Genomic DNA, 72,089 nt, shown 5'->3' with positions numbered 1-72,089 from the left:
ATAACTCCCAAAGCCTCAATTTCTTGCATGTTCCTATCCCTTGACTTTTCCCCCCTTTCTTTTATCAACAAACAGCAGAGCAACTACCTGAGTTGTGTGCAATAGTTTATTACCCTGTAAATGTCTGGCCAGAACACAATATCCTCTTTCTAGAAGCAGTTCCATCCGGCCGTTGCTGGCTGGCTGGTGCCCCCATTCTCCTTTCCTAAAGCAACAGCTACAGCAACTGCTCTCCAACTTGGTCAGTCTCCCAAAGATCATTTTGTGAAGAAAACAGGATTATCTGCCCCAATGCTGGGAGGAAGACTTATTTTTCACTGTACACCCTTTGTAATATTTATACTCCTTACCATGTGCATACATTACCTATAAAAAGAATTTAATATGTATATTTTAAAAAAAATCACCTACTCTTACTTGCTTCTGAAATCAAAACAAAAGCACAAATGCAAATCTCCTTCATAAAAATTATGGAAAAATATTATCTTCTGGAATCACTCCAGTAAGAAATACCATAAGTGAGCTAGAATTCACCCTAGAAAAAGGTAAAGCTCTTTTCAAAGAGTGACATTGAAATGTCCAAGGCTGGTCACCACTCCTTTGAGAGTTTCTTGGAGAATACTCTCTCTGCCTGGACCTGCTGTGAACACAAGCACTGCAGAGTTCCCTCTGCCCAGCCCATTGTCACACGACCAGTCCCCAAGCTGGGGCCTCACCCCTGGCCAGCCTTCCTGCTGGCCTGACCTCCTCCTTTCTCAGCAGAAGAGAGGAAGCAAGTCACACGGGGAGCACACGCTGGGAGTAATGGGGTAGTGCTGGAAAAATTTCTTCTTCCTTCTTCCATTACATGTTGTTGTGCTTTAGCCACACTCCAAAATTGCTCATTCATGGACTTGTTAGAGAATAAAGACTGTGGAGCCAGAGGAGAGCTGAAGATGCTTTAGATCCCCCCACCCAGGACAGCGGCACCCCAGAGATATAGAACAGGTGCATGTAGGAGCCAGAGCTAGAACCCAGGGCACCATAATTATTGTCAAGTTCTCTAGCAACACATTTCCTAACTTCCCAGAGTCACCCTTCATATACACGCCCAAGACCAACTTTTGTCCAGAAACAAGAAGACACCTATTCTGTTTCTATTTCCATATAATGGTTCATGTAATAGTTAGTTAGTTAGTTAGTTAGTTACATAGAGAGAGCACAAGTAGGGTAGGGGCAGAGAGAGATGAAAGGGAGAGAATCCCAAGCAAGCTCCATGCCATCAGTGCAGAGCCTGAGGCAGGGCTCGAACTCACAAACTGCGAGATTATGACCTGAGCTGAAATCAAGAGTCAAACACTTAATTAACTGAGCCACCCAGCACCCCTGATTCATGTAATATTTAAAGACAGAACACAACTGTAAGAATCAACCTCCATCATTAAAACAAACTTTTTATTTCTTCAGTAAGATTGGAGAGTGTCATAGAAGCAGTGTTGTCTATATCAGGGTTTCTCAACCTCAGTCCTGTGGACATTTCAGGCAGGATAATCCTTTGCTGTGGGGGCTTCCTTGTGCTCTACAAGATGTATAGCAGCATCCCCAGCCTCTACCAACTAGATGCCAAAGCACCCTCTCCCCTCAGCTTGTGACATCTGAATGGGTCTCCAGACATTGCCAGAGGTCTCCTGAGAGACAAAATTGTCCCTTATTGGGAACCATGGATCTAGAGGAAACTACATTATTTGGTTGTCATTAGAAAATACTTATCAAGAAAAAGAAAAGATTCAGAGTTGCTCTGGCTTTGCAGCTAAATATTATGAGAGAGTGAGAGAGTCTGAAGCATTTCTGCACTCTGACTTAGTGTTTTCACATGATCTGCCAAACCACCACAGTGGCCAGAGCCCAGAAGAGCATGCAAGGTGGCCACTGGAACACCCTACTCTTTCAGCCTGGTGTCCTATACCTGGAGCTGATGGGGAGGACCCTGGAATCCTCCTTCAAAGCTAACCCCCTGTGCCCACTGGCTCTTGGCCTCTGGCTCTATAGTTAAAACTGGGCTTAGATTCGTGTCATTTGGGACAGGTGCCTTTGTGTCTGTGTTTTTCTTTTTTCATTTTTTAAAAGGCAGTATATAAACAATACACACATACTATGGGGGTGCCTGGGTAACTCAGTCAGTTGAGCATCTGACTCTTAGTTTCTGCTCAGGCCAAGATCCCAGGGTCATGGGATCGAGCCCTGCATCAGGCTCTTTGCCAAGTGTGGAGACTGCTTAAGATTCCCTCTCCTTCTGCCCCACTCACATTCTCTCTCTCTCTCTCTCAAAATAAAAAATAAAATTAAAAAAAAATACATGCATACTCTTATAAAAACCTAACAATACAGAATGAACATATATTTATTGTTAGTGAGAAGCCCCCTCCATCTTTCTCTTTTGCCCTTGGGTGGCATTCAGTTATCACTTTGTTACAATTTTCCTGGATCCTTGTCCATGTATTTACATAAATAAGGAATTAATTAAAATTGTATTTTTTTAAGCTTCTTTCTTTCTTTCTTTCTTTCTTTCTTTCTTTCTTTCTCTTATTCTTTCCTTTTGCGAGGCAGGGAAGGGCAGAGAGAGAGAGAGAGAGACAGAATCCCAAGCAGGCTCCACACTGTCAGCACAAAGTCTGACATGGGGCTTGAACTCACAAACCATGAGATCATGACTTGAGCCAAGACCAAGAGTCGGATGCCTAACTGAGCAACCCAGATGCCCCTAAAATTGTATTACTTTTAATGTAATTCTAGGTTTATTTTTCTGTGGCTTATTTTTGAAGTATTCCATGTCAGTACGTGTGTCTCATTCTTTTTTGTTTTCAAATTTATATCAATTTTATTGAATTGTAATTCACATACAACAAAATGCTCCTATTTGACAAATGTATACCTGTGCCATTGCCTTCACAATGAAGGTAAAGAACTTTTCAATCTTTCCAGAAATGTTCACTTAAGACCACTTCCCAGCCAATACTCTCCACACTTAGCCTCTGATCTGATTCTTCTCACTATAGATTAATCTTTTTAAAAGTTGCTTATACACATAATCATGCTGTATGTACTCTTGTTGTGTCTGGCTTCTTCCTCTTAATATAATGCTTTTGCAATTCATCCCTAGTGGTTGCCTCTATCAGTAGTTTGTTCCTTTTTATTGCAAAGCAGTGACCTATTTTATGGCTATGCCCCAACTTGTTAATCCATTCACCTACTGATGGGCAATTGGGTTGTCTCCAATTTGGTGCTACAATGAATAATACTATTATGAACACGAGATATTAAAACTCTATATGGACATGTTTTCATTTCTCTTGCAGAGAGCAAATTTCTCAGACAGCAAATGCTAGGTATTATGGTAAGTGTATGTTTAACCTTATAAAAATTTCCAAACCTTTTCCGAAGGTGGTTGTATCAATTTAGAGTCCCACTGGCAGTGTATGAATGAGAGTCCCACTTGTTCTATGGCCTGCAAGTTCCTGTTAACCTTTATGAGCTTCACCAACTTCATCCCTTACATGGAGATGGTCATGGTACCCACTTGACAGGATCTGGGGAAGGACCCGATAGTGTTGCGCTTAGCCCAGTTCCTGGAAGAATGGTAAAGCTAAGTGTCTATTTCTATGGGTTACAGATGTCACCATGACATGTATGTTTTAGACACTTGCTGGACCCAGCTGACTCTTCAATTATTTTTCTATTTTCTCCATGTTTTCACTATCACATTTCTCAAAGAGGTGTTTAATACTTTCTGCCTTTTCCTGCTAACTCATCAACCCATGGCCATGTGACTGCCAGTCCCACTGCTACTCTGAAAAATCCCTCAAGGTCCCCCAGCACTTCTATGCCCATGATTCCTCAAACTACAGCTTGGTTCCAAAAAGCTGTCCTGAGTCCAGAGCCTGATTCCATTGTCTACTGGACATGAGCCTGTTCTTGGCCCGCAATGTCCTTTCTCCATCTCTGCTCATCAAAGGCTTTTCCAGACTTCCATATGATCCTCAAAGGCCACTTTCTTATAAGCCTTCATGCATCTCTTAATTCCTGGCTTTGCAGAGCACTTTCAATTCCTGTTACTAATATGGCAAAACAGGTATATAAATACTTAACGTATTCGAATTCATGGCCGTAGCTCAGACCGTAAAGAAAGAATGCAGTATTTGTACCTCAAATCTGCCATTTTCTTTCATGGGACCCAAGGCAGGTTTTTAACTTTGCTTTCCTCCTCTGAAATGTGGGGGAAAACATAATACTTACTTCATACAATTGCTGTAAAGATTAAATGAGATAATATATATAGTCCTCAGAACAATGCCTGACCCATGCTAAGTACTCAATAAATGTTAGTTTCTCATTGCAGTAGGGAGAGCATCCCAGATCCACAGACCAGAGTGTCTTAGCAGTGATTTTGTCTAGATATTTATAGGGAGAGTAGACAAGTCACAGGTGGGTCATTTCATAGTTGGGATGGTCTTGTAATAAGGAGAAGTTTGTCAGTCAGCTGAACAAGAAATATCTAGCTCTTTGTCTACCTAGTTTGGGAGGACAAAGACTTCAGTAATCATTTATGGAACAAAGATGGAATTTGGAGGGCCTGTGTCTGGTCTTGTCACAGGTAAACTAAGGGGTCATCCATGATTCTTGTGGAGTCACAAGAACAAGTGGACAGGTGGTCTTATCTAAGTCATGGGGAAGGGCTGTTCTTTGCAATAGCTGTTTTCAAGAATACAAAAGCATAGGAGATTTTGGAGAACAAAAGGTTAGGGGATAAGCCTTCACTGTTTTCTAGAAGCACAGGACTCAAGTAAAGTTCAGCATTGCTGGCCTCTCCTCTTATTCAACACAGTCACAAAGTTGTGCTGGGACAACTATGTCTGGAAACGAGGCAATGGGGATGTCCAGATCTGCACCACTGTTAATCCAGGTTTGATTGCCAGATATAAAGTTGTCAGCTCAGATTTGGCCTCTGTGCACAAATGCAACTGGAGGAAAAGTTGTTCTTGGGGCTGCTGGATCATGATATATGATTGAATCATTTGTTAGGTCAATGGCTGCATAGTACCATTTACAGACATATCTTGGAGACATTGTGAGTTCAGTGCCAGGCCAGTGCAATAAAGTGAATATCACAATAAAGCAAGTCAATTGAAATTTTATTCCCCAGTGAATATAAAAGTTATGTTTACACTATACTGTAGTCTCTTATGTATGAAATAGCATTATGTCTAAAAAAGTCATACCTTAATTTAGAAAATACTTTACTGATAAAAAATGCTAACCATCATTTGAGCTTTTAGCCAGTCATAATCACTGATCACAGATCACCATAACAATTACAAAAATAATGAGAAAGTTTCAACTGTTGTGAGAATTACCAAAATGTGACACAGAGACACGAAGTGAGCAAATGTGTTGGAAAAATGGCACCAATAGACTTACTTAACAAAAGTTGCCACTGACCTTCAATTTGTGAAAAATGCATTATCTGCAAAGCACAATAAAACAAGGTCTACCTGTCCAACTCTGGGCAGGATGCATGTTCAACACTTGGGATGCCATTTGCCTGTTCTGACAGTCCTGTGAAACCCATCTCCTTTGTGGTGTAATCTGCTTCTGGGGGCTTTCATGGAACCTTGATTTAAGGTCTCTCATTTAAAACGGATTTCCATTCAGAGCAAGGCTTATAATTTTATTTATTTATTTATTTATTTATTTATTTATTTATTTTTAAGTTTACTTATTTATTTATTTATGGAGAGGGAGAGATCAAGAGGGAGAATGAGGGAGGGACAGAGAGAGAGGGAGAAAGAGAATTTCAAACAGGCTCTGCATGGTCAGTGCAGAGCCCAACATGGGAATCAAACTCATGAACTGTGAGATCATGTCCTGAGCCATGAACTGTGGGATCATGTCCTGAGCCATGAACTGTGAGATCATGTCCTGTATCCTGGTTTGGATGCAACCAGCTGAGCCACCCAGGTACCCCCAAAGTGTATAGTTTTTTAATTGTGAAACGTAAACCCAAGGTTGTACTCCATGTAGTGATGCAGCAATATGGTGGTTCAGACAGCAGTGTAAGGTCTGTTCCCCCTGGTTCAAGATTGGTCTTCAGTGTCATCTTTCCAAATCTGAAGATTTGGAATCTGAAGATTCAAATCTGAAGATCAGGTAGGGGCTTCCATGGGGTGTCTGGAGGAAAAACAGATGTAGACTGTTGGTGATAAGTATGAAAATATTTAATAAGACCTTGGTAGGATTTAAGGACATTGGATTATATCAGATTGGGATCTTCCAAGGTCCAGGAGTAGCAAGGGATATTTATTGGCCTGGCAATTAGCTCATAAGGAGATAATCAGTGTTGACTGGAGAGGGAGGAGGAAAGAATCATCAGGGCCAAACACAAGACTTTGGGCCAAGGCAGGCTGACTTTCTCAGTGAGCTTTATGAACTTGAGTTTAAGAACACCATTGACCCATTCTATTTTTCCAGAAGATAGAAGGTGATAAGGACAGTGCTATTTTTGTGAGAAAGGAAATATTTGTTGAATGTTCTACATATCCTTAGCAATGAAATGAGTTCCTCTATCACTGGAGAGGAACAAAGGGATCCCCCAAGTGACAAAAATTCTTTGTAGTAGAAGCCACAATGGTAGCAAAACAGAAAACAAAATAAAACCCTTCTAATTATCTTAAAAACACAAGACTAAGGTTAGAATGTGTTCATGCTCATAACACTTCAGGGATTAGTTACAGGACACTTGTCAATGGAGACAGGGACAGAGGGAGCTGGCTCCTATCCTTGTCCTACATTTACATTTTCACCAGGATTGCATTTCTGACCCATGGGCCAAGTTGATGGTACCTGCTCAATATGAAGGCAGAAGCCACCCCACCATTATGGAGGAGATGTTAAGATCACTTTCCACAGTGTGTAATCTTATGGAGGCTGTGGACCAAAGTTCAGGTAAGGGACAGAGAAAAGACCAAGTGACCATGTGGGTGTCTCCAAAGACCATCTGAGTCAATCAAATATCCAGCATATTTCCAATTCATTTTATCAGGCTTAAGTGTTGGCAATTCATGTGCCCTGAGCTTCTTAAGTAGAGTTTCCATCTCTAAAGAAGGTTGAGCAATGGGAAGTATGCAGATCATTTAGGAAGTTTTTCTTGGGAAGCGGCTATTGTAATATATTTGTCACACAAGGAGTTTCCTTTAATTTCAGGAGTGTAGCTACTATTGTGAGATTCAATTTTGAGAATCTTTAATTCCTTAGGTAAAGTCTCTAATAGGCCAGTGATTTGGGTTCCACTTTTGGTGGGTGACTCACTTTGTTTCCATAACATAATACAATCATGTACAACTCCAAACGCACATTGGCTAGAGTACATAGGGTGGAGACCCCAAAGCATGTTCTTCCCTTTTGCTTGTAAAAAGGGGAAAGGATAATGAATCCAAAACAGGGAACCCAAAGGTGGGAGAAGAAGATAGAGAGGATGTGAGGCTTTTAAATGCAGGCATGAAAAGAGAGTGCTAGCTTCTGCAACAGTCAACTTATTCTGGAAAGCCTTGGAGTCACCTTTTGGTCTCAGAGAGAGGGAATTTGATGGTAGTGTTAATTCGTTTAGGGAATAAAATCTTCCCTCTTGAGGTGATATAGTGCCCTAGGGTAATGCACTGAGGACTGTATCATGGCGTTATGTTTTTAGAGCACTTATGACCCTTTCAGGCGAGAGCTTGGAATAAATAGTGGGTGGTGATAAATGAGCTGTCAAAATCAGGAGAGCAGAAAAAAATGTCATCTACATATTGGATAAAGACAGAACTGCAGGGTTAAATCTCTCAAGCATGTATTTAGGACCCTAGACAAATAAGTAGGGACTTCAGTAAACCCCTGAGACAGGACGGACCATGTGTGTTGTTGACTTTTCTCTATGAAGTCAAAAGATATTATGAGTCAGGGATGAAAAATATATTGGCAAAAGCAGAAAACATAACCTAATAACCATGAGGCAGGTGGTGCTGGGTGGAGAGAAGCCAGAATGGCTGGGGTCCTTCAGAACTAGAGAAAACCTGAGAGCAACTGTCTTGCTGATTGGCCTCAAGCCTTGGACTAGGTAGCATCCTATTTGGCTTCTTCACGGGGAAGAAGATGGGGCTATTACAGGAACTGGACGTGGGGACTAAGACTTCCTTGTTAAGGAGGCCTGGAATTATAGGTTGGAGACCTTAAAAGATTCTTGTTTTAGAGGGTATTATGGCAGTGTTGAGAGTGGTCCAAAAGGTTCTTTTTCTACTCGAAGTTCAGCTTCTCAGATTTGGTTTGTGTCAGTGGAGAGAGCAGCTCAAAGAAAGTCAAGTATATAGTTTATACTTGATGGTTTAAATGGGGTTCAGGATTTTGACAGGAGAAAGAAAAATCTGATGGCTGATGAGAGCCATTAAAAGGAAAAGGTGTGAGTGAGCAGGGAGCCAGGGGACCTCAAGGGTGAGGTTGTTGCAGGAGCAAAGAATACTGAGACTCCAGTTGGACACTGTTCAAGACACGTTACTGAGCAGAAAGCTGTGCTGGGTAGTGAAGGATCCTAGTGAGACAGGATGAGGTTCAAGAAAGGCAGTCATGTGGACAATTATCAAGTCCCTCCGTAGTACAGCTTTTGTACAAGGGAGGGTGGTAAGAAATAAGAGGTGTTAATGGTAGAATGTGTTATGTTTGGCCCATGAGGAAGGGGTGGGGTGCCCATTCATGGAAATGAATTGTTTCCTCTTGCATGTTAGTGTAGACACAGGGAGACAAAGTCATCAGGAAGATGGATTTTGGATTCTTGTTCCCTTCTGCATTTTAAAGCCAGACAATCCCAAGTCCAATAGCCTTTTTACTGATGTCATCTGCAAATGCCTCTGTCTATGGGGAATGTTGAAGGAAGCAGGCTGCCCTGACTTGCTTCTTCTAATGAGCTAAGTTGTAGAGCCTTCGGTTTGCACCGTGTTGATTTGACCTTTTCTACGATGGTGTCTCCATGGTGTTGAGTGAGTGTATATTTTTCAGAAAGAGGAATATTTTGTTTACTTAGAGTATGTTTTTGGATAATATCTCTAATTTCTGGTTGTTAGCCATTTATAAAATTAGTAACCAAGAGTGGTTAGTTGGCAAGAGTGAGACTGAAGTGGTTCTTCCCAGCATTTTCTAGCCTATGTCTATAGAGGTGGGTTTGTCTCTTTGTTGCCTACAATCTTATATCTTTGGCCATCAGTTTTTGAGAGAAAACAGTGGAAATGGATTCTGAAGTTTCTCCCCAGTGGTTTTAGCCTGTAAGTCTCCGGGGTGTTTTGATTTTTTTGAAGATCTTCATGAAGCCCATTTGACTTTTCCAAACCATACAGTGGCATTTCTGAGACACAGCTGCACAAATTTTATAAATCAGGAATCACAGGCAAAGATGCCCTGAGGATCAATCTGAACTGATCATAAACTCTTCCCTGCTCTTATTGTCTGTAAAATCCTTAACAACAGCACATTAATCTGAGTAAGTCCTTGTGCTGGTGAGTCTTTGGGTCATTAGCTTTCTATCACAGGTGGGAAACGCCAATAATACGGGTTAAGATGGGGAGTTGGGAAGTAGGGAAGTTTAGTGGGGGCAGGAGGGATGATGGGGAGAACTACAGGCTGAAGGACGAAAAGAGAATCACAGACTAAGGGGCAATAGTGGGTATGGGGGCACAAGAGTGGAGCATGTGGAGGGTGCTGGGCAAGGAAAGGTTGTGAGGTTTTGTTGAGGGGGAAGGAGGAGCAGGAACAGAGAGCTGGTGGTGAGAGAGAGATTCTTAAGCACAGTTTGAGATAGACTGGAGACATTATGTCATTTTTTAGCCTCTTTGTAAAGCAAAGTGAGCTGACCTTGGAAGAGCAGAGATCTTAAAGCCCTGAGATTTGAGGGTGCTTCTTGGATGGACAAGTTTAGGGAGAGTCTAGGTGCCCCAGAGGGGCCACTGTAGTTCTGAATTGTTCTCAGTGAAACCCTGCCATATTTTTTAAGGTAAGGAACTGAATTGTCGCTGTAGTGGTGAAGCATATAATCAGAGGGGTTTTTCAGAAAGAGCTGAGAAGTAGATTCAGAGCTTTTATCTTACCGAGGTTAAACAGAAGCCAGCGAAAAGACAAAAACCAAAAGAGCACTCAACCCGAGAGTCAAACTGAAGTCCTTACCATGCTACCATGGATGAATGTCTGAAGCAGGGTACCAGGAGCTGGGCTCATGTGGGATCCCTGGAACTCCAGGTGAGAAAGGAACCCAACAGGCTAGAGGGTTCTAAGCATCCCAGAGGAGAAGATGGGGTCCAGACAGGCTTCCAGCACCAAATTGTCAAAGACAGAAGACAAAGCAGGGCACCTGGGTGTCTCAGTTGGTTAAGTGTCTGACTTTGGCTGAGGTCATGATCTCGCAGTTTGTGGGTTCAAGCCCCATGTCAGGTTCTGTGCTGACAGCTGAGAGCCTGGATCCTGCTTTGAATTCTGTTTCTCACTCTCTCTCTGCCCCTTCCCTGCTTGCTCTCTGTCTCTCTCTGTTTCTCTGTCAAAAATAAATAAACATTAAAAAAAGAAAACAAAGCAGGTAAGGGCACTAATTTTATTCAGGCTGTTGTATTAGAGAGAGCACCCCAGATCCGCAGACCAGAGTGTCTCACCAGTGGTTTTGTCTAGACATTCTAGAGAGGAGTAGACAAGTGGGTCATTCACAGTTGGGATGATTTTGTAATCAGGAGGAGTCTGTCTGTCAGCCAAACAAGATATGTCTACCTCTGTGTCTAGCCAGTTTGGGGGGACAAACAGTTTAGCTAATCATTTATGAAATGAAGATAGGAATTTGGAGGGTTTGTGTCCAGCCTTGTCACAGGTAAAAAATGGAGCCATCCATGAGTCTTACAGAGGTCACAAGAAAGATTGGATGGTGGATGTCTTAGACAGCTAGGGCAGCCATAACAAATGCTATAGACGAAGGGGCTTAAACAACAGAAATTGATTTCCCACTGATCTGGGATCTGGAAGTCTGAGATCAAGATGTTGTCGAGGTTGGTTTCTTCTGAGGCCTCTCTCCTTGGGTTATAGATGACCATCTTTCCCCTGTGTTTTCACATGGTTGTCCCTCTGTTTGTGTCTGTGTTCTGACCTCCTGTTCTTGTAAGGACACCAGTCATACTGGATTAGGTACCCATTCTTATTACTTCATTTTTTTTAACGTTTTTATTTTTGAGACAGAGAGAGACAGAGCATGAACGGGGGAGGGGCAGAGAGAGAGGGAGACACAGAATCGGAAGCAGGCTCCAGGCTCTGAGCCATCAGCCCAGAGCCCGACGTGGGGCTCGAACTCACAGACCGTGAGATGGTGACCTGAGCTGAAGTCGGACGCTTAACCGACTGAGCCACCCAGGTGCCCCTCTTATTACTTCATTTTAACCGAATCCCCTCTTTAAAACCCTAACTCCAAATACGGTCCCATTCTGAGGTACTGGGGATTAGCAACTCAAGACGTTAGGATATGAATTTTGAGGTGATACATTCTGCCCGTAACAGTGGGTCTCATGTAAGTCATGCAGGGAAGGATAGTTCTCTGTAATAAGTCATTTCCCAGACCACCAAAGGGTGGGACATTCCAGTCACAAAGTTTAGACAGATTAACCTTCTCTGTTCTTCAGAAGCAGAAGACTCAGGTGAAGTTTAGCCCTATCAGGAAGGAGGCCCCCTTGTTTTGCTTTGCCCCACTAAAGCGTCCATTGGCTGATGGGGGAAGTGGGTGTAGAAACTGAGAGGGGCCAAGAGAATGCAAAGAAGGAAGCTGGAGTCAATGGGGCTGGCCATGGGGGTGAGGTTGACAAACGAGAGGGGGAAGTGCCACAGTCAAACAGCAGGAGGCGTGACTCTAAGAGAGAAGAGATTTTTCAGCCATCACTATGAGGCGTGGAACCAGAGAGGCCGATGGGTAAAGGGATTTTTTCCTGTAGGTCTTCATTATGCTGTTCTATGCAATGCCCAATCCCTCACCGTTTCATAGCCCCCCTCAGGAAGTTTCTAGTAAATGTGTGCATTACTCTGTAACACCAATGGAGCCTGATTTGTGTTCCTTTGTGTTCACCCCCTGCTGAGAAAGGTCTTAAAGCTGGGGGAGGTGAGAAAGTTCTTCTTTCTCAATGTGTGTGGGTGGGAATCTCTCACCTACAGCTGTGTGGGCAGCTGTATCACCTCCTTCCTACACTCTGAGCTCTTTGAATGCAAGAACCCTATTTGCTTCATCTTTCTGTTTTGTACATATTAGAGGCTTACGTATAAGTAACTCCTAGATCCCTTTGAAAATTCTGGAAATTGGTCACTTACGCATCCATCTAAACCTTTTTTTTTTGCACCTAACTATATTTTCAATCTGTACCACCTCTTGGGGGCACTGAAGTTCTAATTCTTCCATTCCCCCATGTGTCCTAAGGCTGAAGCAGCCGCCTGACTGGCTGAACTCCTCTGGATTTCTGATCAGTGGCAGTGTTGAAAGAGAAAGGCAAACAGGCCGCTTGCTTGCTTTCCTGATGTACTGCAGATGGGGAAGTGAGGGGGAGGGGAGGAAAGGGGAGGTGCTCTCTGTGACGTCTCAGGCCCAGGCAGAGCAGGAAAGGGGGCCACCCTAAGAGATCAGCAGAGTGAGGCTCCTGATCCCTGGCCCAGCCTCATTAGTGTATGTCTTCCCAAAGCAAGGCTCTTTGATGATCAGAATGTAGTCCCCTGTTGGGAACTGAAATGAGTACTGAGAAGAGAGACCTGGGGGACTGAGACAGTGGGGTAAGATGACAGGAAACTCCAGGCAGTCTTCCCCCACCAGCCACCTCCCTCGGAACACACTGGTGATCAGGCCTGGGGGTGCCCCGCTTCCTGCTGCTGCATCACCCTCTGGGGGACCATGGACCTGACAGCAAAGCAAAGACCTGGAAACCCGCACAAGAGAGAAAGGCCAGACCCGGCATCTGAGTGTGTTTTCTTTTCAGGAGATGCTGCACAAGTGAGCAGTAATGACTTACAGCAACGTCTGCCAGCACCAGGATTCAACAAGCGCCCTTCCAGAGGGGGCCCGCTGGCGGCGGCTGCTCGAGGCGGAGTTGCTGGGTTGCACAGAGCAGTTTTTATAGCTCTGTTTGGCTTCACGGTTCTCCAGCACAGACAGGCTAGGGGACGGATGGTTTTAAGATCCATTTGTGTACCATTAAATCAAACTGCCTGTCTTTCTAAGGGTTTCTGAATCTCCAACTTTTTAAGCCAAAACAGAAAACAAAACAAAACAAAACAAAACAAAACAAAAAAAATGCACTTAGGACATAAGGTTTTCCCCGTGGCAATCTCCTCCCCCTGAAAATGACTCCCTTGGGTACTCACCCTCCACCAGAACATTGTGTTGTCTCATGAAATAAAAATAAAGCCAGCAGAGAAAGCAGACGGAACAGAAAAAGTGAGATGTGGCATTCCTCTGACACTGGCTGTTCGTACCTACCACAGAAGTGCTGTGTCCCATTGAGAACTTGGGTCAGCGATGCTCTGAAATCCCTTTAATGAAAGCACCTCTGGTATTCATCCCTGTCCAAAAATGTTTTCATTAACATTCAGCCAAAGTGATGCGCTAGGTCAGCAAATACGACAGTGAAACCGGGACCTGGTTGCAAAGCACGCGCGTTCTCCTGTTCATTTCAGTGTTTGCATCATGGCGTTTACATCGGTCCAGGCATCTGTCTGCAGCACAAAACCCTGTTCCATGCAACCCGGTTCCAGCTGCGGAAGCTGCCTGCATGAGGAGGTGGTTTGCAAACAGCCGCACAGCAGCAGGGGAGTGTCCTCTGTCTGCCACTTCCTGCCCCAGCCCAGCTGCCCCAGAGATGTTGAAGGCCAAGGAGCAGCCACCCCCGCTGCACACAGGGCTTGTGCTCCAGCTAATGAGAGCCGGGAGACTGTCAGGATGAAGCCAAGGCCTTGTGAGTGATCTGGAGAAATCCACTGTGCTCAGAACAGATCCCTGGACCTTGGGCTTCGTCTCATTGTAAGAGAGACATTGTGAATATTGTTTAAAGTAAATAAAATGATAAGGAGATGAGAAAGAGGAAAAAGAAATAGCCACGGTTTAATTCTCTGAGGAGAATAGCTCTTGGTGTCTGGAAAAGGCTTAATTTGTACTTGATCAGCAGACAGAAGAGTCCCCTCTCTGCAGATGTACCAACCACATGAACTCACTGGGCAGCTGCACTGGGTGTGCAGAACCGGGAGTTGGTGCAGCCGCCGTGCCCTTGAAGCTAGCCGCTCTGTGTGTGTGACCAGGGATTTGTCCCCACAGCTGGCAGTCGGTAAAGAGACTGATCCACATCCAAGTAACATGCTCTCCCTCTGTTCCGAGACAAGCCTCTCGCTCTCAGTGTAAGGCATCATATTTTCCACATCCCAGAGCTGGGCCTGTTGTCCTGGAGCCTAATGACCCCACACCCAGCACACCCAGGGGAGTGAGACCTCTCACTCTCCTGCTGATGGTATGAGAAAAATTAAAGACCATGGAGGAAGAAGGGCCAGGACGCAACCTTGGGTCAGAGGGCTGGGGATTCCCGTGTTATTCAGCCCCTTGACATCTGCGAATTTGGGGGTCAGAGCACCAGCGGTCAGCCTGTGATTAAACAGACTGGGCTGGGGAGGGAGCCACATGTGACAGCCACACGCTTCTCTGCCAATCTCAACTGCAAGCAGCTCTGAGCTCCTTTCTAACTACAAAATGGCTGGAGCCAGACTGAGTGCTGCTTACTTATCCTCCACTAAGACGATGAGCCACAAAAGGCACAACGGTGGGCAAAACCCAGCAAGAGTCTTGAAATAAAACATGAGCCGCCTGAACAAATGGCTGCCTCACGTAGGCCAAGCGGCAAGTACATCCGCAGGAACCAAGTATGCTGTGGCATAGGCTGAAGGGCTCCTGGGCGGCAGAAACACACAGTAAGGGCGTCTTCTCCCCGTGGAGGCTGGACAGGCTCCGGGAGGGCCCCGAGGTCTCTGATGCAAGAAGTGAGTTCTGAATGTCTCCAGGAGAGTGGGACACAAGGAAAGGGAGTTTTTTATGGGAAGCCCCTCCACCAGGTTCATGGCCAGGGAGGAAGGAGTGAGAGCCCCCTCTCACTTCCCACGTCACTTCCCAACGTGCGATCAGGCCATCCACAAACAGACATGGGAATGCAGGGCAGGGCTGGACACACAGAGGAGGCCAGAAGCAGCAGCATCAGCAAAGGAGGCCAAAGGTCAAGAAAAAAACTACTGTAAAAGTTACTTACCAGCCTACTTAACATTGAGGCAAAACAGGGAGAAAGCTTAGTTTATATCTGAAACTCTTCTATGCAACTCATTCATTCATTCACTCATTCACTCACTCATTCTCCCATCAGTTTCTACAAACATTTCAAGAAGTCCCATATCTGCTCATCCATGCAGAGAAAGTCCTCCTAAGAGGATAAAGGGAAGGAAAACATGCTTGGTCATTTGACTTCTAAGCTGTGGCTTCCAGTCCACTGAAAAATGCTTTTTGTTGACTGGTGAGAATAAACATTTTTTTTTAATTTTTTTAATGCTTATTCATTTTTGAGAGAGAGTAAGAGACAGAGTGCAAGCAGGGGAGGGGCAGAGAGACTTGGAGACACAGAATCCTAAGCAGGCTCCAGGCTCCAGCCCTCAGCACAGAGCCCAATGCAGGATTCAAACCCACAAACCACGAGATCATGATCTCAGCCATAGTTGGACACTTAACCGCTTAACCGACTGAGGCACCCAGTCACCTGAGAATAAACATGTAAATGGACATTCAGAAAACGGTCCCCTTGTCCCCTTGCAGCTAAGAAAGCCGATCTTATTGAAAGATGCTCCCCTCTGACACCCATGCATCCAGGACCTCCTCCAGCACTGACCCCGTGGCAGCTGCAGAATTGTTGCTGATCTCAGCATTTCCTTTGTCTCTTGGGCTAGTCTTCAGGTTCTGACAAGTGTATGAATTTTCCCTAAATTTTCATGTAACACAAAAGAGACTTTTGTGCAGTGGAGCTCTGTGGGGAGGGTTTGGTCTCTTGCCCGTAGCTTGTGACCTGTCATTTAAATTCATCTACTGAGCTGTGCTGGAAAAAGGGACACCTGCTACCATCACTTGTCTGGAGGAGGCCATGGGCCATGGAGGGGAAGGCCCCCCGGGGCTAATCTCAGGAGACCTGGGTGTCAGAACCTGTTCTGCTGCCCCCTGGCTCTCAGTGCCTGATTCTCACTGCTGAGGAAAAAAAGCAGGGAGAGGGGATTGGTTCAGGCTGGTATTTCTCAGCCTTGGCACTACTGATGTCTTCGGACGGATCATTCTTGCTGTGGGGGCCCTCCTGTGCATTGAAGGATGTCTGGCAGCATCTCTGGTCTCTACCCGCCAGATGCCAGTAGCACCTCCCTCCAGCTGCAACAATCAAAAACATCCACAGTCATCAACAAATGCCCCTGCCGGGGAGGATTATCCCCAGTTGAGAACTCCCTGGCGTAGACCAGCACTGTCTAGCCCAGAAGCCAGATGTGATGACTGAGTGTGTGACATGTGGCTAGCTCAAACTGAGATGTGCTGTAAGTATAAAATGTATGCTGAATTTCAAACATTTTAAAGAAAAACAAAAAGGAATGTAAAATATCTTATGAATATGTTTATATTAACATATTATATATTTATATTTTATACGGATGATGTATTGCAGTGACCATATATTTTTTATAGATTTTTTTAAATGTTTTATTTATTTTTGAGAGACAGAGCATGAATGGGGAAGGGGCAGAGAGAGTGGCAGACACAGAATCTGAAGCAAGCTCCAGGCTCTGAACTGTCAGCACAGAGCTCAACACGGGACTCGAACTCGTGAACCTTGAGATTATGACCTGAGCTGAAGTTAGATGCTTAACCGACGAGCCACCCAGGTGCCCCGCTGTGATAGTATTTTTAATACACTGAGTTACGTAAGATAAAAATTGTAAGTATTGGCGCGCCTGGGTGGCTCAGTCGGTTAAGCGTCCAACTTCAGCTCAGGTCACGATCTCACGGTCCGTGAGTTCGAGCCCCGCATCGGGCTCTGGGCTGATGATGGCCCAGAGCCTGGAGCCTGCTTCCAATTCTGTGTCTCCCTCTCTCTCTGACCCTCCCCCGTTCATGCTCTGCTTCTCTCTGTCTCAAAAATAAATAAACGTTAAAAAAAAAATTGTAAGTATTAATTTTACGGGGTTTTTTATGTTTTATAATGTGGCTGCTTAAAAAAAAATTGAAAAAAAACATGCAGCTCAGATTGTGGGGCATTGGATTTCTATGCAAGCCTAGATGCCGCTGGCTTAGGCTTTCCTTGATCAGTAGTCCAAATTCCCTGTGAACCACTTACTGCTGCAGGAACAAAGCAATCATTTTCCAGCACTATCTGCTGCTGTGATGGACAGGCAGCTGAGGCATGACACAGGATGGACACAGAAGCCTGTCAGAAAACCTCTGATGCTTGGCCTGAGATGCACTTCAGTCTCTCTCTCTCCTCCTTAAACTAAGCAAAATCTGCACCGTCAGCATTTAGAGGCAACGCCCTGCTTCATCCCACAAAGGAAGCAGCCCCAACTGTCAACATCCTGCTCTGGTCTGCTGATGGATGCAACAGACACTGAACACCCACGCAGAAGCCCAGGGAAGCCTGCCTCCCCATGGTAATTTTCCGCTCCCACCAACCCATAGAGGAGCCTGGGGCCCGCATGCTCTCTCTGGAGCCAGGACAGCTGGGTCCTAAAGGAACTGATGGAGAGCTTATTTGTTAAGTCACTGCTCTTAATTCCCACAGTAGTTATGTTAGCCGGACGTTAAGATGTCTCTGTTGTGTTTATATGTGGCCAATAGGAATCTCGCTCCAGAAACTAAAGTCATAAGAAATGTTAATGTCTTCATTTCTATTAAATCACACGAATTCAACTTTAGCCCTTTTTGCTACTATTACTTCTCATCCCAGCTCTTGCAGTGTTCAAAAGGCAAAGGTTGCAGGGTCACAAGCAAAAGAGAGCATTCAAGGTATGGCCGCTCTAGTTTTCTGTTCCCCCTGGTAATCCCTGACATGTCATTACAGTGGCTCGCTGGGTACCCTGAACAGGTCTTCATGCTGCCTATGGGGAGCCAAGCAGCCATTGCCTTCCTGGGTTTGGCCACCTTCCTGAGGGCTGGGCTATGATAGCATGGGGATCAAATTCTTGGGACTCCTTTCAGAATCCCCAACCCACCAACTCTTTGCTAGCCACTGGAAAGCACTCTCTCTACTCTGCCTTGTTCTCTCACTGAAAAACAAGACAAAAACAAAACAAAGAATGCTGGTCTTCATTCCCTCCACCCCCTGCACACACACCCCATCTTCTGGGCACTAGCTAGCATGATCTGCTAGATGACTTTAAGCTTTCAAAACAAAACCTCAGAGGGTAGGTTTGGATTCAGGAAACTTTGCTTCAGTCCTGCACCACAAACCTCCCAGCAAGATAAGGACCTCAAAGATGTGAACTGCTGGAAATGGAGGCCTCAAGAAAAAGACAACAGACACAATGCAATTAAAATCTGTAAATTATGCCATTTCCATAAGTGGAGAAAGCAAGGTTCAGTGGGGTCAAGTGACTTGCTCAATATCACATTTCTGGTAAGTGTCAGAGGAGGGACTCAAACCTGGGACCCCTGACTCCACCTAAATATATCATGTACTGCCCTCCCTCCTCCATGCTTCATCCTCAAAGTACCAGGGAGCATGGAAGGAGATCTGTCAGCTCTTGGCAATTGTATGCTGATGGCCCTAGGGAGGGGAAGCTGGACCCCCAGGTCCCCATCTCTATTCCTCCAAGCACTTCCTCTAAGGACATTCTTACCATTATGTGGTTACCACACTCCAGCTGATCAAGTTAAAACACACTTCCCTTACTCCCTTGAGCATAGCTAAGACTCTCTGGAACACTTAAACAAGACTTTGTTAAAAGCTGATGGGGCACCCGGCTGGCTCAGTCAGTGGAGCATGTGTTACTTGATCTCAGGCTCGTGAGTTCAAGCCCCATGTTAGGTGAAGAGTTTACTTAAAATAAACAAATAAATAAATAAATAAATAAAGGCAGACTTTAAAAAAAAAGTTAACACATAACTAATTAGATCATCTGATTTACAAGATGATTCTCCCAGCTTTCTACACAAATGGTTAAAAAAAAAAAAAAAAAAAAAAAAAAAAAGGAAAAGGGGCACCTGGATGGCTCACCTGGACGGTTAAGCATATGACTTCAGCTCAGGTCATGATCTCATGGTTCGTGGTTTAAGCCCTGCATCGGGCTCTGTGCTGACAGCTCAGAGCCTGGATCCTGCTTCAGATTCTGGGTGTCCTACTCTCTCTGCCCCTCCCCTGCTTGTGCTCTGTCTCTGTTTCTCTCAGAAAATAAACATTTTAAAAAAGAAAAAGGAAAGTATTCAATGAAACCCATAGGTGGGTGCATCAGGCCTTCTACAAATATGTGATTCCAACTGCAGGGTTTTTGGGGGGTCATTGTGGATAGAAGGTTCATTAGAACCAATTTAGGGTAGCCTTTGGTTCAGGTCATGATCTTGTGGTTTTTGAGTTCGAGCCCCACATTGGGCTCTCTGCTGTCAGTCCGCACGGAGCCCACTTCAGATCCCCTGTCCACCTCTCACTCTGCCCCTCCCATGCTTGTACTTTCTCTCTCTTTCTCTGTCTCTCAAAAAAAAAACAAAAAACAAAAAACAAAAAAACCAGCTTAGAGGAAGTGTGGAAATGCAGGGCTATCTTATCTTATGCAGTGGTTATTAGCTAAGGCAATTGAATGGCTGATCAAAGTTCTCTATTATAAAATTATAGAATCAATCAAAATTGGAGAGGATGTTTGCCATGTAAGTGAGCCCAACTTGTGACATGTGCAGGAATATTCACTTGGATGTCTGCCTCTCTAAGCCATGAAGTCTATTAGGGCAGCAAAAATAGACAGTGGTGGCTTATGTCCCTACAGGGGACCAGACCCACAGAACCTAACACAGCTTCTACAAATGTGTTCAGCAAAGGCTCCTACTGAACTTTAAGGAAGAAATGTACTACTTTGCCCAATACTCTTACAAAATGCTACATAAATAAAAGAACTGATGACCTACCTATAAAAAACAGTGGAAGATATGAGAGAATATGAAATACAACAAATAAAAATCAAGTACTCTGTAACCCCTTGCAACACTGGGTGCCTGTTAAAAATTATATCAATAAAAATGGAGTTTCACAAACACAAGTTTAAATGAAAAAAGCCAGACCAAAGAGTACGTATTGGATGGTCCTATGTCTATGAAATTAAAAACAAGCAAAACCAGCTATGGAAAATAGCCTGGAAGTTCCCAAAAAATTAAAAATGGAATTATCACATGACTGAACAATTCTAGTATATCCAAAAGACTGAAAGCAGAGTCTTGAAGAGGTATTTGTATGCTCATGTTTATTGTAACACTGTTCACAATACTCAAAAGGGAGAAGTAAGCCAAGTGTTCATCAGTGGATGAATGACACATGTGGTCTATACATACAATGGAATATTATTCAGCCTTAAAAAGGAGGGGATTCTGACACAGGCTCCAACCTGGCTGACCCTTGAGGACATTACACCAAGTGAAGTAAGCCAATCACGAAAGAACAAACACTATGATTCCACTCATATGAAGTTCCTGGAATAGCCAAAATTACAGGCAGAAAGTAGAAGGGCCTGTTGCCAGGGGCTGGGAGAGGTGGGGAGGAGGGAGTGGGGAGTTCGTGTTTAATGGGTGCAGAGTTTCAGTTTTGCAAGATGAAAACAGTTCTGAGGTGGATGGCAGTTATGTTTGCATGACAACATGCATGTACTTAATGCCATTGACCTGCACACTGAAAAATGGTTAAGATGATACATACATTTAATGTTTTGTGCATTTTACCACAATTAACAATTTTTTAAGGCAAAACTAACCATGATGTAAGATGAGGGCTAACGCTGGAAAAGGGGCACAGGGTAGGCTCCTGGGTGCTGGCCGTGCTCTGTTTCTTGATCTAAGTGCTGTTCATATGAGTGTTTTCAATTTGTGAGCTTAGCACATTATACGTTTAGGCTTTTGGAACTTTTCTTAAGCATGTTACACACACTTAAATGAAAATTAAAAAAAAATTATATTGACAAACATCATAACCCAACCATACAAGAAAGGCCACAAAAACACAAGATCATCCAAAGTCTCTGATAACATAGGATAACTTTTGCCCACGTTTTGTTCAATAGCTCCTGGAGCTCCCAAGTTTATGAAGCAACTTCTATTTTTGTTTTCACTGCCACTTCTGTTAACAACCAAGACCACCCAATAAAAGTCAGATTTTTTTTTTAACTTTCTTTCAAGAGCCCCTTCCCCTAAAGGTCGCTCAGCAAAATCCAGGCTCAGTAAAGCAGTCGGAGTGAAAAATGACTAGGGTGTGTGGAGAGCTCATGATGCGAGCTTTGTAGGGATTAGGTAAATCACAGGTGCACCCTTACCTGAACCAGCCAGCAGCTTACTCATTAATCAGGTGCTTACCAGGCCAGCGCTCCCAAGTTCCCCTCTCGGCCTGGCAGGCTGGTGGCTTTGGATTGGTTCCCAGTTTTGGGCTCCCCTGCCAGGTCCCCTCTTCCACTCCAGCCAAAACTTCTCCCTCCAGGTATCCAGACTGTAAACCCAGGATTCTGTCAGATTCTATTCACTGCTGTATTCCCCAGCAGAATTAATGTCTCAGGTTTCTCCCCCCTGTTTTGTTCACACTTTCCCCAATGTCTGCTCCCCCGCAATGTTCTCAAGGCTCAGGTTGTGATCTGATCTAGTTTCTCCAGGAAAGGGCCTAGATCTCCTTCCCTTCTCTGCTTCCTCATCTTTCTCCCAAAGCTTTTATTTACACTTTTATCCCAACTTCCTTCACTCTCCTAAACCTAAGTCCAGGAAGGGCATAGAGGGCTCACAGAAACCAGTTCTACATTTCATTTCCTTTTGGTCTTTTTAATCCAGTCTTTAAAAACAATAATTATATTGATGTTATTATTATAAATATGTAAATTTAAATAAATAATATATAAATTAATATAAAATAAATTAAATTATAAATAATAATATGCTAAGCATCAAGCTCTTGAAACAATGCTCACAACATCTTCATTCCAAGGAGGACACTGGAGCTCAGAGAAGTAACTTGATTCTGATCCCACAAAGTGGCAAAGCCAAGGCACAAGCTCTGCCTGGATTTGCCATGAGACCCTATTATACCAGGTGTGCTTGGAGCCTCGTCTAGATTCGATGAGCTGAGGTCCTACTGTGGAGGGCTTCTGCCATTTTTCTCCGGGTGCCATGATGTTTAGAACTCGCTGGCTTCCTCTAACCACCATTAGAACATTAACAGGGAATCATGGCATGTCAAGGATTTAAAGAAATCTTAGAGGTCTTCTGGTCACACCTTTTTGTTTTAAACATCACCTAGAAGCCCAGGGCCGTCTGTTGACCTTTGATTTTACCCATCTAAAACCAGAAAGCAGATGTGTCGCAGCTCAGCGGAATCTAGCTTTGGGGAAACACTTCTCCAGAGGTGGAACTGGCCTTGTATAAGATGGTCTGAAAGAGGAAAGTGAGTAGCGGCCAAACAAGGCAGTGCAACATCTCCCAAGCCACACCTTACCATCTTTAAGTTGGTGGGGTGGGGGGTCTGGTGGCAATAAAACAGACCAAATCTTGAGGTAGAATAGAATAACTTGAAGTTATTTCTGAGCCAGCTCTGTTCCCCTGAGGAAGCAGCAGAAAGAGCTAGATTTACCCTTCGTGTGCCAGGCTCTGACAGCTCTCAAGTAGGACTTGCTGTCTCTCTCCAGCCTGCCTAGGGTGCACATGAGAGCTTCTCTACCCTTAGGAAGCTATTGCCTGCATCAGCACCACCAGGCAACCAGAGACAAATAAGGCCAAAATTTCAGGTCAGTTCTTTCCAATAGGAGGGTACTTTTTTTTTTTCATTTTTATTTTTCAAAATTTGCTCAAGATTTTCAAAAAGGAGAAAAGAACTCCATTCTTCAAAGTGGAGGGCAGGGGAAGATTTGTTTCCTAATGACACACAAGTTTTTTGCAACCAGAGAGCCAAATAAAATTTTTTAAAACTTTAAATGCTGCTTTTCCATGTCTACAAGGAGTGATCCTATTGGAAATGTTCTATCTGCTTAAATTTCACATGAAAACCAGACCCGTCATGTCACAACTCAATCCAGCCTTGTCCACTTTTGGGTCTCATGGCCCTTTGATCTGTCAAGAGAGAGCAGTGGTTCACCCCCACGACCCACCTGCAATTCCTTGGGAATTAGTGCATAATCTCTGTGACCACCACCCCCAATGTAAGAAAAACTGAAGACCAGGGGCAACTGGGTGGCTCGTCAGTTAAATGTCCAACTTCAGCTCAGGTCAAGATCTCACGGTTCATGGGTTCGAGCCCTGCGTCAGGCTCCTTCTTGACAGCTCAGAGCCTGGAGCCTGCTTCGGATTCTGTGTCTCCCTCTCTCTGCATCTCCCCCACCCACCACCGCTCACACCTGTGTGTGTGTGTGTGTGTGTGTGTGTGTGACAAAAATAAATAAACGTTAAAAAATGATAATAATAATAATAATTAAAAAAAAAAAAAAAGGAAAGCTGAAGACCAGTGTTGCACTCTCATTTACATTCAGTGTTTTCCCCCTAAGAAGCTCCACGGTAGAAAACATTCTTAACTGGTGAATGCTAATTCTTGTACTGCTTCCTGCTGAGCAGCAGAGCTCAGAACACGATGCCTCACTTTGCTGGATTTGGGTCTATTGGCAGGAAATAACAAGTTTCCTCTTTTTAGCTGGTTTCCATCACTTCTGAAGACAAGCTTCCCAACTACCAAAACAAAATGTTGCCCAGTTTTTCCTCCCACATCTATGAACTTTGGTCCTTGATTAAGTCCTAAGATTCTTCTCAAAACAGAACTGGACTCTGTCCAACTGATTTCTTCAGGTTCTTCAAACATTAACTCCACAGAAGTTATTTCAAGAGGCTTATGTGTTCTCCCTCCCTTTCTTCCTGGCTTTGGAGTTGATTCTTGAGGCTCCAGCTGGAAAGTCTGAGGGGGCATATCAGTCGCATTTGGCCCACATTCACCAGAAGGCAGGAGAAGGAAGCCCTCTTGGTTGGTGTGCACAGCCGACAGGCGCTCTGCTTCCCTCTCTGGACCCTGTGAGTTGCTGCACGGGAACAGGTGGAAAGGACGGTCCAAGGAACGTTCTTGGACTGCAAGAGTCCAGTTATTCCACAGCTGGCAATGAGACGCTGGGCCGTTTCTCTCCAGCCAGACACACCGAAGCTGCCTAACTTTTGACATTCCCCATCTTCCCAACCCAGGCCAAGAGCCAGGGCTGGTTCTTCCAGCTGGGCTGTAGGGGAGGAACCAGCTTCCTTGAAAGGAGACTTGCTGGGACCCTCTATGAAGGCCTGGGGCCGTCTGTTCCCCGAGGAGCCTGAGGACTTAGAGGCTGGAACCATTAGGGGGCGGCATGTGCTAACTCCTTGTTTCAATCACAGGGCTCCTCAGACCGCAGGAGCACCAGGGGCCAGTTGTCAGCAGAAAAACAAGCTAGAAAGACACAAGGGAGGGGCGGGATGGGAGACGGAGAAACACCCCTCCAAGCCCAAAGCCGTGTCAGTGAAACACTGCTCTTGAAAGAGCCATGCTGCATGTCCTGGCACATGCTGGGAATATAAAACTACTACTAGAGATACAGGCTTCTGAGAGAAGCCGACACCTTCTGCCCCATTAGACGGCATTTGATGGGCTCCTTGGCCTCCAGGCAGAGAAGCCAATATGAGTGCCCAGAGCTGAGAACAGAGCAGAGTGCAGGAGGCAGAGGGGGGAGGAGGGGACGACTCAGGCGACAAGCCCCTGTGTCACTTCACTCTTCAGCCTTCTGGAAGGAGAGGACAAAGGAGAGCCTTGATGCTGGCAGACAGTGGGGGCACGGCTGGGTTTGACGAGGAAGGATGAAATCCGATCGCACCAATCAGGATATATCATCTTTGCTTGTCTATGAGGTGACCCAGTTCTGAGACTAGCGCTTGGCTCGGAACAGATGTGTATCACACTCCCAGCTCCCAACCTCCAGCCTTGCCAGAGAGGTAAGAACATGGCATCCTTCCACAAGACAAACGGGAGCTGGCACATGGGCGGGCACCTCCTTGTAAGAGCAGCTCTCCATCTGCAAGGGCTCCCGGCAATGAGGATTGGCCTCTGTCCCTCCTCCCACAGCACACCCTTTCTGATTCACCAAGGGTCCCACCCAAGGGGAAAGCTCGGGCGTGTTGGAAGGAAAACCCTGGAGCTGTGGACTGAGCCTTTCTTGATCCAGGTCACTAGAGTCAGGGAGCAGGGAGGGCTTGAGCAATCTTACCCATTTCTTCCCACAAGCTCTTCAGGACAACCCCGATTCATGATGTCATGGGATCTGGAGACTTTTGAATGACTGAGTCCCCAAAGTAGGGCAGATTCAAGTGTCAAGCTGAAGGTGACAGGTGACCAAACTCCCAGCCCTGAGCTCCCACTACATGCACAGACCCCAAGATTCTCACTCTCTTCTTCTCCCCACGGCCCCCACCCCACCCCTCAACCATCATGTGCCTTTCATTTCCTCTTCTCCCCGAGATCCACCCTGAATAATGCAGGCAACTCCCTCACTCTCCCTGCACTGCCTGGCGCTGTAGTACCATCTGATGCAATGCTGGGCATTTCCCTGTGGAACAATTACTGCTCATTGAGCATCATTCACAAATGTTTCGTTTTCAAATCCTGCACCTTGAAAGCCAACTTCAGGACCAGAGCAGACAGGCTAGCAAGACCCGTAAGCACCCCCAATTCTGCCTGCTTGGCCATGGGGGTCTGCCCCTGGGCCTTCCTCCTCCCTCTTCATTTCATCCAGTGGTTTCAAGTGAAAATGACTAGGGAGGGAGCCTCTAAACCTGGGACATGCTAATTATAGAAGTAACACTCACAATCTAGAATAGAATGCACTTGGAACTGAATGGGGGAACTTCACGCTGCTGGGAGGGCTTCCAATTTCCAATAGCGTCGGGTTAGGTATTCAGACAAACTTGTCAACTAAAAAACAACGTTAAGAGTTGGACACCATATAAAAGAACTCCAAGTCTTTCTGTTTTATTTCTTCAGTATTGGGAAGGAAAATATAGGCTGGGAATAATGATGACTGTCAATCACTCCTCTCTGATCATATCAGCATCAGAAACAAAATTACTGCTGTTGTAATTCAAAAGTAAGACTAGTACTTGTCATTTTCATAAAATTGTTTTTACAGATTATCAAAAAACTATTAAAACTAAAAAAAATGTTATAGGCAAAGACTATGTTGTTTGACTATTGGTGTGGTTTGTTTGTTTGTTTGTTTGTTTAAGACTAATTCCACCCCCCTAAAGAAGACATCTATGTTCTATCCCTTTAGGGCTCCTCTTGTCTGCCTTGCTGCTGTACCATTCCTATACAGAGACTACAGAAACCACCTGCCCATGTTATTTGCAGCCATTGGAAGAAAATATTCAACTCTGCTCCAACCCCCCACCCCCACCATGTCTGTATTAAATTGTCATTAGACCTTCTCTTGACCTTAAATGTTAGGTTTTTAGTTCCATTCACCAATGAGGCCTTATTCTAGAGTGTCAATATAGATTTGGGACACATTCATCACCCTCCCTAAGCCTGTTTCCTCATCTCTAAAACAGTATAATAATAGTAAGTACCTCATGCTGTTGTGAGGATTAAGTAAGATAATGCAGATAGACAATTGGGCACCATATATCCAGTCAATTAGTGTTAGTTATTATTGTTAATTAGTATTAGTACCAACCAATAAAAGGTTATGATTGTCATCTTGTTCAACCAAATATCCAGTGTCTGAATCTCTTCTGAAACATTTCACCAAGCACTCGAACTTTTCCAATGAGAGGGACATACTTCCCCGTGAATCAGTCCAATTCATCTTTGGACACCCTTGACTGATCCAAAGTACCTTCCTCATATGTTGAAAATGAAGTCCAGCTCCAGGGACTTAGCTCTCCCCCTTGGAGCCAAAGTCTAATCTCTTTTCCTCAGTATTTGAATATGGTTATCACATTCTTTTTTTCATCTCCCTATCCACCCCTAGTTCTTTCAACTTTTCTGGCAGAGTGTGGTCTCAAGTCCTGCACCATCCCAGTAGCTCTTGACAAATGTGGATGGTGGCTATTTCCTTCTTAAGTGTAATGCCTGACCAATGTGGCTTACTCAGACACTGAGCTTCTCTGATGCAACCTGACCATCAATGAGCATCTGTGGGGGAGGGGGTCACACCTGCTGGTGGCTCCTTCTTACTCTACCCTTGTATAAGACCCTTTTAAGTCTTCTTCCCTGCTCCAGCCACATCTCCCCACCCCAGTCTTGGGCCATTCATTTTCTCACCCAAGTGGATAAAGTGACACATTTTCTTCTTAGATTCAGCCCATCTTCAAGCTTTCCAAGACATGTTCAGGTCCTGTTGAGCACCCAAAAAATTTGGTAGAGTGACTTTTATGACTTCATATGGGTGACATCTGATGAAAGTTTTGGACAAGATGCAGCTCCCTCTCTTCTGGGGGGAGCCACCTCTGACATTGTGAACCCTCCCCATCAGTTATCTCCACCAAGCCATCTTGCTCCACTGCCTTCAGTGGACATTCTACGCTTCCTAAAGGAGTGGTAAGGAGGACATCAAAAGTCTTGGGATAAAGAGGAGGGAAGCATTCATAGGAGGAATGAAGGAAAAGAATAAAAAATTGAAACACAAAAGTTACTAGAACAAAAAAAAGAAGAAGAAGAAGAGTGAGCAAAACAGGGACAATAAAGGAAAAAAACAAATTAAGACAAATAACTGGCTAAGTTAAAAAGAGAAGAGGGAGAAAATGTTGGAGGAAGTAACAAAGAATTCTAACAAGGAATTTTAAGTGCAGCTATTATGGAAAACAATATGAAGCTTCCTTAAAAAATCAAAAATAGAATTAACATATGACCCAGCAATCCCACTTCTGGGTAGATACCCAAAGGAAATAAATCATGGTCACAAAGAGTTATCTGTAGTCCCATAGTTTACTCACAATAGGCAAGATATGGAAACAACCTGTGCCCTTTGACAGATGAATGGATAAAAGGTAATATATACAGGTGATGAAATATGATTCAGCCTTTAAAAAGAAGGAGACCCTGCCATTTGTGACAACATGGACGGGCCTGGAGGACACTGCTACATGAAGTAAGCCAGACATAGAGAGAGATGTACTATATGATCTCACTTACATGTGGAATAGTCAAATTCTTAGAAGCAGAGAGTTGAACGGTGGTTGCCAGAGGCAGAGGGAAGGCCAAAATAGGGTGGTGTTGGCCAAAGGGTTTCAGTTATGCAAGATGAGTAAGAGATAAGAGATAAGTTCTATAGGTCTAATGGCATAGCCTGGTGGCTATAGTTAACAATACCGTGTTGTATACTTGAAAGTTGTGAAGGGGATAGGTCTAAAATGAAATCTTCTTGCTACATGCTCACACACACACACACACACACACACAATGGTAACTATGTAGAGGTGGTAGATATGTTAGTTATCTTGATTTTAGTGATCTTTTCACAATATATACACATATCAAAACATCAACTTGTATACCTCAAATATACATGATTTTTGTATGTCAAAGATATTTCCACAAAGCTGTTTAAAAAAAGAATTTTAACTTTTTAAAAAAGTTTATTTATTTTGATTGGGGGGGGAGCTTACATGTCCACAAGCAGGGGGAGGGGAAGAGAGAGAGGGAGAAAGAGAATCCCAAGCAGGCTCCATACTGTCAGAGTAGAACCCAACACACGGCTCGAACTCACAGACCTTGAGATCATGACCTGAGCTGAAATCAAGAGTTTTAAAAATGAAAAGCAGAAAGCATATTGTAACAAAAATGGCAAGACGGAAACAAGGAAGGGCAACAGGAAAGGCAGAATATGTTGTTAATGGGGCCACTGAAGAGGCCAGGGCTACCAGACTGAGAAGTCCTCCAGGCTGGCCCTCTGCCCAGGGATGAGAACTGAGCACCAGATTTCCATGCTTCTTACCAGTGTGGCTGATAGTGACCTCAGCCAGACAGAGACAAGAGCTTCCCAACCACGACACATTTTGATCTAAAAACGCTGGTTTAGCAGAAGAAGGTTTTCACTTCCTCAAAGTCTTTAGGCACAAAAAATATCCCCATAAGTCTCTGCTGAAAACAACCTCCTGGAAAGATGGACTTGGGGTGAATATAAGCCTCAAAAACAAACCTTGATCTTGCTCCATTCTGTAACTCAGCCATAGCCCTGCACCTTGCCTTGTCTGAGGCTCTCCAAACATTTGTGGAATGCAACTTTTTGCTGGTTCCTTGCTGAATAGACAGGTTACCCCTGGAAGCAGAGCTCCACATGTTCTATTAACCAGCCCTAACCATCAGGAAGCAGATCTTAGCCGCTCTCCACATTCAGTGTCCAGAAATGTGCTCTGGCCTGCCTTCTTGCTGCCTTATGCAGGCATTATGTGTATTTCTGGATCACAGTTTCTTTCTCTGGAAAACAGAAATGAATAGAATGATAACAGTAACACATTTATTCCTATGAGATTTTGGTTGATCTGTGAGAGAGTGAGGCCGTTTCCTTATACATACACCACTTGTATGTACCCACTGAAGTTTGATGTGCTTGTTAGATGTCCTCCTAGCCTCACAGATCTGTAAAACGAACCAAAATACGATACTCTTATAGAACACAAAATGTTCCAAAGACATGTCTTTAAAGCAATACTTCCCAGATATTTTTGTGTGCAACATCTAGCAGAAAACACATTTGACATCTCTATGCAGGACAGATGCACACACATGAGCACACAGCTGAAACAAAAGTTCAGTGAAACAGCATTCAATCCTACTATATGCGGTACATACACTCTGGTATTTTCTATTCTGTTTCATTTTTTAAGTACTGGACATAACTTACTCATGGGTTATAATTCACAGATTGAAAAACATTGGCCACAGGGCTTCCAAAGAGAGATGACAGATTCAACATACAGACTGATCACCCCTCCCTTCAGAGAGCCTATTAAAATGGTAATCAAGGAACAAAATGGCATAGACCCACAAGGACAAAGACACAGGAGAGGGATATCAGCAAGTAGGAGACTTAAACAAGTTTTAAAAGATAGATCACCAGGTTTGATCACAGCAAATGGCAAAAAACAAACAAAAACAAAAAAACAAAAAACAAACACAAACACACACACAAAACCCACAGTGCTACAGCAGACATTTCAGTTGCCTACCAATAGCACTTGCCTTATTGTTCCTTATAATAGGATTCAGATTTTGTTTAAAATCTCCACATTCTATGGCAAAGTCGTGTCAGAGAAGACCAACCCCATCTTCAGTTCCAGGGAGTAGATCTTGATTAGTGGAGGGCAATTATATTAATTTTATTCCACTTGTCTAATGATTTGTTTAGGAAGGGGCATAACACCTCATTTGGGATGTAGGACCATGAAGCAAAGTCTGCCCAGGAAGGGACTGATTCTGGGAAATATTCCACAGTTTGAAAAAGAGTCAGAGGAAGAAATAGTCCCAATAAACACTGCTGCTATATTTTTCCTACAAGGGGAATTATTCAAGGCACTCTGGAGGAATTTTTTTTTGGTGGTGGGAGGGGGTTAAGTCCTGGGTCCCCGATGATGTAATTCATTCATTATGTTAATCAGCACCAGAGGCATCTTACTTCAGGACTTTTTTTTTTTTCAATGTTTATTTATTTTTGAGAGAGAGAGACACACAGACAAAGCACAAGCAAGGGAGGGGCAGGGAGAGGGAGAGAAACAGAATCTGAAGCAGGCTCCAGGCTCAGAGCTGTCAGCACAGAGCCCGATGTGGAGCTTGAACTCATGAACTGTGAAATCATGACCTGAGCCAAAGTCAGATGCTTAACTGACTGAGCTACCCAGATGCCCCACTTCAAGACTACTTATTATGCAAGATAATAAATCCACTTGTATAATGAGCCACTCTTAGTTGGGCTTTCTTTAGTATCAACAAAGCATCCTAACTAATATTCCAAGGCATGTCACTATACAATTCTCCAACACCAGGGATAAACGGAGGAGCTTTGAACTTCCAAGGAAGGGAAGGCCAGGTAATACACAAAGAAATAAGAATGAAAATGGTATTGGACAACAAGTACAACATTGGATGCTAGAAGATCAATCAATGACTTCAAAATTCTAAGAGAAGACTATTTTTCTACCTTGAATTCTTTAATTGACAGATTAATCAAGAATGAGAGCAGGTAAAAACATTTTTAGACACTCAAGGATAAGAAAATTATCTCCCATACTCCTTGTCCTAAGAGTAGTAGTTGATGGGTTTCAGGGAAAGGAGAGAATAAAAAGGAAGAATAAGAAAGGATATAGAGATCTAGGAACCAGTGACCCCAATCAGCAGGGTGGGAAACATGCCAAGTTTGCTGCAGGTCTTGAGAATAACCAGTCCAGTGGGAGCAGAAAGATGGAGAGATCCAGGAGAAAAATAATTAGGCTTGACAGAGTAGATAATGTGGCAGATCTAGTGACAAAGTGATAATCAAGAAGAGGTTAAAGATATAATATTAATGATTTATTGCTGCATGACAAATTACCCCAAGACTTACAGATAATAAACATTTATTATCTCCCAGGTTCTGAGTGTCAGGAATCTGGGAGCAGCTTAGCTGAGAGATGCTGGCTCAGATTCTCCACTGAGGTTGTAGGCAAGATGTCAGCAGGGCTCCAGTCCCCTGCAAGCCTGACTGGATCTATGGGCTCCACTTCTAGCATGGCTCACTCACACAGCTGTTAGAGGAGGCCTCAGTTCCTACTGGCCATTGGTAATAGGCCACAGTCTCTTCCCACATGGACCTGTCCATAGGGCTGATCACATGACCTCACAACATGGCAACTAGTCTTCCCTAGAGCAAGCAAGTCTGTGAGAAAGACCAAGGAGGAGGCTGTAAGGCCTTTTATGACCTAGCCTCAGAAGTCACGTGCCATCACATCATATTTGTTAGAAGCAATGCACTGGGTACAGCCTGCACACAACACAGGCGCTCTCCATTTTGAAGGGAAGAAGGTCAAAAGGATCTTGGACATATTTTAAATTGCCACATATATGTCTATAAAAAGAGCGTATAAGTCAGGAATAAGACAAATAGGTAACTTAAAGGAAGACAAAAGTCTACAGAAAAATACAGATATAACACAAGCTCTGACTTGTAAATAATATCAACAGTTTTGGTTTTAAAAACAGTGATTACTGATTTTATTAAAAACAGTGATATAGCTGTATGAGGAGAATGGGGGGAGGTGAATTGGAGAGAATAAGAGAGCTGACTTCTCATTAATCCTAAGAGGAAGTCAACAGACCCCCACCTATAATTATAAATTAAAAATCCTAAGAGGAAGTCAACAGACTCTACCTATAATTGATAAATTAAAAATAAATTAAAAATATCAATATAATTGATAAAGAAAATAATCAAGAGAGTGAGGTATGGGCAAAAGAATGAACAAATACATCAATGGAACAGATACCTTAGGATCTTGACCCCTCTTCAAATCCCCATACACCTCCTTCCTTCCTATACCCTTATGGCACTGATGGAGGCAACTATGGATCATCTGTGCCAGGAACACCTCAGTCTGCCATTCACCTGGACCCAGCAAGGTCCCCTCCTGGATCGTATCCAAACCCCCTCCACACACCCAGTCCCTACAACAGCTGACCTCAGATGTCCTCATCAAACCCCACCCTTGTCATCCCTTACAAGTGGCCTTTTGTACACTACCTTTTCAACAGGGAAAGTAGGGCTCATCAGGCATGAATTCTCAGGAATTCCCAGGGCTCATCCTCCTCTTGCTTCCTCTCCAGGCTCAAAGGATGAGTCCTCCTTCTCCTACCCTCCTGGTGGCTCACCTGCATGCAGACCCCATCCACCTCCCTCCTAAAGAACCCTCTCTGTTTTCTCTCCCTCCCCCTTCCCTTGTTCCTTGGGCTGACCATCCAGATACTCCCCATTTAAAACCAAAATGGTAATCAGCACAAACAACAAAACATTCTCCTGGCCATAGCAGGAATCACAGAACAATCCCCTCGGTGGAGCCATGATGTCAAGCTGACTTTCACTGTGTGTGTGTGGGGGGGGGGGGGGGGCGGGAGGGGAGGGAGGAGGGGGAGGTGAATCACGAGGGCTTGGGTGGGGCAATCAGGCAAAGGGGTGGGGCTGGATTTGAAGAGTGTGCTCCTCTCTTGCTGTGTTACTCCCTGGTCTTTTCCAGGCACTCCTAACCTCCCTCCAGACACACCTCTAGAGAAACAAGTCGTCTTCTTGACACGAATCTCATGACAAACCCCCACCCCAACCTCTGCAAAACCAAGCAAACAGAAAAAAACCCACCAAACTCCTCCTCCACCCTGTGTGTTCTCTCTCCTTCTGCCCTCTGTCTCTGTCTTTGCCAAATTGTCTCAGAGTAGTTTCACTTAGCCTCTTTGTTGTTTTCACTTTCTAGCTCCTGTAGTCTGGCTCCTGCCCGCCACGCCCCCCCCCCCCCCCATCTACCATCCAGCTCTTATTAAAGTCACCAGTTAGCGCCAGATTTCCAAATCCACTGAGCACTTTTCTTTTCATCTTAAGAACTGTCTGCACTGTGTTGACTCATTACTCTTCCTTCTTGGAATGTGCTTCTCCCTGACTTCCATACCCTCCTCACCCTTGGTTCTCACCCCCTGGCCCCCCACAATGACCTTGCCTTCTCAGGCAGTTTCAAGAGCTCACTTACCCTCTTACCTGTTGGGTTGTCCCAAGACCTCCCTGCCGGGTGTCTCTGTGTCTCACTGTACCCACTCCTGTGAGCACTCTGACCTTCTACATACTTTCATATTCCCCACATACCCTCATGGCTCCCCAGCTTGTCTTTTGTTCCAGTTATCTGCAACAAATCTCCCCAAAGGAGATGAAATCTGAGGCTCCAGTCCAGGAAGTGATCTAGGTACCAGCAAAGGCCAAATACTCAGGGGGGAGTAAGAAGGGCTTTGGATAGCACTGCTGGGCATGGGGCCTAGAACTATGGGCTCCCTTCATTTTCTTCAGGAGACTCCTGTGAGCTTCATGGATTCAGTGGGGGTTGGAGCTCACAGGTGCAGGGAGAGGAGGGTCCCATCCTGGGCTCAGAGTAGTTCAAGTTTTGGGCTCTCCTGGATGGTAAATCAAATTGCCCTGGGCCTTCTTGCTTGGCCCACAGGCTCCACATTAGACCACAATAAACACCCTCAGCTGTTCGCACATATGTTCTGGCTTCAGTCACCCAAGTGCAGTTTTTAATTCTACAGTACAAGCATGAGTCTGTTTTCAGCCTGATTTGGGGGCAGGGGAAGGGGGAGGCTATTTGAGGCATTTTATATGAAGAATCCACCAAACTGAACATCACTACTCTTTAATTAGAACAAACGAAAACCACAGTTTGTGTAGAATGAAATTGCATGAAATACAATAAGCAAGAACAGAACGATCTACTACAACCTGCATTTTTGTAACAGGCATCCTGAGTGACATCCTGACCATCTACTGGTTAGACACCTAGAAGAATCATTTAAAGTCAGCTCTCAGAACTCAGTCATTTTGAATGTACCAGAAACTAATGTAACACTTGAGGCAACATGGATCAAATAGAAAAACAAATCGTTCCGGTTTAGTGACTAATAATAAGATAATAAGTTTATACCTATTGTAAAAATGTCAACAAGCTGGGAAAATGTTTTCTGAGAGCAGAAAATTTGAGCCAGATCATGAAAAAGACAGATACAGCGAACTTGGGAAGAATGCCTACTGATCTAGGGTCAGGACGGTAGGGGTTTTTGTACAATGGGGGAGCCCCCCTCAATTGCAGGCAGAAACCAGGGAAGCCCTGCAGGGAAACAGTGGGGGAAGCTCTGGACTCAGATAGAAACATGACAAACAGATGTCAGCTGCAGGCAGCAAAGGAACAATGCATACACGGCCTAAGATCTCCCCACACTGATGGGCATTGACACAGAGGCCAGAAGGTGACCACATGATCATGTCCATAGCACAGGGCAGCTATGGCCTGAGTACCAACACTCCATTTCTATCTTTTCAATTGTCGTACGACTCCAGATTGATATCTCAGCCCTGGCCTCTTTTCATAGCTCTAGACCCATATATCTTACTGTCTCTTTAAAACATCCCCCATAGGGGTGCCTGGGTGGCTCAATTGGTTAAGCGTCCAACTTCGGCACAGGTCATGATCTCATAGTTCAGTTTGTGAGTTTGGGCCCCACATCAGGCTCTGTTCTGACAGCTCAGAGTCTGGAGCCTGCTTTGGATTCTGTGTCTCCCTCACTCTCTGCCCCCCCCCCCCCACTCTCACTCTGTCTCTGTCTCTGTCTCTGTCTCTCTCTCTCTCAAAAATAAATAAACATTTTAAAAAGTACATTTAAAACATCCCCCATATATGTCTATAAGTGTTTCCAGTCCAACATATTGAAAAAGCAAGGTCTAAATCTCAACAAACCTGGTCTTACTCCAGGTTTCCCTGTTTCAATGGCATGGCCATGGTCCACTCAGCTGCTTGCACCAAACTCTGGCAAGCATCCTTGATTCTTCCTACTGTGTGTCACCACCAAACCTCTGAGCCCATTTGTCATTCTCCACATTCGTGGCTTCCACCTTGTCCAAGCCACCATTGTCTCCTGCCTGGATTTCTAGAAGAGTCTCCTAAGCTGTCTCCTTGCTTCCATTCTTGACCCCAACCTCATAATTTATTCACATACCAGATAGAATCAGCATTTTAAAGCCAAGGTGAGATGGCTTCCTGTGACACTCAAGGTCAGTTCCAGCTTCCAGAGGATGGCCTTCTCAGACAGGTGGGCTCCAGCCCCTGCCTTCATCTCCTCTCTCCGGCCAGCACTTCGACTTGACATGAAAATTCTCTGCTTATGTGTGTTTCATTCCCATTGACTTCTCTTGCATGTGCAAATATGTTCCAAAGAGAAATCAAGTTCCCTTTCAGACTAAAGCACAAAATAGAGTTTGGCTTATCTCCTAAGAAGGCCAAACTCCAAGCCAATCTTGTAAAAATCTTTTGACTTCTTTAAAATTCTTGAAAAGCAGTTGCTGGTCCCTTGCCAGGCTCCCTGGCCCAGTGCTCCCCACCCATGTCCCTCCAGCACCACTAGCTGCCTCTGGTCCACGCCACAGCTGGGCTCTGCCCCTTCGGAAGCTGATGCTCCAGCAAGGGCGGTGGATTTATGGTGCAAGGTTACACGGTGTGTAAATCTGGGCCTCAGGAATCAAGGACTGTGACATTTTTACAGCCTCCTCCTCCAAGCCCCTGCATGGATATGAAGCAACTGGAGGGAAAGAACATCTGGTTTCACTTTTTTTACTCACTACCACAGTTCCCATCTGACAAAACTCTGGATCTTGCCAGGGTTCTGGTCTCTGGCTGAATGAATGAGCAGTGAGGCAGCGTTCTGCTAAGACATGTTGCTTTTCCTGTCTCATCATGGTGTAAAGAAACCACCAGGAATGAAAAAATCACCACCACTGCACTGTAACAAAGCATTTGCCTGAATCAAGGCCTGGGTGGCAACCTGCCAGACTGCAGGAAGATAAGGAGGGACATTTCTGGGAGAGGCAAGGGAGAGCCTCCAGGGCCTCTCCTGGAACAGGGGCTGGGGACAGGACCCATGTGCAATGAATGCTGGGACTTGTAGTCTCTGTGGGCAAGGCAGCCATCAGTGCAGGATCCAGAGCTCCTTCTCACCACATACTAGTCCTGGGACAGGACCTACCAAAGTAATGATTATAATGGCAGCTAAAGCTCACATTGGGAGGATGCATACCAAAGATAAGAAGCCACTCTGGTTAGGTACATCTTTCTGGGCATGACTTATCTCATGTTCAACATGGCTCAAGCAGCACCCCACCTTTTCTTTTCATCTGGTGGAGAATGCCATATTGGAGCTGGTTTAGAAAAATGTGTTCCTCCTTGCCTGTGCAATCAGTAGCAGTCTGAGTAATATGCCAGCAGGGATGATCAAAGCAACCAGAAACAGGTCCCCTTGAAGATAGGCCCCTTGCAGTGAACAGAGCCTTGTATCTCTGTCTCTAATCATTACATATGGCTTGGCTTGGTTAGACCCAGTGATGGGACCAATAATCCTTCATCTGTTCCCCAGACTAGACACTGACCCAAATGGGACAGGACAGACAACAAGCCAAACAAAGTCTGAGTTTAACACTGCACTGTGGCCCTATGAAGACAGCCAAAGCAGTGACATCTGCCCTTAGGTCTCCAATCCACACTCTCCAGGATTCCAAAAGCAGACGATAGGTCACCCTAAAACTCCTCTGAGGTCCACTGTCCCAGTAAACAAGCTCTTCTCTACAAATTAGTTTGTTATAGCTCTCAACTGTTGTCTCACTCACATGTGAAATTCTAGTCAACAGGGTTATTTGCTAATGATAATAGTGACTTTTCATTGAGCACTTACTATGTGCTATGAGTTCTTATCATCTCCCTTAATCCTACCTCAGTCCCAGAAGGTAGGCACTATGATGTCCATTTCTCAGATGATGAAACAGACATGCAAAAGTTAGGGTCTTCTACCACTTACTGTCAGCAAACCTGAACAGCAAGCAGGTAGCTATACTGGAGGTGACCACATAGCCAAGTGAACAATCACCATGGGGGATGAATGGCCTCCTGCCTCAAAAATGCTTCATGTTGTCTGGCAGGACTGGTCAGTGGCCTTCCTCACACTCTGCTCCCACAATTTAATCCCATGAGCACTCATCACCACCACTCTTCTCCCCCGAATTCACCTCCATTGGTGGCCTTCTTCCACAAGGGCTGCATGGGGAACTTTAAAAACTACTGATGCTGGGGCTCCAACCCAGAGGTTCTGACATCATGGGTCAGAGAGGTGAGAGGCATGAAGGAGGATTAAAAGTTCCCCCAGGTGATTCTAACATATGACCAAAGTTGAGTACCCTTAACCTAGACTTCTACGTCATCAGAAAAACAGCATTAATTGGGTTATCCCAAGGGAAACCCCAATTCTATAGGTACCTATCATGGACACCCAATCCCATCTTCCTACAAAGAAAAAAAAAAGTCTCCTCCCAAAGATCAAAGGCAGGTAGTTTCTCAAGGACCTCACTTTCACCAAACTCCCTCTTCCTCACCCCCTCCATCTCTATTGCAGCCCTCCCAGAGGTAATTCTAACACAATTTGTGTGACTCTCCTACTAAGTGAACCTTCTTCAAAGATGGCAGCACAATTTGTCTACTGTCTGTCCTTCCAAATATTCATTCCTCAACCCAATCCAATCTGACTCATCTTACTTCACTAAGACATTTAGGCCAAGATCACCGACTACTCCCATATCACCACTTCCAGCCACCTACCAGAACGTTAGTTATGTTCAGTGCAGGAGCCCAATGTCTCCTCCTGGCTCCCTGAGCCCACAGTTTCTGGATTTTCTTCCTACTCTCTGATTGCTCCATTCTCCATCCTCTTTGCCAGACCATCATCCTCTACACAAAGCCCACCTGAAGGAGTGTCCCAGAGCTCTTCCCTGGGCTCTTTGCTCCCCTTATTTTATGCCCTTTGCCTGAGTGATCTCATCTATAGCCATGGTTTTCATGCTTACCACCCCAAGATCAATGCCACAGATCCACACATGCAACTGCCTATTTTAAATCCCCATTTTCCCATCCCAAAGACATCTCACATTTAGCCTGTCCTGACTCTGCTTTCCCTCCTCCATATCTCACGTATCTTCATTGTACTAGTTCAGTCTAATCGCAATACATTTCCAAATTCTGTTAGTTCCATTCACTTACTATCTCTCAAGCTGTGTCCTATTCTCCCTGCTTTAGAGTCGTATTACAACCCACTTTCTTTTCTCATCTGGGTCACAAAATAATCTCTTATTTTAAAACCTTCATGAAGAGATATCGAAAGTATGTCCACAAGTTCTTTGACATGCTTTCCTTTAAAAGATGGGGTCTAACTCCTTTACTCTTGAATGTGGGCTAGACTTAGTGACTTTATCCTAGCAAATAGAGTATGGTTGAAGTGATGGTTTATAACAAAATACCATAGACCGGGTGGCTTAAACAACAAACATTTAGGTCTCACAGTTCTGGAGGCTGGGAAGTCTAAGATCAAGATGCCAGTAGAATTGGTGTTTAGTGAGAGCTCTCTTCCTGACTTGTATATGACTGCCTTCTCCCTGTGTACTCATATAGCAGAGAAAGTCTCTTCTTATAAAGGCACCAGCCCTGTAAGATTAGGGCCTTACCCTTACCTTATGACCTCATTTAACCTTAATTGCCTTCTAATCCCCATCTCCAAGTACCATAAGAGTTGGGGTTTCAACATGTAAACTTGAAGGGAACACAGATCTATAGTTCATAACAGCCACTTTTGCCTCCCTTTGGGTCACCCATTCTGGAGTAAGCTCACAGCCACATCACAAGGACACTCACACAGCCTGTGAAAAGGTTGATGTGGAGAGGAAATGACAATCTGCCAATGACAAGCACCAATTTGGCAGCCATGAAAGTTAGTCACCTTGGCCTCCAGTACCTATAACCTCAGCCAGCATTGTAGCGGCAACCTCATGGGAGATCCTGAGCCAGAACTTCTCAGGTAGGCATCTCCAGAAATCCTGACCGAAAGGGAAATGTGCTGTTGTCCTAAGTCACTGTATTTTGAAGTAATTCATAGCAGAGAGAGCATTGATAACTAAACCCTTCATCCCATTTCCCTCTGACCACAGCCAGAGCTATATTTTCAAAATGTGTGTTATGTCATTCTTTTACTTAAAATTCTTTTCTGGCTCTCAAAACCTCCAAATGAACAATGAAACTCATGAAAACAATATCCAAGATTCTTCAGGATCTGGCCTCTTGGCCTCAGTTCTCAAGAGCTCACATAAGGACTCTTTCCCCCATCAGGCCAGAATGATCTCATATCAGATGCCCCCTCTGAAAGAAATCCTCCTTGAAGTGTCAGATAACACTGCTGAGAGTTGTATGAACCACTATCAACATGCTAATAAATGTTGACCAGCCTATTACCTGCTCTGGCCTAAAAAAGTTTATCTTTTGCATCAGTCTCCCCAGCACAGAAGGGTACTAAGTGTGTGGGAGGCATTTGATAAGCCATGTTGATGGAAGGGAGGATAAAACAAATAATTATCTAGTTAAAGATAAATATAAATGAAAAAAATTATCTAAAACTAACTTCAATAGCAATCACTGACTGAATCAAAGAGTACAATTCCACCAGACATTCTCAATCAACTCACTTAGATAAAACCAATCTTTGGGGGGAGACTCCCATTTCAGGAGGCTGGGAGCCTTGGAAAAAATTCTGTTTTGCATCTTCTCTTTGACCAGCCAGGGACAATAGCCCACCTTGACGGTGAGATGCTCCTTGCTTCCCACCATGTCCCTGACACCCTAGGCTTCCCTTCAGGTAGCCCTGACATGGGTGGCATTTGAAACTTACGGTGAACTTGGAACATTGAGACTTTAGGTTCAGGGTCAGTTTCAGGGGTGTGCCTGTGAGAGGCAAGGATGGGTGGGTCTGAGAGAGGCAGTCCTACCACATTTACTGCAACCACAATGATTTGCTGGAATGTGCACAGACCCTGAGATCATTTCGATGTCTGAGCAGGTTTTAGGAGAGGAAAAGCAGGTGGTATTTTGTACTGTTCATCTGGGGTCCATTTTTCATACATGTTTGGAAATACCAGTTTTAATCACTGATGTGAAGAAAAAGATTTGTGAGTCAGGATACCTAGAGGTCCTCCAGAAGGTCACTTAGATTGGTGGTTGCCTCATCAAAGTGAAGGGCCTGAGGGTTTTTATACTTAGAAAAAATTTGAACTGCTTGCTTGCCCTGGCGGGTAAAGGTCCATGGAGCTGCAGGGTGGCTGTGATGTCTCTGGCCTCCTCCAGTAGTCACCCACTGGCCCCCATCCTGTCACCTGGGGCTGTCACCGGTCCTTCCTTCCATGCCTCCTGTGAGCTAAGGAACCTTCCTCCCAGCCCTTAGCCCTAAGTCAATGTCACCTCCCTAAGGGCTTACTCTCTGCCTCACCTTTCCTGGGGAGCCCCTCATTCTCTGCAAGTCAGGCAGGAACATGGAATTTGTATTGGGTAAAGGATTGCTGATAATAATAGCTAAGAAAGCGTAAAGAACTCTCACTTATTCATACCAAAAGTTTTGTCCACTGGGCATTGGAAAAAGAAGGGGAAGGAGGTCTCTTCTTTGCTTTCAACTCTTTTTCTGAAATGAGTGCTTTCAGTCTGGATTTGCTCCACATAAGAAACAGAAGGAAAAACATCCAAAATGTCTGGTTTCACTAGAATGTTGATGGTTCCTTTTATCCTCAAGCATTTTCCTGATTGTCTTTAATTAAGAGAAACTGTTTAATGTCTTAAACACTGGCGGCTAATAACTCTTATGCAGTTACCTCACCGGGGGCCAGGGGGTGACTTTTCTGCCTTAAGTGGGAACAGGAGGAGGAGTGACCAGGCAGGCCCACTCTGGTCAAGGGCAAATCTCTGGAGAAGGTCACAGGCAAAAGTTTTACCTCATGGCTCACAGCAGCAGAGGATGCATGCACTGGGAGGGAGAATTTAAACCAGGAGCATTCGGGTGCCTGGGTGGCTCAGTTGGTTAAGCAGGTAAGCATCCGACTTTGGCTCAGGTCATGATCTCGTAGTTGGTGGGTTTGAGCCCCGCTTAAGCCTCCTGCTGACAGTTCGGAGCCTGGAGCCTGCTTTGGATTCTGTGTCTCCCTCTCTCTCTGCCCCTCTCCCCCCATGCTCTGTCTCTCTTCCTCTCTCAAAAATAAACATTCAAAAAATATAATAAATAAATAGATAACTAAATAAGCCAGGAGCAGCAAGACCACCCCCTGCAGTGCCAGACAGTGATCTCTTGCCCAGAGGCTGGTACTGTTTTCACAGCACATGTCTTCACCTTATTCTGGACCATTTCATATGTTCATTGTATGCCTCTCCTTCTCGTTGTACTATGAATACCTGTTCCTTGATAAAATTCACAGCTAAAAGACAAAAAAATAAAAAAGAAAGTGAAATAATCAGCCAGAACACTTGCCAGGATGCTCCATTCTGAGTCCACATGAATGTTGTGCTGGTTAACTGGTTCTACAAAGGGAAAGAGGAGAAAGCCTGGTGTAGCTTTGCCAATTCCTCTGGGAAAAATACCTCTACCCTGGATGACCATCTAGCAAGGTTTCTGAATGATTAAAAGTCAGTTCACAGTAACCCTTGTGGCATACCACTGCCCAACACCTCCCCACTGTGCCCATCTCATGGATGTTACAATCTGAAGCTCCTGCTACAGCCCCTGAGTAGAGAAAACAAATACCATACCACCAGACCTGTTTTCTAGAAGAAACCTGAAATAGTATACCACAATCTGGATAAGCGTGAATATTTGTGAAAAAGTCTCCATAAGCACTGTGAACAAACCAGTTCGTTATAGGAGAAGTATATGATATGGCCTGTCCTGCTTCTCAGCATGTTGCTAAGTTGGGGGGTCAGGGAGAGTTTCTTGCCTCCTTAGTGTTCCTTTGCCCTCCAGTGTGGTCAGAAAGAGCTCAATTCACAGGAAGCTCAATCACCCTAATAGATGGATAACTGTCCTTGATGAGCATGTTAATTGGGTTAAGAGTCACACCTTTACCAAAGAGTTAGATCAAAACCAGAGGTGACCTGGATAGGTCCCTTGCATCTGACAGATGCAAACAGCCTTCATCTAGACCAAGCTGAAAGGCAAACGCATATGAAGCCTTATCTGGCCCCAGCTCAGGCCTCAACTTGGAACTGTCCCAGGTGAAATGCAAATTTCAAGGCTAGGCCAGGTATGAGGCTATGCAGAAGGAGAAAGATAAGACACATATTCCCTTCTCTACCCCACCCCCATAAAGCTAACCATACCCCATCTCAGCTAAAGAGACAGAAAAAAGACAAAACTACCACATCTAAATGGGAGTGTCAGTAAACGGCCCTTGAGACCAGATGCTTCAGCCATGCCAGGAATGGCTGTGTGCTATGATTCCTCCTTGTCACGGGAAAAAGGAAAAAGTGTGCAAGATGTTCTGCACTTATATGTCACATGTAGAGAAAAAACAATAAATCTGTTGTGGATTTATTGTGTAAACATTTATTGAGCCCTTACTATGTGCCAGTAACTGTGCAAAGCGCTAAGGATACAAAAGTGAAAAGCACAGTCTGAGCTCCCCAGCCAGAGGAAATCTTGATCCCTGCTTGACCAGAGCCTGGGTGCCGATGGGCATGAGGGTCTCCAGGTTGCAGAGCATAGAGCCAAGAGCGAGCAGAGGACCAAGGCTGGTGGTAAAGCCAGCATTCTGCTGGACAGACAGACCTCACAGAGTTAAGTGGAAACCCAGGCAGGAAACAGACACCAGGGAGGAGGCAGAAGGACTGAGGCCACAGCTGCCAAGACAGTCAAGTAGGTTTGGGGTAGAGTAGGAGACAGTACCTGGAAGATTCTTGAAGTGATAGCAGGGAAGCCTCTTTTTTTTTTTTTTTTTTTTTTTTTTTTTTCCTAATAGGATGCCTGTGTCCTCTACTTTTCTTGGAAGGGAGTTATTAAAACCATTATCACTGGTTCAGGATCTCTCAAGCTTCCCATAGGCAATATTCCAGCAAATATAAAGTACCATAAGTAGTTCCATTAATTGGTGTGCCAGGAAGGAAGGAAGGAAGGAAAGAAGGAAGGAAGGAAGGAAGGGAGGAAAGAAAGGCAGACTAACAAGTTATGATACACCACCGATTTTCAAAGTATTCTAGTCTCAGAAATGTTCAAATAAGAAGCCATGCATATCACAGAATCAGTAGAATATAGCAGTTGGACACAGATGTACGGTGAGAAGTCTGAAAAAGGTGCAGATAGGCAGGGCTCAGCAAATAGAAAGGAATTCAGTAGTGACCACTGACTTAACCTATCTCTAAGACGATAAAATCCATTAAGAGTCTCATTCACCTGGTTAGGGACCTTTATAAACATGGTCTGTATTGTTCCATTCTTCTAGACAGTATCTTCTCTCTTGACTCATATCCATCTAGAGAGTAAAAAATTGTGACGAGCACCTGGAGACAACTGAGCAGTGTGTTATGTGAAGACAGATAAATGATAGATAGATAGATAGATAGATAGATAGATAGATAGATAGATGATAGATAATAGATAGATAGGAGATAGATACATAGATAGCTAGAGATATAGTTCTATGAAGGCTTATAATCTGTGATCCCTTTTCTTACATGCATATAAATTCTGTTTCTTACCCCTGGTTGGGCTGGCTATCCCTGGGTAAAAAACAAATCTAGATATGGCATATACAATCTGGTAAAAATGAGTAGTGATATTACTCAACACCATGAACTTGGGCATGGTGGATGAATGACCCCAGGTGGTAGGTAGCAAAAAGTTAGGTCTTATTCAAAGCAAGATGTAGACAGAGCTGTAAGGCAAATTGAAAACAGAAAAACCAAGTGAGGCCACTTTGATGGTGAGCCTGGAAGACACAGATTTAGGAGCCATGAGGAAAGGAAAGAGGGGTGTGAGGGCACAGACCAGTGGATTACAATAGCACAGAACACAGAAAGTTTAGCGCAGAGAAGCTGATGGCAGGAAAGCTGAAGAGCGCCCCATCTGCCTCCGGGCTTCCCCTGGTGCCAAGGGGAAGTGTAGACCAACTCTGTGCATCCACTCCCTTAGATTAGAGTGAGAAAGCAGTAGAGCTGCTCCATTAGGCTGTAGGCCCTGGAGGGCCAGACCTGCCCCCATGTTTCTCTGTGTCCCCCCTCAGTGTGTCTGGCCCCCAGCAAGGGCTCAGAGAGTATTTCTGGTTTTTCAGTGAAGGGCATTTCCTCATTACAATCCTCCTCAGCAGTTATAAACACTGGCCCTTAGAACTGAGGGCATTCCTGCACAGATTATCTGGGTAGACAAAGCCTTTGTCCAGGTTGGACCACCCAAGACTTACCCACAGCTTGCCTGGGGCCCGGAGGAAGGCCTCACCCTCCCTGAGTAGAAGGAAGGCAACCAGGCTCCACTGAGCCATATAGGTCAGAGCTGGAGGCCCAGGGCTGCTCTAGTCCAAACTCTTTGGGTCCGAGGAAGAAACTGAGACCCAAAGAAATGTCTATGAGCAAGACCCAGGCCTCTGGCGCTGGCCACTGTCTATCACACATGCTCCCCATGACTCCCTGGTCACGTGTGCCCCACTTTAAGAGCATCTGCATATCAGCCTGGGCATGATGATGGGAGCAAAGGTCTGGCCTCAGCTCAAAAAATAAGACACACCCATGAGTGTGCAGAATGGTGGGTCTCAGACCCTGGCCAGGGCTGGCGCAGACTAATGCAGGCAGTGTTTTGCCATACAAGATGCACATTCCCCTTGAAGCGTCCAGAAGGAATCAGAGAGACCAGAGAAGAGAGCATTTGTCAGGAGAAAAGGTAGGGCTGGGCATTGTGTCCTAGCAGCTTCCCAGCCCCCTACCCCACTGTATTATATTGTCCTGTGTGCCACTCCCCTTGGAGACACCCCTCTCTCTACAGTTCTTCAGGGCACTGCCGGCAGACGAGAACAATGTGTCTGAGCCCGTTTTTCCTAGGAGCTCTCTTCAGGGAGTCACTGGGCACCAGAAACAGAACCATTACAGTTTCTGTAATGAAAGCAGGTGGCTGGCTCTGACCTGGGGGCAGCGATTTGAGGAATTGCCTATGTGACCCAAGAACTTCAGAGTCTAAATAAGCACTTATGTAGAATGTGTGTGTAAGCCTTTATGTCAGCTCGTGGAAGGAAGCTCTAGAGTTTCTCTCTCTCTCTCTCTCTCTCTCTCTCTCTCTCTCTCTCTCAGACACACACACACACACACACACACACACACACACATACACACACCATATTTGCAGTTTCCACAGAACTTTCCAGAGAGTGGGCAATCAATAAATAAATGTGAAATAACGATTTAATTCATTCAATAAAGGATTAAATTACTGAATGGATCAGGCAGTGAAATAGACTCATCTGCTTTTAAGAACAAGGTCTAGACTTGAAATTTCACTGTAAGTATTTAGGGAGGTGATGGTTGAAACCATTTGGGAGTTCAATGCAGATGGTAAGTTCATTTCAAGGAAGGAATTAGAATGCCCAGGAACAGCGTTCCAGCCCTCTTCATCTGTGAATGATTGATCACGACAGGAATTAAAGATTAGGTAATTTAGAAAATCAAATGGAAAATGCCTTGTGCACTTATTAAATGTTCTTGTTTATCTAGACAGTGATAAATATATCCACGTCACTTACTGCATATATATACACCCCATGTATTATATTTACATCATGTATAATTATCAAATGCTATATACACACACCCCATATACTTCATATATGCCATATGCATATACTACATGTTAACTTATATATTGATAATGCATACACTGGCTATTTCCAGTATCCTGACTTAAACTGATTCAAAATCCTGATGACCGCAATCAGTATCCCATTTGGATTCTGGAAAAAGTTCCCAGGAATATGATGAAAAACACTGAAAATCCCAGTGTCTGATAGTTCCTTCATGTCAGCTTAACCCTAATTGCCTACAGTAAGTCCAATTAGTGGCAAATCAGATTTCCCCTTCATTTCATCTGATGAAGTAAGCTTTGGCAGGAGCATCTGCCCACGCAGACCAGGGTGAAGAGGGAAAAAAGGACAAGGCTGTAGTGGACAGTGAGTGAGGGACCCAGTATGGGATGTGATGTGCTGTTGGCTTCTGGGCTCCCCAGCATTCAGCCCTTAACACTGTGCTTCTGTCCCCTGCTTCCTCCGCTCTGACATGCCCAGCCTCTCTCCTGTTGTCTAATGTTTTTCTTGTAGCCTCGATGTCTTCACCAAAGGGCAAACTGTCTTGCATTGCATAGTGTGAAGAGTTTTTGTAACTGATTTTTATAAGAATCAAATCAATAAGGGACAATCCTGCAAAAAAAAATAATAACTTGAAATCTACTTTTAAAGTAGATTTATTGATCCCTATCTTAGCTCTGTCTATCTCTGTCTTGTCTCTGTCTCTTTGTCTCTCTTTGTTCCTTTTTCTAAAACACACACACGTGTGCACACACGCACGTACGCGCACACACACACACACACACACACACACACACACACCTTCTCCCACATGCATGTTCTTTGCTGACCCAGCACCCCTCCCCATCCAAGAACATGGTACTTCTCGGGGAAACTGACAGGAGTCCTCTTGGCCTCCAGGGTCCCACAGCCCCTGACTCAGATGCCAGGATGCAGGATGACAGGCACAGGCATGTCCTCTCAGGAGCACAGGGCAACCACAGCCATGGGCATGTAGGACCAGGGCACAGATGCCAGCAGTGCTGGCTCCACGTAAAGCACGCCCTGCCAAAGCCTCCTCTCTGCATCTCAAGGTCACAATAATAGATTATGAAAGAGTGGAAAAGCACTGCACAGAAAATGGGCCATGGGGACTTTCCTCTGGGTAAGGAAGCAGAGAACAACACAAATCATTTGAACTCTGCAAGGGAAGGCAAATGGACTGTGGGGACCCCCCTCTGACACCTGCCCTATCTCCCCTCTGTGGGCTTTGAAAAAACAGAGTACAGAGACAGTATGGAAGACAGCACAATTGGAAAATTATGTCTAAGGTGTTTTTATGCAGAAGAAATTCTATCACAAGCATTCATGTGTTTCACAAGAACCGAATACTTTCCTATTATGTTTCATGGCAGTGACTTTTTTTTTAATCCCTTGCAAATTAAGGTGGGACAAATGTTCTCATAAAATAAACATTTCCCTGTCTTCAAAAACCACTGATAAATAGTCCAGGCTAATGACACTTTGCTTCTCCTAAAAAATATGGGAGGGCTGTTTTTCTGGAGTAGCCAACAGAACCACCTACTCAAATGCTCTGAGAGAACAGAAGACCCAACTGTTAAAGTTGACACCCTGAGGATGACATTGGTTCCCAAGGGACTGAAGCAGGCGTACTCAAAGAAACATTCTATGTAAGATGCTAGGATACTTCAAATCTTGACTTAAAAAGTAAATAACTGGACAACAAAAATAAAATTCTTCTATAAAAGGAACTCTTTTTTTAATGTTTATTTACTTATTTTGAGAGAGAGAAAGATTAAAAAAAAACTACAAGTGGGGGAGGGGCAGAGAGAGAGGGAGACACAGAATCCGAAGCAGGCTCCAGGCTCTGAGCTATCAGCACAAAGCCCAAGGCGGGGCTCAAACCCAGGAACCATGAGATCATGACTTGAGCTGAAGTCAGACGCTTAACCGACTGAGCCACCCAGGGGCCCCAGAAACTGGTTTTAAGTAAGCTCTGTGCCCAACATGGGGCTTGAACTCATGACCACGAGCTCAAGAGTCACATGCCCCACCAATGAGCCAGCCGGGCACCCTAAAAGGAACACTTTTAATCCAAGCCACACTCGACGTTTAGAAATTCTTTGTGGTCTTAACTCCGAGATGATAGTAAGTTGTTTAGAGTAAAATCAGACCCCCTGGTAAATTCTCTAAGGGGATGCTGGGCATTTGGATTTTACTTCCAACACTATTTATTCCCAGACGGTTTAGCAAAGGCAGCACCATATTACAGGATCGTATCTTAGGGAAAAAATGTCTAGGGCAGATGGCCAGAAGTAGAGTTGGAGATTCCAGAAGCATTTCTAGCCTCCTATACATTGGTGGCAGCATCTCTGCCTTCTGCCCACTCCAAGAGCCTCTCCTAACTGTGTCCTCCTGGCATTAACTAGTGGCTGCCAGCGTTGGAAACCAGTCTTACCAGTTCCTGAACTGCCAGCCACCGTCTTCAAGCATCCAAGTTGTGGGCCCCTCTCCTGGGAGCTGGCCTGCCGGGAATTGGCGAGGATTCGTGCCAGAGGGCAACTCTGTGAGGCCTGGTCAGAGGTAGACCACGTGGCCCAGAGAAGCCACCGAATGCTCAGGGCTCCACTGAGACCTACGATCACACCACACGGGGCCCTTCACTCAGAGAGCCAAGCGCTTCCCAGAACAGCTCACGGGCCTCAGGCCTTAAATCTCGGCTGGAGATTTTCAGCTCTGGTGTTTCCTCCTAGTTATTTATCTTCCCTCTGTGGCTTCAGGCAGGTCACCCTGCGGTGCTGCCATTCCCCCACTCTTTGCGAAACAGGAGAGATTACTACTGACTTCCCGATGATTCATCCTGGATGTTCCCAGCCAGCCACAGAGGCCAACGAAGCCTGTACTGTGCCTCCCTCCCTCCGCTGCATGCCTGGGGATCAGCTGAGCTGTAAGGATGTGGTGACACCAGGACCAGGATTTCCTGGTATGCCAACCCCAGGCCGGTGCTGCTGCCCTGCCCGAGTGTAGGGGGAGGTGGGAGAGGGGGGAGGGTGCAAAACCTAGCTGTCTGAGAGTCCAGCATTCCTGGCCCTGCCTGGAATCTTAACAAAGGAGGTGAGAAGCAAGAGCCCACCACATGGGTTGCGCCTGAATAAAATAAAGAATGTTCAGTTCCTTCATTTTCAATAGATATTTTTCTTGATTCCAAAATAATTAAAATATGGAGAAAAGGATAGAAATAATATCGCTGAGCCCCAGGTACCCACCAATTAGCTTTTACATTTCGCCATATTTGCTTCAGACTTTTTTTTCTTTAAAAAAATGTAATCATTCAGGGGCGCCTGGGTGGCTCAGTTGGTTAAGCGACCAACTTCGGCTCAGGTCATGATCTCACGGTTGGTGAGTTGGAGCCCCACTTCAGGCTCCGTGCTGACAGCTCGGAGCCTGGAGTCTGCTTTGGATTCTGTGTCTCTCCCTCTCTCTACCCCTCTCCTGCTCACACTCTGTGTCTCTCTGTCTCTCAATAATAAATAAAAACGTTAAAAAAAATTTTTTTTAATTAATCATTCAACCTAGCACAAGGCTTAAAATCCCCCGAAGGGATTTTAAGGGCCACGGGTACTGGAGCAAATGCAACATGAAATGAGCCCAGCTCGTTCCCGCAGGACAGCTCAGTTAATGAGTATTGTTTATTTTTCCTGGTCCCTGAGCTGTACGCAGCTAGTCGTCTGGTTTGGGCTCAGCTCTTGTGACTGACGTTGTGACTGAGTTCCCTGCTCTCTCTCACGTCCTGCCTACCAAGGCTGACTCTCACCACTTTGCAATTGCAGCCACTTCTAAATCTTGGAGCAGGCAGACGCCCCCCCACCCCCCCACCCCCAGCCTCCCGGGCTTCTGCCCCCTCTGAGCCCCACCCCCTCCTCCCTGTCCCCCTGTCCTAGGCTGTCCACAGGCACGATTTGGCTCCAATTCTACATCCTAAGCGTTTCTATGAATATAGGCTTTGTGGACTGTTTATTCATGTGACATTAATCCCAAGGGGAATCAAAGCAGCGTAGATGCTGTTATCCTTATTTGCCTTGGATTGTCTACTGTAAACGCTCAGCGCAGCCTGGGTGCTGAGAACCTGCTCCAGTGGGGCCTGTCACCGGTGAGCATGGCAAAGAGTCATCCACAGCTGTGAGAGGCGGAGGAAGGCCTGGCAGCACACTACCTCTGATTCCAAGCCTCTCATCTGCACGGACACCACACACAGCCTGGTCCCCAGAGCTGGGCCTGGGAGGGTACACTTTGATCTGCACGGAGCTGGAGCCACAGGGCTCCTTCAGCCATTTTCCTGAATCACCAGGTCACTGATCTTCCCCAATTCTGGGGTCAAAACATCCCAGGGTTCTCTTGGCCCGTGCAGCCAAACAAAGCTATGTTGTTGAAAATGAGAATAACACCGGGCAACACTTCTCCTTCCACGGGGAGGTGAGTATGCAGGGGCGCCCAGGGGCCCCAGGCCTAGCCAACAATGATGCGTTTTGCAATTCCTAGGAGGTGGGTACAGGGGTGGCCTTATTTCAGAAGGGGCAGACCCTGCGCCGACAGCCACGCCCCTTCCCCTCCTAGCAATTCGTTCCTGCTCAAGCTTGAGAAATCCAAGCCCTGCCTCTGTGCTTACTGAGCAGCCTTTACTAGCCAGCACCCAGAGGCAACAGGGCTTTGCATGGCTGGTGACAGCTGTTCCCTTGACTTTCCGGAGGAGGAAATTAACTCTGAGGTTGTAAAACCATGATAGGAACTGAAACTGGCTCATTTCTGCCTCTCCCTCACACCCTGCTTATTTATCAGCGTGCACATGCACATGCTCCAAGGCATCACTCAGCCAGTACAGGACAGTTGGACAAAGCCTTGCTCGTCTTCTGCTAACCACCTTCATGTGGCATACTCGGTGCTCATCTGCAGTTTGGCTGGCTGGTGGGCGGGGCTACGTTTGAGAAAAACCACTTCTAATCACATCCGGTGCTTATCATCCTAAGAATTGGCAGGCAGGCATAACAGGACTCTCCCTTACTGGGCCACGGGGCAACACTCCATTTTGTCTTCCCCGGGGCAGCCAGCAAGTTGGGAGTCTCTCACAGGTGAGGGAGTGGTTTCTGGAAGCACAGGAATTTGCAGCAGGGGATTAAGCTGCAGTGCAGACCCTCCCCATCCCCAGCAGAGAAGCCAGAAGTTCTGGGAGGAGGCTTAGCATTCTCAATGAGCACTCTTCCAGAAACTCGCAGGCTTCCCCCACAGCAGCAGGGTGGCTTGGGGGGGGGGGGAGGAAGGGGGGGGGACTGCATCTCTCTTCTTTGGTTTGCCAGGGAAATAGGCCATGTTCTCTGCCTACCCAGCCTGAGAAACAAAGAGGAAGGGACTGGGGGGAGGCAGGGGAACAGCTCTTATCAGACTTTCAGAGAAAGAGACACCTGTCAGAGAGGACCAGACATGAACACTCAAAAGGGAAGGAGGGAGGGAAGGAAGGGAGAAATGAAGGAATGGTATAAGGGGAAGGAAGGAAAGAAACTGACTCATTAACTAAGTTATCCAAGAATGATCCTATTAGAACTTTTTTTTTTTTTAACAGTAATAAGGATGCTAGATCCCATGAGAATTTTCCCATGAAGCCCCAATTATCCCCAAATCAAATCCTTTGCCTTCTATATTGCCAATTCTTAAGGACTTTGTTTTGGTTTGTTTTCTTTGCTCAGATATCAGCAACCTTAGTCACTAAAGCATATCTGAGGATAATTGCTCAGTCAAGGCTCAGCACCCTGCTGTCACCAACTCAGGGTGATGACCTGGTTCTCTCAGTCTCTTTCTTTTAGGAGGAGAAAGAAACCTGGTGTGTAACTGTCCTCAAGGTCCCAGCCCATGGTTTAAGGAGCTCTGGGAGTCTGGGAGCAACAGTACGGGGTCCTTGAAGCCATATTCCTATCAAATATTGTCTAAAGCAATACATCCAATATGATAGCCACTAGCTGCATGTGGCTATTAAGCACTTGACATGAGGCCATTCACAATATTCTGAAAGTATAAAATATAAAATGGTTTTCAAAGACTTCATATAAAAAAATACAAACAATCTCCGTAATGCTTTTAGCAATTGATTACGTGTGAACTGATGCATGCTCTGGTTCTGTTGGGTAAAATGTGATATATTATTAAAATTATTCTCACTCGTTCTTTTCTTTCTTTTACTGTGGTAAAATACACTTAACATAAAACTTACCATCTTAACCCTTTTTCAAGTGTACAGTTCAGTGTCATTAAGTACTTTCACACTGTTGGGCATCCATCACCACCATCCATCTCCAGAACTTTTTCATCATCCCCAGCTGAAACTCTGCACCCATTCAACACTAACTCCCCACTCCCCTCCCACTCCTCCAGTCCCTGGCAACCACCCTTTCACTTTCTGTCTCTGTGAACTTGCCTACTCTAGAGACCTCATGTGATAGAATCATATAATCATTATCCTTTTGTGACTGGCTTGTTTCAGCGAGCACAATGTTCTCAGGGTTCATCCACGTTGTTGCCTGTGTCAGAATTTCCTTCCTTTCTAAGGCTGAACCATATTCCATTGTACGTATAGACCATGTTTTGTTTGTCCGTTCATCTGTCATTGGACACTTGGGTCGCTTCCAATTTTTGACTATTGTGAATGATGTTGCTGTGAACTTGGGTGTGCAAATATCTCTTCAAGATCCTGCTTCCAATTCCCACAAGTTTTCTAACAGACACTTTTAGTCCAGAATGAATAAAGTCACAACTGCTATCACACAGGAACGTTTTGACAATGGAAGGAACCCTGATTTTTAAAATGTTGGGGGGTGCCTGGGTGACTCAGTCGGTTAAGTTGGACCCAACAGTCCAACTTTGGCTCAGGTCATGATCTCACGGTTGGTGAGTCAAGTCCCACATCGGGCTCTCTGCTGACAGCTCGGAGCCTGAAGCCTGCTTCGGATTCTGTGTCTCCCTCTCTCTCTGCCCCTCCTCTGCTTGTGTTCTGTGTCTCTCTCTCTCTCTCAAGAATAAATAAAACACTAAAAAAAAATTTTTTTTTAATATGGGAAAAACCCAGTTCCAATGAAAGATCTCTAAGGTGGTATTTTTTTTTTTCCTCAACGGTAATACTTTATGCTTTCTCTCTCTGCTCCAAGAACTTAAACTAGAGCTTTTATGTCCAAGGAGATATTAAGAGTTACTCCCCCTACATTGAGGAGGCCCCTGCATATGACCTGGAAGACCCCAAAATTCAAGGGGCCCTCTTGTGCATAGAATGGGCTGGCTCCTGTAACTGGGAAGGTCTTGGCTCCAGAGATTGCTGATGTTTTCAACCTAGGGGAGGAGGCTTCCATGCCTGAAAATTCTGCTGGCAACATCTTGCACCATCTGAGGGAATAATGCCTGGAGCTGGGGTTGGGAAATGTGGTCTCTGTGAAAACCTCTACACTACTGATACCTTCCAATGACAAAGACACTAATCTTGTTCCAAGGGAGGGACTGGATGCCATCAGAATCTGGTCCCTGGGTCTTAGAGGAATGAATGTATTCTTTGATTCTCTAGCAATCCCACCCACAGAGGCTGCCACTGACAGGTCCCTGGGAATCGTGGATTATATCTAGTAGAAGAAGACAGTCTTCTCTTTTCACCATTGAACAGCAATAAGAAAAGGGTGGGCTCCAAAATACTGCTACTTTTCATAAATTCCCCTTTTTTCCCTGAGGAAACAGCATAGCTAGCCCAGAGTTCTTTCCCTTTATCTCCCCACAAATCTCACAAAGCCATGGCCCACCCATCAGGGAGGGGTGTTCCCACAGAAACTGCAGCCTATGACCCAATTTAAAAGAAGAAAAAGAAGAAGAAATTTTGTGGGAAAAGCAAGAATGATGGAAAGACCTGTTATTTCTTCTTTCTAACTAAAAGGAATAAGCTTAAAGCATGTTAGCCTTGGATAATCGTCACTAATACGAGTTTAAAGGAAAACAATGGTACTATTTTAATAGCAGATGACAACATTGAAAACCAGGCAGAAATTAGGGATCAAACTAAAACAGTAGGACCTGGTTACCTATTATGAAAATATAATGTAAAGAATAATATTTGGTGGAATTATTTGAATATATTAAGGAAATGCTATATAAATCTAAGCTTTTATAGTTTATATGTAATATGTAGCTTACAGAAATTGTCTTTAGTATCTAGACTCATATAAATATAAGCAGATTTGATATCTTGGTAATAATAGTAATACATACCTCAATAATTCCTTTTACACCCAGTTTTAAGCCCCAATATCTCTGCAATTATAGTCATCTAATCTCTCCCATGTTTGTATCTCCATCTGACAAATTCATTAGAGACATAATTTCCCCTGTGTGATTCTGGGGGCTGTTGTAAGGATCTAATGAAATAATGGATGTGGGAACACTCTACAAAAGCTAAGAGTACCATAAAAATGATTATTCTAAAAGCAAAAACAGTTCATTATGCTAGGCTTCTTACCAGGGGGACTGAGAAAACACTGATTTTCACAGGAAGAAGAAAATCTATACTTGACCACGTTAAAGACCTAACACACCTGATTTCTCACCCATTCCCCCAGTGTGGATCATCTGTTCAGGAGGCTTTAAGGGGACATCGTGGTGTCAAATACATCGTAAAGTTCGTATTTAATGTACAAAACCTTTCCTTTGCAGCACATTGGACGAGGGTGGGAGAGAGTTAACCAAAGAGAACTGAAAATCACGCTGTAGCCTCTGCTATTATATGCACAAAGTTTCCTGCAAGGAGCAGCCAAGTTCCCGGAGAAGAAAACAAGTGTGTGTATGTGTGTGCGTGCCTGTGTGTGTTTGGCTTCATCATCATAAAGCCCTTAGGTATCCTGTGCCTTCATATCCTTCCCACCCTCCGAAAAGGGACAAAGCATCCACATTTCTGAGTGCAGGTCTCAGAAATCTTTGGGCTTCTGTCTGCAGTTCTGCCCAGTTATTAAAAGGAAGAGTGGGGGAAGGCTGTAGAACCCCATTCCCCTGGCACCCGGGGCTGCTCGGCCTGAAGCAGGTGTGGCAGCGACACAGGTGGTTTGTTTTTCAGGGTCAGGTTGGCACATTTCTAGCCCAGGGCTCTGGGTAAATGTTTAGATTTCATTGTCAGTAGCATAGCGTTCAACTCCACAGCGTCAAAGGCAGGCCCCTGCATGCCACCCTCCTACATCCTTTGTCTCCTTGCCTGGCCTGGTGGGAAGTCAAGAGGTGAGAGAAGAGGAGAGAAAGAAAAGGGAGGGGTGGGGCGGGGCGGGGATGTTTTGCAGCGCCTCCAACTCTCCCCAAGAACCACTTTTCAGGCCCATCAAATTCCTTCCCCTTCTCTCTCCTGTGGGCTCGCCCTGCCCCAGCACTGGGAATCAGGCTTGTTTACACAGCTCATTATTCGCTCTTTGCAGTTGCTATAGCAACCACCAGGGGTCAGTTTATAGAAGGAGAGGAAGTTCACTTTTGGGGAGTTAGCTTTCCAGCTCCTGTGCAAAGCACAGCTGAAAACAAAAGACCCAGACACCCATGGAGGAAACACATTGAAAAATTTCCTATGAGCAGAAGCATCATTCGGAGCATAAAACTTCACTCAGCAATGCTTTCCTGCTGAAAGGGCTGTTCTAGAACAGCTGATAGGAGAGTGAAGGTCTCCCTGCATCTCCACATTTTCCTCTCCCGCCCTCCTCCCACCCCTTTGCCGTGTCTTAATCGCCCGTAGGCAGTCCTTAGTAGCTAGGAGAGCAAGAGCAGCAACTAGGGTTCATTTAGAGTAGTAAATTTCATTAATATAATGTATTAACTGAGAATTAGGAAGATCTTTGGAAACTATTACTACTCCCATCGTTCTCATGGGGAAGGAGGCAGCGCGCCACTGGAACAGATTACCTATCTCAAGGTCCAAACCAAACAAAATGGAGCCCCTCCAGCTATAGGGAGCGGGCTGGGAAAACCCCCAGGATGCCTTCTGACTAAAGTCTTTCCAGCTCACACCTGACTAGTTAAACTGATTTAGCAAATAAAAAATACAGGACGCCCAATTAAATTTGATTTTCAAATAAACAGTGAATGGATTTTTGTATAAATCCATTCCCCACAGTATTTGGGACACCCATATAGTAAATCTAACCAAATCCAACCCTACCCTAACCTTCTTCCTCACTATCACTGCCTCCAAAAAAAGTACAACAGAGGAGTTCTCTCAAAAGCAAATCAAATGCCAGGTGTGTCCATTTAGAATGATCTACCCCTTGGATTATCTTGCTGATCTTTTAAAAAAAAAAGAAAAGAAAAAAATGAAAGAAAGAGATTATTTGCATATATGCAAGTAGTAAACCAGAGGCAAGTCAACCTACTAACAGGCAGATGAGTTTATTACCTTCCCAGATCCAAACAGCAGCATAAATGACCTGATGGCTAAATAGAAAAGAATTCAGTACTGGGTATCTACTTTTACTTTTTTACCAATAGTCAAAATCAGCTTTCTAAAGAATAATGATTTTCATTTCCTTGACAGGAAAAACATTTTTAAGGTGTTTTTAGTTTTGTTTTGTTTTTTTTTTAGTAAATAACATCTGTTTCTGAGTGTTATATTGGGAAGTTTGAGTGGAGCAAAGCCCAGTAGAGCTGGTATACTGTCGCCCTCTGTTTGGTTCTTTGTGGTTTTGGTGCCTGTATGCACATGTCCGTGGGGAGAAAATGAGGTTTGTATTTATCAAACTCACACTCCTCACAGCATGCCTTTGCTAAGAAGACTATGTGCCTTCACCAAGGGAAGGCTGGCTCAATGAAGGTTCTGCTGAGTCTTGCAGAACTTCTGGAAAACCTAGACCACTAGTGGTAATGCTATAACTCATGGCACCTTTACATCTGGTTTTGTTTTTTTTTTTTTTTTAAGTTTATTTGTTTATTTACTTATTTTGAGAGAGAGAAAAAGAGCGTGTGCACGATTTGGGGAGGAACAGAGAGAGAGTGAGAGAGAGAGAAACCCAAGCAGGCTCTGCACTAACAGTGCAGAGCCCAACACGGGGCTTGAACCTGCCAACCATGAGGTCACAACCGGAGTGGAAACCAAGAGTTGGAGCCTAACTGACTGAGCCACCCAGGCGTCCCAGCCTTGTTTACATCTGTTTTGACCCTAAATTCAAAAACCTAAAGTTTAGGGCAAATAAATCACGAAACATAAGCTTGCGTGAAAACAAAAGCAAATCATAGAAATGATACATTTGGTAAGGCCCCAGCCAACTCAGACTACAAAGGTTCCCACAGCTCTAAACTGAAACACGTAATTAAAGGAAAACTGTCAAGATAAACATCATGTACAATAAAAATGTTCTCACCTGTTGCTAACTCTGAAACTCTCAATACACTTTTCACCAAGAAAAAAACAATGTTATTTTAGAAGCGATGCTTCAAGTCTAAAGCTTGAGTTCTAATGGTGTCTCTTTACTTCTGAATATGACCCTATGAAAGTCTGTGGCCAGTCTATGACTCAGTTTCCCCACAGGCAAAATGCAAATACCGGATCATTATTAAGTGCCCCTTGCCTAACTGAAGGGGTATTGTGAGAATATCTATAAATCACTCTGAGCCATTCAGACAAAAGGCAGGAAGTTATGAAATGTGATTATTTGCACTATTCATTTTTAAACAAGGAGCTTGATTTAGGAGTTGGAATCAGTCGAGTTTAGTTTTGTTTAAAGCACTGTGAAAGGGCTTAATTTTTGAAATCCTATTTTCATTTATTAAAAAAAAATAGTTCTTTACTTTTTTTTCTTAATCATTGTTAATAAATCCTACATTTGCAGCTCAAGCTGTCAGACAGTGTCTCTTTAACACCATTCAACAGCTGTTAAATGGGATAATCACCTGTTTATCCTCATGTCATTAATTCAAATGCTAATTGCACTCCAGACTCTGGCTTTTTTTCCCACTCAAGCCAGACCAAGCACCCAGAGCTCTGAAAGGATGCTACAGTAATCAAGGACCTCTATCTACTTACTTCCAGAAACACAGATGAAATGGCAATGTACACGCACGTGTGAGCGTGCACACCAGTGAATATGCTGTGTATAACAGTGAAAAATTAGAAATGACTTAAATGTCAAGTTACAGTAAAATAAACCAAAGTAAACAACCGTGGAATACAGCATTACACAATTATTAAAAGGATCCTTGTGGATATGGTTAAATAACAAGTTTAAAAATACCTACTTATTTATGGTGAGTGACAAAAATCGTAGGCAAAGCTACTGTATAATGACAAACATGGGGGGGGGGATTTTGCACAGAAAAAGACAAAGAATATGTGGTAATCTTGGGACTAAAATCAATCACCATTCAGAGGACTAAGAACAAGGACAATTCTAGGGCTAAAGATACAGAAGTTCCTATTTCCTCTGAGCTTCAATTCTGGAGGAGAAGGACAAAATGTACGTTAAAAAGTCAATACCCAGGGCACCTGGGTGGCTCAGTCGGTTAAGCGGCCGACTTCAGCTCAGGTCACGATCTCGCGGTCCGTGAGTTCCAGCCCCGCGTCGGGCTCTGGGCTGATGGCTCAGAGCCTGGAGCCTGCTCCCGATTCTGTGTCTCCCTCTCTCTCTGCTCCTCCCCCGTTCATGCTCTGTCTCTCTCTGTCTCAAAAATAAATAAAAAGCGTTAAAAAAAAAAAATTAAAAAGTCAATACCCAAGATACATTTATACAGTGATATCCTAAGAAAATTTACAAAGAGTTATGGGGTAGAGAGACCAAAGGGTCTGCTTCCATTTGGGTTGTTGGGGAGGAGACACTAGAGACAGTGAGAAGTCCCTGGGGCTGGAATAAGCTTGGCATGGTCAAGGAACAGATGGCAGATCCAAGGGTAGTAGGCGAAGGGCAGAGTGGTAGAAGGTTAGTTTGCAGAGAAAGGCAGAAGCCAGGTCATGCTGAGCGAAAGGTGCAAGGGTAGAAACAGAGAGACCAGTAAGCAGTCACCACGGGATCCTAAGGACAAGAAGGGGAGATGTGGACTAGGGTGGCAACCATGGAGATCAAAAGGGCTGGGTGGACTCAGGAAATGTTTCGAAGGTAGAACTGGTGTGAATTGCTGATAAACCAGATTGGGAATGGGGGTACAAGGGTGTTGAATAAATAGAGAAGAATCCCATACCAATCTTAGATTTTTGATTTTGGGCCTTAACAACTGAACCAATTGTAGGACCATTTCCTGAGCTGGGAAAAACCAGCAAGGAGCAGGCTGGTGGTAGAAAACTAAGAGTGGCATTTTGGTCATTATATGGTTGAAATGCTTATTAGATCTCCCAATGGAGATGTCAAGTAGTTACCTAAATTTTGATGGTATTTAAAGCAGTGGGTCAAGATGGAGTGACGTAGAAAGACCATGTAGAGAGGGAAGACATGCCAAGACTGAAACTAGAGATTGGGCTCCAGAGAAAGAGCCAGAAAAGAGATGATCAGTGAATGGGAAGGAAAGCTAGGGGAGTATGGTGTGCCAAAAACAAGAAAAAGTAAAATTATTTTAAGAGGGGCACCTGAGCGGCTCAGTTGGTTACATATCCAATTCTTGATTTCGGCTCAGGTCATGATCTCGCAGGTTCATGGGTTCAAGCTCTGCATTGACTCAGCGCTGACAGCTCGGGACCTGCTTGGGATTCTTTTTCTCTCCCTCTCACTCAACCTCTCCCCCCACTCACACATACACCACACACTCTCTCTCACAAAATAAATAAATAAACTTTAAAAAATTGTTTTAAGAAACAGAAAGTTATCAGCTGTATCTGATGTTGCTGAAAGTTTGAGAACTAGAAGTCAGCTCTGTTTTGGCAACAAGGTGACCCTTACAAGATCAAGTTCAGTGGAGCAGCAAGAATGGGGTGAGGTAGTGGGTACAGTGGGGCCACAGGCCACATGCATGGGTTTTCCAGGGAAGGGGAGCAGAGCTATGGGGCACAGCCAGAGTTGTGTTGCTGCATTAACAGAAGGCCATTTGGGGAAATGGTTTTAGAGCTCAGATATCTTCAGGTTGCAAAGTCCGTTCCAGTCATCATACTGAAACTCCAAGGTAGTTATTTTAGAACTATTTTTGATTAAGTAACATTATGGGCCTTTATGTTATTAATTAAAGTGACATACCAAAGCGATAAAAATTTCTGAGTATTCTAATTTACCCTTAAATTTAAAAAAACCTACTTAAATTATTTTTAAACGCTGGGTATCTTCATATGTAAGAGAGAATATGAAAATGGATTTAAACAAATGGATGGAACTTACAACTAAAGAAAAGTTCAGAAAAGGAAAATCATGGAGAATGTAATTTCTTTTAAGAATAAAGGAACAGGTTGGGGCACCTGGGTGGCTCAGTTGTGTAAGCAGCCGACTTCAGCTCAGGTCATGATCTCACAGCTGGTGGGTTTGAGCCCCACATTGGGCTCTGTGCTGACAGCTCAGAGCCTGGAGCCTGATTTGGATTCTGTGTCTCCCTCTCTCTCTGCCCTTTCCCCACTCGCACTCTGTCTCTCTGTCTCTTAAAAATAAATTAATATTAATTTTTTTTTTTTTTTAAGAATAAAGGAGCAGGGTGCCTGGGTGGCTCAGTTGGTTAAGTGACTTGATTTTGGTTCAGGTCATGATCTTCTGGTTCATGAGATCAAGGCCTGTGTCGGGGTTTGTGCTGACAGTGCAGAACCTGCCTGGGATTCCTCTCTCCCTCTCTGGCCAGTTTGAAGAATTTTTTAAAAATGTGTAATATAAGCAATGTGATTTTTAAAATCATTGTAAACTCTAGTTTTTTCTAGATCGAATATTGTTTGTGTTATTTTCAGGTACATTTCCATGCTTTGTTATTTTATTTTATTTTTTAGCCACAAGCAAGTCATAAATAAAGTTAGACGTTTCAAAGATGTCTTAATCATTAGAATGGAACAGTATTTTTTTTTAATTCACTTTAAAATTGACACATCTAGGTTATACTTCTTTCTGGGATTTAGACATCTACTTACACAAAATGTGTATTTCAATCATGTATTCCCTGCACACCTACTTGTATTTATGATTTTGCCAAGGGGTGTGGAATCCTGATTGGTGTACAAATTAAGACTGGGAAGAATTTATGCTTCTGTATGAGGCAGTTTAAAGTAGTGCTAAAAGTACAAACTTTGCAAAAGACCATGTAGGGTGTCATTCTTAATCACTCTACTTACTACTTGTGTGGTTTGGCCCAACTATTTACCTTTTTGAGCCTTGGTTTAATCCCTACATCAGAGAAATTATAATACCTAACACTTCAAGTTGCATAGGGATTAAATGAGATAATATATGGAAAGCTCCTGGACATGATCTGGGGGATTGGAAAATTCTCACCAAATTTGGGAATCTTGTCTTAGCCTTAAACTAAATGAAGTCCAGACTCTAATACCCTGCCTACATTGAGGGGAGAGACAGAACAGAGTGCTTGGCACACAGACAACATTCAGTAAACATTTGAAGGGTGATGAGTCAATTAACTGGCTAATTAATTAACATAACCAATGACTTTCCATAAATGAACAGCAAAATCACAATGCTTTACTTCTGCAGAGGTTTTACAGTCTCTCCAATGAATGAGTCATGTCTAGAGGGCCATATATTGCACAAGGAGGCATGGAAGCTAAACAGGGCAAAGGTTATGAGCTAAGGAGAAAGAGGTCTCTCTACATTTCCAACCTTTTTGTTCTTTCATCCAATTTGTTTTCAGTCAGTTTGTTTTCTAGGCTTGTCTCATTGGCTGCCCACTGCAGTCTCTAAAAAGGGAAGCCTTGGATACCATAATATTTCCACCACCATTCTTCCCACCTTCCCTACCTTACCCCTATCACCACCCAGGGTACCGGATGCCTTCGATTGAATAATGAGTCAAAAGCTTGTCAATCAGAGTCTCCCTCAAAATTTTCAACTGAGAGACATAGACACAACTGACAGATAACGATGAACTCTGTGACCAGCAGAGGTAATGTTGGAAAAGTCAAGGTTAGTGGCATTATTGAGCCACATTCACAAGGAGTAAACAAAGGCAGAAGGTAGAAAGAGAAACAGGAGTGGATGTGTTAAGGAAAAGCAAAGATGAGGAGCCATGTAGCTCCTACTCTGGCTCAGAGTCAGAGTTAGTCTAGGTCTTAGAACTGGGTCCTGAGCTCTAGAGGACCTAAACATTCACAGCTGTTAAGTATCTTCTCCTTTGGCCAGGGACATTAATCTTTGACACTGCTGGTTGGGTCAACAGGGTAATCTGAGCTGTGAAATGGTATATTCTCTGCTCCATCATCTGGCCCATATGAAGCCTTACTGTGAATATATTATTGAGCAATAAGATGGTAGAGCACAGAGTCAACCTTTCAGATACTTATTCCCAATTAATTCATATTGTCTCATCATGAGTTAACAGTCTCAGCTCCAAGGAAAGACAGTCACTTCAATAAATGGTGTTAGAGGGGTGCTTGGGTGGCTCGGGTGGTTAAGCATCAGACTCTTGAGTTTGGTTCAGGTCATGATCTCATGGTTTGTGAAATTGAACCTCAGGTTGGGCTTTGCACTGACAGTGAGAAGCCTGTTTGAGATTCTCTCTCTCTCTCTCTCTCTCTCTCTTTCTGTGCCTCTCCCCCCGCTCTCAAAATAAATAAATAAACTTAAAAAAGTAAAATAAATAAATAAATAAATGGTGTTGGGAAAATTGGACAACTACATGCAAAAGAATGAATGAAACTGTACCACTTTCTCATACCATATACACAAATAAACTCAAAATGTAGTACAGGCTTGAATGTAAGACCTGAAACTATGAAATTCCTAGAAGAAAACATAAGCAGTAAACTCTTGGACATTGGTCTTAGCAATATTTTTTTTTGAATCTGCCTCCTCAGGCAAGGACAACAAAAGCAAAAATAAACAAATGGGACTATGTCTAACTAAAACCTTCTGCATAACAAGGGAAGCCACCAACAAAACAAAAAAAGAACCTACTGAATGGGAGAAGATATTTGCAAATGATATAAGCGAGAGATTAATATCCAAAATACATAAAAAGGTCACATAATTCAATATCAAAAAACAAACAAACAATGCAATTTAAAAAATAGGCAGACGATCTGAATAGACATTTCTCCAAAGAAGACATCCAGATGGCCAACAGACACATGAGAAGATGCTCAACATCACTCATCATCAGGGAAATGTAAATCAAAACCACAGAGAGATACCACATCACACCTGCCAGAAAGGCTATCACTAAAAAGACAAGAAATTACAAGTGTAGGTGAAGATGCAGAGGAAAGGAAACCCTCATGCACTGTTGGTGGGAAACCAAACATGGAAAACAGTATAGAGCTTCCTCAAAAAGTTGAAAATAGAACTACCCTATGATCTAGCAATTCCACTTCTGGATATTTATCTGAAAAAAAATGAAAACACTAATTTGAAAAGATACCTGCACCCCTATATTTATCACAGTATTATTTACAATAGCCTAGATATGGAAGCAACCTAAATGTTCCTCAATAGATAGTGAAATATTATTCAGGCAAGAAATCTTGCCATTTGCAACAACACGGATAGACCTGGAGGGTATTTTGACAAGTGAAGTGAATCAGACAGACAAAGACAAATACACAAATACCACATGATTTCGCTTATATGTAGAATCTAAAAGACAAAACAAACACACAAAACAGAAACAGACTCATAGATACAGAGAATAATCTAGTGGTTGCCAGAAATGATGGGTAAAGTAGGGCAAGAGAATTCAAAGTTACAAACTTCCAATTATAAAATAAATAAGACACTGGATGCAATACACAGCATAGGAAATGAAGTTACGAGTACTGTACCAACCTTGTCTGTTAACAGATGGTAGCTAGATTGATGGTGGTCATTACTCTGTAATGTATATAAATGCTGAATCACTATGTTGTACACCCAAAACTAATACGATATTGTATGTCAACTACACTTCAACTTAAAATAAATAAATAAAGGGGTAACTGGGTGGCTCAATAAGTTGAGCAGCAGATTCTTGATTTCAGCTCAGGTCTTGATTCCAGGGTCATAGGATCGAGCCTTGCATCAGGCTCCACACTGAGTGAGCATGGAGCCTGCTTAAGATTCTCTCTCTCTCTTCCTCTGTTCCTCTTCCCCTTTACCCTCCTCATTCACTCTCTCCCTCTCTCTCTAAAAAATAAAAAAAAATAGGGGTGCCTGTGTGGTTCAGTAAGTTAAGTGTCTGATTTTCACTCAGGTCATGATCTCAGAGTCAGTGAGTTCGAGCCCTGCATCAGGTTCTGTGCTGACAGCTCAGAGCCTGGAGCCTGCTTTGGATTCTGTGTTTTCCTGTCTCTCTGCCCCTCCCCTGCTCATGCTTTGTCTGTCTCTCTCTCTCTCTCTCTCAAAACTAAATAAACATTAAATAAATAAATAAATAAATAAATAAATAAATATAAAAGAACCTATATAAAAATAAATAAATAAAAATTAAAAGCCTGAGCCCTGAAGTACTCAGGGAAACACAGCTGAAATTTGAGGATTTTCTGCCTTTTACTTGGGTGTATTTTTGCAATACTAATGTATCTTTACTTGATTTCCAGTTGTGGGTCTATAACAGCCCAAACCTGGGTCACCATAGCCATGCTGTCCACTTTCCATGACTTGTTCTGTCAGTGAGTACTCATTTCTCACATCCATTGAAGTCTTGAAGGTGCAAGAGCTATTTATTCAGATAAGTCACATAGCATGTGCCAGAAACAAAATTGCTTTCTATGGTATTTAGTCATAGAAAAGGCCAGGTTTCTTTCTTTCATTTTTGTATATATGTAAACTTAAATCTATCGAGTCTAAAGAAAGAAAGGAAGACTGTGCACAAATTCTATCACATTCTAAGTTTGCCTGGGAAAGTAAAAGCAAAACTCTACCAAGGGACGCGCATACCCGTGTTACACCGTGTTCATAACAGCACTATTCACAATAGCCCAAATGTGGAAGCAACGTAAGTGTCCAGCGGCAGATGAATGGATAAACCAAATGTGGCGTATACATACAATAGAATATCATTCAGCCTTAAAAAGGAAGGAAATTCTGACACAAAGGGACAAATACTGTATAATTCCACTTACATCAGGTACCCAGAATAGTCAAATTCATAGAAACTGAATGTAGAGTGGTAGTTGCTAGGGGCCAGAAGGAGGGGGAGTGGGGAGTTAGTGTTTAATGGGTATAGGGTTTCAGTTGGGGATGAATAAAAATTTCTGTGGATGAATGGTAGTGATGGTTGCACAACAGTGTGAATGTAATTAATACCACTGAACAGCACCTTTAAAAATGGTTAAGAAGGTAAATTTTATGTTGTGCACATTTTAACCCAATTAAAAAAAAAAAAAGTCCACTGGGGTGGAAGCATTAGCATTTTGCCCTGCAAAACCCTTTCCACCTACCCATATGTATGGTCTTTATGATAGAGATTTTTTAAATTTACTTTTTTTTTTTTTTAATGTATATTCATTTTTGAGACACAGAGCTTGAGCAGGGGAGGGACAGAGAGAGAGGGAGACACAGAATCTGAAGCAAGCTCCAGGCTCTGAGCTGTGCACAGGACCTGACACAGGGCTCGAACACACAAACTGTGAGATCATGACCTCAGCCAAAGTCAGACACTTAACCAACGGAGCCACCCAGGAGTCCCTTAAGTTCACTTTTAAAAATGGAGCTCACATAGGAAAAGACCATTTTGGGAAGGGACAGAACCTCTTGCTTTCCTCTCTGGGCATAGAATGCCAGCCAAGTAAAACCATGGTTGAGTTAGAATCTGAACAGGGTCAGTTCATTTTGTTCCTTAAACTCAGTATTTCTCTTCCTCAAACTCCTCTCCATTTCATTGCCGGCACAGAGTGATCAGATCTCCACCCCAGGCCTGTGCTGATGATGTCTTTGGCAGGACTCAGGCTGGAGCTTCCTCCTTCCCCGAGGAGGGCACTGCCCAACTGGCAGCTTTAATGAAAGGCGTTTTGTTTGAGATATATAGAGTACAGTCCGACTCACATGCACTAAAATTGTAATTAATAGAGAGCTTTCATCACAATGAGTGTGAATGTTGAAATGAAAGGTTGAAAGGTTTCACAGTATTTCCTAAGGTACCATTTAAAGTTCCACTTAAAAGGGGTGCCTGGGTGGCTCAGTCAGTTAAGCGTCCGACTTGAACTCAGGTCATGATCTTGTGGTCCATGAGTTCGAGCCCCGTGTCGGGCTCTGGCCTGATGGCTCAGAGCCTGGAGCCTGCTTGGATTCTGTGTCTCCCTCTCTCTCTGCCCCTCCCCCATTCATGCTCTGTCTCTCTCTGTCTCAAAAATAAATAAACGTTAAAAAAATTTTTTTTAAATAATAAAGTTCCACCTAAAGTCTTAAAAGTCTTAATCACTGTTGTTACCATTACTTAAAAATATTTTTATTTTACTATTGATGATTGCTAGAAATGTATAATCGCTCTAAATATATAACATTCCTAAATACGCATGCTTCTTTTGTAGCCCAAATAGTCCCAGGCTTTCAGCCTTTGATGTTTCTCTTTCCTTAGCAATCAAATAAATACACTCAAGCCACCATCTCATGCAACTGCACAGAAACCAGCCCCCTCCCACTATTTAGGATCCCAGGAGGATTTGTGCTCCGTGCACAAATATCAAACCTCTTTTTCCTAGAGATCATTGCCAACTTCCTGTTTCTGGGTCCAGGCCTCATACCAGGTGCTGGGGTCCTCACCACTCTCAGGTACCATTGTCCTATACCTTCTTTCCCTGGGGGCCCCAAGCCTATTTATCCCTAGGACTGCCAGGAAGAAAACACAGAATTCTTATTTTGTTGTTTTCATTGGGTGGAAAATGCTCTCATGACTTAAAGTTTTGCTCAAATGGCACCTTCCTGATGAGGTCTGGCCATGCTATTTAAGATTACAATCCATTGTTCTCCCACTCCTGATCTTCTTACCCTACTATCTTAGATTGTGCTTCCTGGAGCAAGTCTCTGAGACTGGCATGCAGGGGATTCTTGGAGAGTGCTCATGGAACACACATCTGTAAGGAAGTAGAAAGGCAGGGTCAGAAAGAGAGAGAAGCTGGCATCCAACATGGCTGCCATTGAGGCTCAACCAGCCTTCTAGAGAGCTTCCTAGCTGGGATGGTCCTCAGAGTAAAGGGATGGGCCTTTGTATCTCCAGGTCAGCCAGGCAATTCTCCTGAGCTGCATGAGATACAAAGGCCCAGACAATTCTCCTGAGCTCTTGGGTGAACATATCCTTGGGTGAGGAAATTTTCAGAGGCTGAGAGCAATTCCTGGTGAGGGGTGCAGCTCTGACCATTAGCAGCTAATAATAATTCCAGCAGCTGGGGGATGGGTGCACTTTGGCTCTAAAGAAGGGTCTGGGCTGAGCACCCGCCATTCCTGCTCTACTTTTTGTTTTTTCCATGGCTCCCATCTCCTCCTACCATGCTATATGAGTACTATAACATCCTTACTCTTGCCTCTAGTGTTTATTGATTGTCCTAGCTCCCTCTACCACCGCCCCTGCTACAATGAAGCTACATGAGAGCACAAACACCAGGAACAGTGCCTGGCACAGAGTTGGCACTCCATAAATATTAGTTAATAAATGAAAGGAGTCATATGTCTCAGGTTAAATGCTTAGATAAGACTCAGGGTTACCAGCCATCACTGTAGGGAAGGGAATGGAAGATTTTTTTCTCTCTCTTTCCAGGGTAAATCTGAGGGGACTTTTTTTCCTCCTTCCTATTACATACCAGTGGTTTCTGTCCACTACCAGCATGACTTTCAACTAGTCACCTGGTTTCCCAGGGGCTCGTCCTCCTTACTTGGAAATGAAGTGAATTCCAACTCCTCTTCCTGTTTACTTATTCTAAGAATTTGTTGAGCACCTGCTGTTTGCCTGGCACTTTCCTTGTTATAATTTTTTAAATTCCAATTCTAGAATTCTGGGAAGGAAGTATAGCACCACATATTGCTTTCTACTAACCGTTCATGAACAGAGAACTATAGATCTTATTCTGAGGAAGAACTTTAGGAAGCAAGTTCTGACAATTTGCAAGAGCACATTCTAGAACTTACAGAAACACACTGTTAAAAAGTCTTCCTCTTTTTTTAATTCCTCCTGTCATAGTTAGTCTATGCATCTCTTTATAAGGAATCATTTTTCATTGAACTCTGAGTTTCTCTTAGGAAAAACAAAAGTTTATCTTATGGGAGCGCATCCGAGTATCTGAAATATAGCAGTCTGTCAATAAATGTTTGTGGAAAATAATTAAAGGGCCCAAGCACTTCTAGTTTTAAAATCTTATCCTTCAACATTCTCTTTTCCTCAATAAATGAACTTTGTTAAAATAATTAGGGGCACCTGGGTGGCTCAGTCAGTAAAGCATCCAACTTTGGCTCAGGTCATGATCTTGCGTTTGTGAGTTCAAACCCTATGTCAGGCTCTGCGCTGACAGCTCAGAGCCTAGAGCCTGCTTCAGATTCTGTATCTCCCCCTCTCTCTGACCTTCCCATGCTCATGCTCTGTCTCTCTCTGTCTCTCAATAATAAATAAACATTAAAAAAGAAAACAATTAGACTATACCCAAACATTGCACTGATATGCCAGTATGCCAAGATACATGCAGCAATATGCCAAGATAGATGATTAGAATCTTACTTTATGTCTTTAGAAAATTAACTTGATTAAAATTGTTTAACTAAAAAAAAAAGAAAAAGAATCTGACTTTGTCTTATGCATACAAAAAGAAGTCAGAAGTATCTATATCTGCTTGTAGATATTCCATCAAGTCTATAACTACTTTGATATAAGTGTTATTACTTTTAAAATGTGGTGGGCCTGGGGCGCCTGGGTGGCTCGTCGGTTAAGCGTCCGACTTCAGCTCAGGTCATGATCTCACGGTCCGTGAGTTCGAGCCCCGCGTCAGGCTCTGTGCTGACAGCTCAGAGCCTGGAGCCTGTTTCAGATTCTGTGTCTCCCTCTCTCTCTGCTCCTCCCCTGTTCATGCTCTGTCTCTCTCTGTCTCAAAAATAAATAAACGTTAAAAAAAAAAATTTTAAATGTGGTGGGCCTTCAGTTTCACGTGAATGATCATGTGCAACCCTTGTAACAATTCTATGATCCATTTCACTAACAAAGGGACTGATGTACAGAGAAGTGGTTTGTCCAAGGTCATAGAACTTGGTAGAATCTGGATTCGTAGCTGGTTCTTTCTCAGTGCAGTGATTGGACTCCTCTATACTGCCAGAATCAATACTATAATTGATTCATGATATCCATCTTAAGAAGGAAGAGAACACTAATGGAAACACTAATGGGAGTGGGGGGAGAAAGAAAGGAAAACTTACACAGAGTGTTTTGAAAAGTTGAAGGAAGAAAAGTAACATTTAATGGGTATAATGCAATGCCTATGGAGGCCAAGCAGATTATCAAAATATCAGTGGTAGGGGTGGGGGTGGGTGGGATGCCAGAGGAGGTTAGGGCCAGATGAAAATTCCATTCTCGGGTTCCTGGGTGGCTCAGCAGGTTAAGCATCTGAATCTTGATTTCGGATCAGGTCATGATCAGTTCATGAGTTCGAGCCCCACGACAGCATGCAGCCTGTTCGGGATTCTCTCTTTCTCTCTCTCTCTCTCTCTCTCTCTCTCTCTGCCTCTCCCCTGCTTGTGTTTCCTCTCTCTCTCTCTCTCTCTCTCTCTCACTCTGTCTCTCTCAAAATAAATAAACTTAAGGAAAAAAGGAAAATTCCATCCTCAACTGAGCCATATTGTGTACTTAAATGATTTTTCCGTAATAATTGTCCTCTTTCTCTTGCTCATTTTGTAGGTACCTGCCACTAATTCAATCCCAAACTCAACCAGTTAACTAAAACTCCACATACTCTCAACCAGTTAACTAAAACTCCGCATACTCCACTAGGGTATTATATTAATCTTCTCTTGAAATCTTCTGGAGGCTTCTGATGACAAATTGAGACTGATGGCCCAGGGTGCAGCTGTCTTCCCTCTACCCCTTTCACCATTATCATGAAAATCCCTTCCATCTTTTTTATGCATTTGTTCCCTCTCTTCCAGCAATCTATGTCTTCTTGTTTTACTTCCTTGTTTTGGAGACACTAATCCTCTAGTAGCTCCTTCAGTAGCAGAAGAGGTCAATGTTTTAAGCTTACACATCTAGAAAATGTCTTCATTATTCTCCCACACACTCAGTTAAGAGTCTCTCTCCCTGATTCTCATAGGTCAATGCTTTATTTTCATTTAGTATATTTCAGGAATATATTATAAATGTGTGGGTTCAATCTGTCATCTTAACGCTGAAGTTCCAACCAGGCATTTCTAACTCCCAGAACAGAGCATGCAATGCACACATTGAGCATTCCAAAGGTCACTGGAACAAGAGTGGAAGGGCAGGAGGCACTCACACATGAGATGAAAACCACACTATTACAACAAAGAATGGGGAGAAAAAAGGGGACCAAAAATCTCTGGACTGACTGACTTTCCCCTTACTCTTTTGTGCTCCCTCATCACAGAAGACAGGGGCAGCCCCTTCACCTGTTTCACAAGGTCCCTTAGTATTTTCCCAACTGCCTGGAGGTCATCTTCCCTGGTGTGGGTAGACAATCAGGTATGTTGGCAGAACTCTGTCTCTTACCTGTTGGAGTTTCTAGTTTTGCATTTGTTACTTCGTTCTTGGAACTGAACAATAATTCTGCCATCCTAAAAGGCATAAGATGGATCTACTGGATCAGAGTAGATTACCTCAATCCCAGGATCCAGACAAACTTGGCCCTAAGCTTAAATCAGGGTCCTGCCACAATCGTTATTGGGCATCCAGGATTGTATGCAGGGATAAAATGGTGCATGAACCCTAAACTGCAAGATAGAGCAGTCAATACTTAACACTTACCAGAGATTTGTTTCCTCAACAAACATTTACTTTAGATACAAAGACCCTTTGATACAAACTACACAAGGTGATAAATGGAGTCCCTCAATCACTGTCACGATCATCACCAAACACATATACACACACAATTGTTCATGACCCACTCAGTGTCTCTTTTCTTGGAGACAGAAAATCCCCTTAGGTGGGTTTAATAAAAATGCAAATTCCCCCTGAGAGTACTTTCAGAATGAGTAAAAAGAGGTGCCTGAGAAGAAAGAGAACCAAGAGTGAAGGACTGTGGCTCCCACAAGTCAGATGAAGAAAATGGTTTGGGGTGAGCCAAAACTGAAAAG

The sequence above is a fragment of the Panthera onca genome, chromosome B2 (assembly GCF_046562875.1).
Source record: "Panthera onca isolate mPanOnc1 chromosome B2, mPanOnc1 haplotype 2, whole genome shotgun sequence".
Lineage (NCBI taxonomy): Eukaryota > Metazoa > Chordata > Mammalia > Carnivora > Felidae > Panthera > Panthera onca.
The sequence above is the reverse complement of the archived record's forward strand: the minus strand, read 5'-3'. Positions refer to the sequence as shown.